Source organism: Pantherophis guttatus, chromosome 5 (genome assembly GCF_059756535.1).
Source record: "Pantherophis guttatus breed Tessera chromosome 5, ASM5975653v1, whole genome shotgun sequence".
Taxonomy (NCBI): Eukaryota; Metazoa; Chordata; class Lepidosauria; order Squamata; family Colubridae; genus Pantherophis; species Pantherophis guttatus.
Window position 1 is genome coordinate 85,153,929 of NC_142067.1, and position 72,089 is coordinate 85,226,017.

The window sequence follows — 72,089 nt, forward strand, 5'->3', positions numbered from 1 at the left end:
TCACCGAACCGAGTTAGACTATCTTGGTTACAAGATTTCTAGAGAAGGCTTAGGAATGGATCCAAAAAGGATCAGTACTGTAGTGGAATGGCAAGCCCCCGAAACCCGGAAGCAGCTACAAAGTTTCCTGGGTTTCGCTAATTTTTATCGGCAAACCATGTCACAAACCATGTTTGGTCTCCTTTGAACTCCAATGCTAAAGACTTTTCAGATGTTTTAGTCTGCTATTGGAATGTCTTATCTATGAGTAGCACAGTGGCCTAGTACTGAAGACATTCTCTTCCCACTCAGAAGGTTGAGCATTCAATCCTAAATAATGGCAGATATTTTTCTCTTAGGGCACAAAGAAAATATATCTGCTGTGAATTCTGCAAGGTGTCAGGAAGGGCATCAAACCATTCCAGATGGCAGAGATTGCTGCTGCCACTGCTTATCACCACCAAATGGGACACATGGAAAACGGGACATGCAGAAGCCAAAAATGGGGCATGTAGAGGCTGAAAATGGGGTGCCCGGAGGCCAAAAATGGGGCACACAGAGGCGGTGATGGGCAGTGGCAATCCCTGCAGCCTGGAACAGCTGATAGGTGGTATTCCAGGAGGTAGATCCAACCGCCAATCAGCTGCTTGTGCTAAATCAGGCTGTGCTGAAGCTGACCAGGCTGTTTGCTGTTTGCTGCAAGGAGGCAAATTGCTGGGAGGCAGAGGCCGAAGGGTGGGGGCTGGTGGGTGGGCAGGACTTTGGCAACATTTGTCTTATAGTCTGAAAAATATGGTAATTGAAAAAAATATGCATCTATTTATTTATTTATTTATTTATTGTGATTTATTTATAGTTTATGTGTAATTTCCAGTCCTCCCTTAGGCAAGAAAGTTGGCTAGGTGACTTTGAGCCAGTCAATCTCTGAGTCCAACCCACTTCACAAGTTGTTGTGTTGAAAATAGGAGGCAGGAATATTGTACACCACCTTGAATTAACCAAATAAAATAATCTAGTAAATAAGTAAACTTCTAGTAAATAAATAAAAATATGAACTGATGCAATGTGAATATTATTTATGTAATAATGAATATAACGTAAACCATGTCAATGATATAAATTAATGTGGATTTCATGAAACTTCTTCTCCCCAAATGATCTGTTAAACTGAGGCTTTAATGTATAGGTAGTCCTTGATTTACAACCATTTGTTTAAGTGACTGTTCGCAGTTATAATGGCACTGAAAAAGTGACTTATGACCATTTTTCACATTTAACTGTTGCAGCATCCCCATAGTCATATGATCAAATGTCAGAGACTTGGCAACTGGTTCATATTTATGAAGGTTGCCGTGTCCCTGGGTCATGTGATCACTTTTTGAGACTTTCTGACAAGCAAATCAATTGGGAAGCCAGATTCACTTAACATTTGTGTCACTAATTTAACAACTGCAAGATTCACTTAACAATCTTTAAAAAATCCAGTCTGGTTATCTACTATCAAAGCATTTCATATTCTATAATATTTAGAAAGGAACAAATTGTTAGATATAGTGAATTATTGAATGAAAAAGGTGAACTTAAATCGAAGCAGGAATTAGAAGAACAAGATATAAAGATGAATTGGTTTTCTTTTATACAAATACATTCTAGATATGATAAAGATTGTAAGACAGAAGGCTTTTATAATAACTTGACTAATTTAGATAAAATCTTAACAGGTACTGATGATAATGTAATTAAAAAACTGTATGGATATTTATTAGAGATTAAACTGGAAAAAGAACAAGTTAAAGAAACAATGATTGCTTGGGGAAAAAATTTTGGACATGGAAATGATTTAGAGAAATGGCAAAAATTGTGGTCACAAAATTATAAAAAGACAATGTCAACTGCATATAAAGAAAATTTGTATAAGATGTTTTACAGGTGGCATTTACCCCTGAAGAGAATAGCTAGAATGTTCAAGAATAAATCTGAAAAGTGTTGGAAATGTCATCAGATACCAGGCTCATACTACCATATGTGGTAGACGTGTGTAGAAGCCAAAAGATACTGGACTAAAATCCACACATGGTTGGAAAAAATTTAAACAGTTTTTTCCCCTCTAGCCAATCAGCTGGGACTCAAGAGGCAGCAATAAATTGGGGGTGGGGCCAAATAAAAGGTAAGAATAACACGGTGGGGGGGACCAGAACCGGTTTGGTGACATCATAGCGTCACCGCTACCAGCTTGGTGGAACCGGGCGGAACCGGGAGGAACCCACCACTGATCATATGACTGTGGGACAGTGTAATACTGTAAATGCACACCAGTTGCTAAGTGTCTGGATGGCATTCACATGCCCATGGGATCCTGCAATGGTGTAAATGCAGGGATTGGTTGCAAAGATACTAGAAATAGTAATAATTTCAAACTTCACTGGCAAAAACATGGAAATTTCAGTAAAAGAATGATGTCACCCATCAGACTAAACTTCCTCTTAGTTTTTAGTTTATCTAGCTGGACAGTTCTTGATCTTCCTACCAAGGTGTTTTCCTTTCACTCATCCCAAGGAAAAACTAGAATGGAAGATGTTTGGTACTACCCCAAGTCTGAAACACAAAGCAATATAAAGTGATGAACTCTTTCACATGTGGAAGATTCACAAGAAATTCCTTTGTAAAATTTATGTAAAGCCTAAAAATGATTTTTTGCTGAAAATGGAAAAAAATATTTGGGATTTATGGGTTTGATGATTAGAAAGGGTATATTGGAAAGAAAGGAGTTGTGATATAATCTTAGAGAGAGAGGATAAAATTTGAACTTATTTATAACTGTCATAAAGAAGATCAGAAGTCACATTTTTGCAATTTGTCTATATTTTCTTTTTTTTCCTATTTCCCTTTTTTCATTTCTTTATTCTTTTCTCACTGCTTTCTTTTACTTTATCTTCTTTTTAAAAATGTTTTTATTCTATAAAACATATTTAATAAAAATCATTTTAAAAAAGTAAAACCTATGAACCAAATTGCTAGATATTGTTGGAAGAAACATCCTTCTAGGTTCTGCTCCAAGTGGGGAAAACAGACACTGGAAACATGGAGACTGCTTGGAAAGATGCTTTAATGGTGGACAGGATCACATGGCTTGAGTTCCTGAACAGAAAAGGGGCAGATACAGTAAATCCTCGGGTTTTTATGCTCTCTCTGGCTCTGCATTTCTTGGGGCCCCGAAAGAGTATCCTGATTGGTTGTCAGATTCCCAGGGGGTGGGGGCCTTGCTGGCTGATGGTCACATGTGCTTCCCAGGTCACATGTGGTGAGTTTCTGCTGCTATTGTGTAGAGGGCTAATCCTATCTTTGGCAATTCCTACTATGGCTCTGCCTGAAGGAGGCAGATCTTTGTTATGTAGAATAGACTGGCCCAGGCCTTAATGGCCCATTGACAAAGGGTGGGGGGCAGGAAGGTGGGAGCTGCTTTGTCTGTAAAATATGCTTCTCATATTTCTCATTCAGGGAAATATAATATTCTGCCTTTTTCATATTTCCTAAAATATTTCACTCTTCCAGGAAAGGGGTGGGTGCTAACTTCCTACAATATAAAAAAGAGTTGCCTGAGAAAGGAAAGGGAAATATAAGAAAAACAAGGAAAGGCAAGAATCATACACAGTGAACTCTGATGAAAGTCAACAATCAATCTAGCCAAAGTAGTTACTTATTATTTCCTGCTTGAATAAGCTCTTGGGATTCAACATATGTTCAGAGTTCATTGTAGAGAAGATGGTTGGGGAGGGGTCATTGGGACTTCCTGCTTTGATGTTGACAGGCAGGGCCTTCTTTCTCTCTCCTCTCTGCCCCCTCCCTCTTCTAGCATTTTCCTCAAGTTTTATAGAAAGCGTATATTTGTTGAAAGATAGCCTTATTTTAGAGATATTGTTATTGTGCCCAATCAAACAAAATCTGTGATATTCACAGATTCACATTATTATTCACATTATTAAGTATATATAATTATATAAGTATATATAATTATATATTCACATTATTAAGTGCCAAACCTAGCCTGCTGGAATGACAAAGGCATGGTCTATTTGTGCCATTGTATAAATAGCATTATTTCAGAGGCTTTTTAGGGAAACAAATGCTGAAATTCATTTATTTAGGCCTTTCAGCATAGGGTCCACTAAATCAAACACTTTAGGGATCACTGTTGTACCATATTAAAGCGGGGGGGGGAGGGGGAGGTGTTATCCCAGGGCAGAATTTATACAATGATATTTTCAAAATTATTGTTGCTCTTTTTGTGAATCATACTAAACAAATGAGAAATGTACTGATTTATTGTAATAAAAAGGATATTTCTTTGGAAAATGTATATAACATTTTCCAAGGAATTTTTAAAGGACTGCCCCTTTTTTAAGCATATGGCATAATGCATTTATTAGCATGAGACTTGTCACCAGTGTTTCAGAATTTCTCTAAAATGTTAGTTTTCCAAATAAGGCATACTCTGCATAGCTGGACTTCCATCCCCCCTCCTTGGATTCTTCTAGTAACCAGTAATATTTTTCCCCAAGGCATTTGTCTTCTTTCCAGACATGTAATGAGGCTTCAAGATTTAAACCAGCTGGGATCTCATTTACTTCTGATAGTGCTGCGTTCTTTTTAGAACATTTACTTCTCAAATGCTCTAGCTGTTAATAGGAGATGGTGATTAAAGAATGTCAAGGAGTAGGAATTGTTGATTTTGGTTAAATGATCACAAGTATGTGCCAAGCATTTAAAGTATTTAATCTTACAAGTTATTTCTCTATGTGGAAACTCATAACATAAGACAACAAAGAAGGATGCAACAATACTGCATGTATTTTAATGTCCAACTATAATTTTCTATTTAGAAGTTATGAAACGTAGACCATGTACCATCTTCTTTGGGAAAACTTTAATACAATAATTCATGCCAGTAGTAGGATTGAAAGTATTAGGAGTTCAAATTCAGGACACATAAACATTAATTTCATTCCATTTTGTCATAGCTTTGGACCAGAATAGCAAAGATTCCTAAGTTTGTTTGCAATGTTTGGAAATCACAAAAGTCTGGGACTAGTTTGCAGCCTTCCAGGCAAATTAGCATACAACTCCCATCATTCCTAACATATCACCAAAATCACAAGCCTCCTCTCTTATAGCTACCCAATAATAATATATTGGGGATCACTATATTGTTCATATAATGTTAGATATATGTTTGTTTTCAATGTTTGCAACTTGAACACTGCTCTATAGAAAGTATTTTTGTTCAGTACTTTGTGAGCTTGATACAATAGCTTCTTCACTATGGGAGGAGACCACTTTTGAAGTCTGATTCATTAAGTCAGAAAATAGTTTTGCATCTCAAGGTGCACCTTTCTTCTTAATCCACAGTAATGTCTAAGGTTAGAAATATTTGTATTTCATATGAATAGAATGTGATATGATTTTTGCTTCGTTTCAGAGGTAAGAGCTTTATGGACTGCTATATAGCTTTATGATAGCTTCCTGCAATACAATGGGCTTTTCTTTCTTGTAACAGACACATGACTACCTCTTTGTTATGTAGTTTGTAATGTGAAAAAATACATCTGTTGGCTAGAAAATGTATCACCATGGCTACTGTATGTTGCTTTAATTAGGTGGAAGAGTTTTATAAAGGTTTCTGCTTCCTTTTAAATTACCCTTAAATTAGTCATCTAAGATTGGGCAGAAAATGTGGTTCAAACATCCTCCCCTCAAACTATGGTTAAGGCATTATCTGGGCATGTTTTCTTAGTATTTATTTTTGTTAGAAGAAAAATCTGGTCCAGTTCCAAGCCAGGAAAAAGATGCTGGAAATAAATGGACTGGCTACAAGGAAAGAAGGTCTCTATTTATTTGATGCCATAAACTTCAATGACAGCAGCATGTTTCTGGGGTGGCTGACCAAATGGCATTGAGATAGGTGGCTTTTATACATTCTTTGGGGCCTCGTGATTGAGATGCCTGTTCCTGTGTAAGAATTTATTTATTTATTATTTATTATTATTTATTAATTTTATTTCTATACCGCCCTACTCAGGGCGGTGTACAGCCTAATTAAAAGCACAAAGACAGACAAAATTTAAAATAAATTAAAATTATTAAATGATAGGCTCAATTTAAAACCCCAAATTTAAAATCCCATTTTTAAAACCCAATTAAAATCTTTACCTTGATAGCCCAGCCTGGCGGAACAACAAGGTTTTGAGGGCACAGCGAAATACACGGGGATTAGAGATTTTACGAATTTCTGGGGGCAGCTTGTTCCAAAGGGCAGGGGCTCCCACAGAGAAGGCCCTCCCCCTGGATGTTGCCAGCCGACATAATTTGGCCGATGGCACCCTGAGGAGACCCTCTCTGTGGGAGCGGACTGGCCGGTGGGAGGCTACTGGTGGCAGAAGACGGTCTCGAAGGTATCCAGGTCCAATGCCATGGAGCGCTTTAAAGGTGGTGACCAACACCTTGAATCGCACCCGGAAGGCCACTGGGAGCCAGTGCAGCTCGCGCAGGAAGGGTGTCACGCGGGCACAATGAGTTGTGCCCATAACCACCCACGCGGCCGCATTCTGGACCAGTTGGAGCCTCCGGGTGCTTTTCAAGGGGAGCCCCATGTAGAGAGCATTGCAATAGTCCAATTGGGAGGTGACAAGGGCATGAGTGACTGTGCTCAAGGCACCACGATCCAGAAAGGGCTGCAACTGGCGGATCAGGCGAACCTGATAAAAAGCCCCCCTGGCCACAGCCGTCATATGTTCTAAAGACAGCCGTGCATCCAGGAGGACACCCAGATTGCGAACCCTCTCTGTGGGGGGTAAAGACTCACCCCTAATAGTCAGCGATGGCGCTAGCTGACTATATCGCGACGCCGGGAACCACAGCCACTCAGTCTTGGAGGGGTTGAGTCTGAGCCTATTTCTCCCCATCCAGACCCGCACGGCCTCCAGGCAGCAGGACATCACATCAAGGGCATTGTTGGGGTGGTCTGGGGTGGAGATGTACAGCTGAGTATCATCAGGGTACAGATGGACTCTCACCCCAAAACCACGGATGATCTCACCCAGCGGCTTCACATAAATGTTGAACAGAAGGGGCGAGAGGACTGACCCCTGCGGCACTCCCCATGCAAGGCGCCTCGAAGTCGACCTCTGCCCCCCTGTCAACACGAACTGCGAGCGGTCGGAGAGGAAGGAGGATAACCACCGCAAAACGGTGCTCCCTATTCCTAACCCCCTCAACTGCTGCAGCATGATACCATGGTCGATGGTATCAAAAGCCGCTGAGAGATCTAACAGGACCAGGACAGAGGAGCAACCCCTGTCTTGAGCCCTCCAGAGATCATCCACCAACGCGACCAATGCCGTTTCAGTGCTGTACCCCTGCCTGAAGCCCGACTGGCACGGGTCCAGATAGATAGCCCGGGCAGTTGTCGTGCCACCACACTCTCAACAACCTTCGCCACAAAACGAAGGTTGGAGACCGGACGGTAGTTGGCTAATTCAGCCGGGTCCAGGGAAGGCTTCTTGAGGAGGGGCCTCACCACCGCCTCTTTCAAGGCAGCGGGAAAGGCACCCTCACTCAGAGAAGCACTTATAATTAGACCTGAATTAGACCTGTCGATACCAGCCGCCGTGAGAGGGTGGCTTGGTCATTGCTTTTCAGGGCATCGACTTGAGACTCCTCTCCACTGCCGTGAGAGGACAGTGGAGCCCCGGTTCTGATCCGCGCCAAAATGGTGAACTGTCTCTCCTGGACTTTTAAATGTACCATCATTGAATCCTTAGCCTGACTCTATTTCCCCAAGCGAATTTGCAGGAATGTATTCACCGGCTGAGCTCTTTGCCTTGCGAGACTCCCCCCTCTCGCAAGCCTGGCCTTCCATGTTATCGAAGGCCTACCTCGATGAAGGGCTTTGGAACCCAGAGAGGTGGCATGTCACGAAGAGGGGGTTGAGGGGTTTTTTAGATAAAGTTTTAGCAAATGTCTTAAGGGGTTCCGGGGGGGGGAGGGTTGGATCAGAAGTAAGGCCATGGGTATGGGGGATAACCCACTAAGGGGAGGGCCAGGTAAGGCTCTGGAGCACGGCATGGGGGGTGGGGGGCCCGGGGTCAAGAGGGGGGATAAAGTTCATCCAGATAAGGTTTTTACCATCAGTACCGTGGGTGGGAGGGGTAGATATGGCGGGAGCAGGGGGTCATATCATGTTAGGGGAGCGCGCGCCCGCTGTCTTCGAGCGGTGGCGCGCTCCGGCCCCCAAAGCTCCACTCGTTTTCCAGGTGGCGCAGATCCTCAGGGCCCTGGCCTCCGTCTGATGTTATGCAATGCCAGGTCTGTAGTAAATAAAGCCCCCCTCATTTGTGATCTTGTTCAGGAGGGGGGAGCGGACCTGGCAGGTATTATGGAAACCTGGTTGGGCCAAGAGGGGGGGTCCCTCTTGTTGAAATGTGCCCACCAGGTTTCCGCGCATTCCATCAGCCGAGGTTGCAGGGTAGGGGCGGGGGGGTAGCGGTTATTATTAACGAAGGTCTGAGACCGAGGGAGGCCACTGTTCCTCAGACGGCCGGCTGTGAATCCCTCCTTGTGAAATGGGGCCACGGGGTTCAGATGGGTTTGCTGATCACATACCTGGCTCCCTGCCATGTGGCAGCAGCCCTGCCCGAGCTACTCAGTGTCATCGCCACGGTGGCGGTTGAGACCCCTAGGCTTATAGTCATGGGAGATTTCAACTTGCCGTCCGTTGGTGAGGCATCTGAGGTGGCTCGGGAGTTCATGGCTTCCATGACAGCCATGGACCTGACCCAGTTAATTCATGGCCCTACCCACACAGGGGGAAACACGCTGGATCTGGTTTTTGTCTCTGGACAGTGGTTGAGTGATCTCGAGATAGGGGATATAGTCACCGAGCCCTTGTCATGGTCTGATCACTCTCTCCTTCGTCTCGACCTTCGAACCGCTACACCCCGCCGCAGGGAGGCGGAGCCGGTAAGATGGTTCCGCCCCAGGCGCCTGATGGAACCGGATAGGTTCCAGATGGAGCTTGGGCCATTCCCTGAGGTTCTGGCTCACGCCTCGACTGGAGACCTAGTGGCCGCCTGGGATAGGGCAGCCGCTGGAGCTCTGGATCGGGTCGTGCCTTTGCGGCCTCTGACCCGGCGCCGATCTCATTTAGCTCCTTGGTTCACTGAGGAGCTGAGGGAGTTGAAGCGCCGGAAAAGACGCCTAGAGAGTAGTTGGAGGGCCAGTCTTTCTGAATCTGACCGGACACTGGTAAGAGCTCATATTAGGAATTACCTAGTGGCGATAAAAGCAGCGAAATGTAGCTATTTTGCTGCTCTTATTGCATCATCAGATAATCGCCCGGCCGCCCTGTTTAGGGTGACCTGCTCCCTGCTCCACCAGGAAGCGCGGGAGGACCCCTTGGAGGGTAGAGCCGAGGATTTTGTCCAATATCTGTATGACAAAATCGCTCAGATTCGGGAAGATCTGGACTCCGACTGGATAGTCTCAGGGGGAGGGACTGGGGCAGGTCTTGAGAATGTTATCTGGGATGAGTTTGATCCTGTGACCCCTGAGGACGTGGACAGGATTCTGGGTAGACTGAACGCGACCACTTGTTTATTGGACCCGTGTCCCTCCTGGTTAGTGCTGGCTTCTCGGGAGGTGACACGAGGCTGGTTCCAGGGGATTATAAATGCTTCGCTGGGTGAGGGTGTCTTTCCTGCCGCCTTGAAAGAGGCGATGGTGAGGCCTCTCCTCAAGAAGCCTTCCCTGGACCCGGCAATGTTGGTAAATTATCGTCCGGTCTCCAACCTTCATTTTGTGGCAAAGGTTGTTGAGAGTGTGGTTGAGCAACAGCTTCTCCAGCACCTGGATGAAACGACGTATCTGGATCCGTTCCAGTCGGGCTTCAGGCCCGGGTACAGCACGGAAACGGCATTGGTCGCGTTGGTTGATGATCTCTGGAGGGCTCGGGACAGGGGGTGCTCCTCTGTCCTGGTCCTGTTAGATCTCTCAGCGGCTTTTGATACCATCGACCATGGTATCATGCTGCACCGGTTGGAAGAGTTAGGGGTGGGAGGCACTGTGTTGCGGTGGTTCTCCTCCTTTCTCTCTGACCGGTCGCAGTCCGTGTTGACAGGGGGACAGAGGTCGCCCCCGAGGCCCCTCATATGTGGGGTGCCGCAAGGGTCGGTCCTCTCACCTCTCCTGTTCAACATTTATGTGAAGCCGCTGGGCGAGATCATCCATGGTTTCGGGGTGGAGTACCATCAGTACGCTGATGACACCCAGCTGTACATCTCCACCCCGGATCACCCCAACGATGCCCTTGAAGTGATGTCCCGGTGCCTGGAGGCCGTATGGATCTGGATGGGGAGGAACAGGCTCAGGCTCAACCCATCCAAGACCGAGTGGCTGTGGTTTCCGACGTCCCGATATAGTCAGTTGACGCCATCACTGACTATTGGGGGCGAATCATTGGCCCCCACGGAGAGGGCTCGCAACTTGGGCGTCCTCCTGGATTCACGGCTGTCTTTAGAAGAGCACTTGACGGCCGTGACCGGGAGGATTTTTTATCAGGTCCGCCTGATTCGCCAGTTGCGTCCCTTTCTGGATCGGGACTCGTTATGCACGGTCACTCATGCCCTCGTCACCTCCCGCCTGGACTATTGTAATGCTCTCTACATGGGGCTCCCCTTGAGGAGCACCCGGAGGCTCCAACTGGCGCAGAGTGCGGCCGCGCGGGTGGTAATGGGAGCGACATGGCGCTCCCATGTAACACCTCTCCTGCGCGAGCTGCACTGGCTCCCGGTGGTCTTCCGGGTGCGCTTCAAGGTTTTGGTTACCACCTTTAAAGCGCTCCATGGCTTAGGGCCTGGTAATTTACGGGACCGCCTACTACCACCAATAGCCTCCCACCGGCCAGTACGCTGTCATAGAGAGGGACTCCTCCGGGTGCCGTCAGCCAAACAGTGTCGACTGGCGGCCCCTAGGGGGAGAGCCTTCTCTGTGGGGGCACCTACCATCTGCAATGAGCTCCCCCCGGAGATACGGAGGATCCCGGATCTGCGCTCCTTCCGCCGTGCTGTGAAGACCTTTTTATTCCATCAAGCGGGCTTGGCCTGATCTCTTCCCTTTTTAAAATATGTAAATTTTAATCTGTTTTTAAATTATTGGGGTATTTTAATTTGTCTGGGCCAAAAAGTTTAATTTGATTTTATCGGGTTTTTAAATTTTGTGTATTTATGTATTTTATTGTTGGCTGTCCACCGCCCTGAGTCCTTCGGGAGTAGGGCGGTATACAAATCAAATAAAATAAAATAAAAATAAATAAATAATTCCCTGGAGCCAGCCTCGTGTAACCTCCCGGGAGGCCAGTACCAATCAGAAGGGACACGGGTCCAATAAACATGTGGCGGCACTAATCCTACCCAGAACCCTTTCCACATCCTCAGGAGCCACAGGATCAAACTCCTCCCAGATAGTGTTCTCAAGACCTACCCTCGTCTCCTCCCCCGGACTCACCCAGTCGGAGTCCAAGCCTTCCCGAATCCAAGCGACTTTATCGTGCAGGAATTGCACAAAATCCTCAGCTCGAGAATGTGTCCTTTAATATTTTAATGGCTGTTGCCAGATTCCTTTGTGGTCATATAGGGGTCATGGCTGGCTCTTTAGGCAAAAAGCAAATCCTAGATGTTTGTCTGAGCTAATCTTGTCTAATTGTATTGCGTATTTGCTTATGAATAGATTGGCTTCAGTCTTTCTGAATGGATATAGAATCTCCATTCCAAAAGACCAGCCTCTTCAAGCTTCTGTTTTCCTATGGCAGGAAGACTGGGGCTCCTTTCTAGCTTTAAGAACGTTCTCCTCTTCTCCTTTAGGGGAAATATAATATTCTGCCTTTTTTAATATTTCCCTAAATATTTCATTCTCTAGGAGGGGAGGGGGCTTCCCACATTTTTTTCTGAGTATCTATTTAAATGTTTTTCAGAGATGTGGCTTTAATCTTGCTTATTCAGCAGGCTTAAATTCAGTTACATTGTTGCAAATCCAAAGAAAGTTCCTTTATCATCTCTCAGAATTAACTTGAGTTTTATGTTTTAAGTCTATTCATAGTATATCAAATTGGTCCTTTAAATTTCTAGTAAACATCTGTAACATTCCAACTGTTCTTAGAACAAGCCATATTATTTTCTTTTCCATTACCAGAAACTAGCATCAAGAGTTGGTTTACATACTAACTTCTCTTTCTTCCTGAATTTCTGCCATATGGCTATTTTGTTCTTTGGGTGATCACCTTTTGCTACTGAAACTTTCCCTACCATGAGAAACATCTCCTCCTCTTTTATTTTTTGAAAAACCCACGATCCTCGATCTCCATCTTTTTGTTTTGTTTTTTCATTCTTGTGAGGAATAATATTGGTGCTAGGACATTTATACAGACAGATCTTTCTTTGTGTAAATACATCTGGTTCAAACCGAACATTTATTTATGTGATCAGTCATCTTGAGCTAATTTGACCATTTGGTCAAAGTGTGCTATGAAGTATTAAGTTTTAGCAAATTTCTGTGTATTTCCAAGTTTGTGCACACAAGTCAGTACAAGTTCATGTATACACATGCATACATGCAAGTTTGCACACAGTATCTTATGAGGAAGTGAAAAGTATTGTCAATTCACCTCTACCTATCTATCTATATTCATTCTAGGGTTATAAATTACATGAAACTATGTCATCAGAATGGAGAGCAATTTAGAAGTAAGGCATTGTTTTGCTATGAAATATCCAGACTTTGGAATCTAGGGCACTTCAATATGCTAGTACGAGGGTCGGCATCCTGCGGCTCTGAAACTGCATGCGCAGTGGTGAAATTTGTTACTACCAGTTCTGTGGGTGTGGGTGTGGGAGGGGAGTAATGTGACTGGGTGGGCGTGGCCAACTTTTTTTCTTTTACTTTTAAAACCATTTTTTCTACAACCTCTTCGGCGGAAGAGGTTGTAAAAAAATGCTTTTAAAAGCCTCTGACGATCCCAGCTGAGTTGCCTGATTGGCAGAGGCTTTTTTTCTTTTAAAAACATTTTTTCTACAACCTCTTCGGCCAAAGAGGTTGTAGAGAAAGAAAAGCAAAAGAAAATGCTTTTAAAAGCCTCTGATGATCAGGCAACTCAGCTGGGATCATCAGAGGCTTTTAAAAGCGTTTTTTCTACAACCTCTTTGGCCGAAAAAATGCTTTTAAAAGCCTCTGATGATCCCAGCTGAGCCGCATGATCATCAGAGGCTTTTTTTTTACTTTTAAAAGCAGCCGGCCAGGGGGTCACAAGAGGAGGAGGGAGAGGAGGAGCGAAGCCTCTGCTGCAGGTTCGCTTATTCCTCAGCCAGCCCAGATTTCCAAAAGGAAGAAAGAAAAACAGGTAGAGAAAAGCCTTGAGCACACAGGGCTTTCCAAAAGAGTGAGAAGAGACACAGAGATAGGGTGAGAGAGATACACACACACACACACACACACACACACGCACACGCACACGCACACAGACATAGAGAGAGACATGGGGGGGGGGAAGAAACAGAGAGATGGAGAGAGAGGGAGAGAGAGAGGTGTGTTGTGACCCTCCAGTGGCCAGCAGAGCTGGCAGCAGATTCGGACAGTGAGGAGATTGGGGAGGAACGTGAGCCAATCCTGGAGTCTGGGAAAGGCTCTGCATTGGAGGCAGAGAGGGGGGTAGGGCTATCTGGTAGTTATGTGCTACCTCCAGAGCCTCCGGAATCTGACATCAGCGAGGTAGAATAGTAGTGTGAGCCTGTTCCCAGTGTGTACATGCGCAGAGCTGCCAGAAGGCAAGAAAAAAAGGGCAACTTGGGAGTAAGGCTTGGAGATGATTGGCCTCTCCTATAAGACATAAAAGAGGAGCAATGGGATGTGAGTCTTTGCAGGAAGCAATTAGTTCATACAGTCAATTCAAGCTCTGAGAAGTCTGTTTGACTCTGTGCTCCGTTTGGACTTGCAAAACTAATTGACAATTAGGTCTCTGGCAGCATTTCAAGGGATATAAAGGTGGGTGCTTATCAACATTACCTTGAAAGATTGTGTCAACTCGATTGTGTCTGACAGTGTCAACTGTCGGAATCTTCACAAACTGTTTGTGAATCATTACGGGCTGTACCATAATTCACAGCCATCTCAATAAAAGAGATTTTTTGAGACTAAGATTGTGATTTATGCTTTCTCAGGAAGCCTAGGTCAGAACAAAATGAGGGAGAGAAGGGAATGAGAGGGAGAGAGAGAGAGAGAGATAAGAGAAAAAGAGAGAGATGAGAGAGAGAAAGAGAGAGAGACACACAGAGAGAAAGAGAAATGAGGGGGATGAGAGGGAGTTAGAGAGAGAGGGAAAAAAGAGAGAAAAAGAGAGATGAGAGAAAGAGATGAGAGGGAGGGAGAGAGAAAAAGAGAAAGAGATGAGAGAGAAAGAGAGAGACACACAGAGAGAAAGAGAAATGAGAGAGAGGGATGAAAGGGAGAGGGAGACACAGAGAGAGGGTGATAGAGATGGAGATAGAGAGAAAAGGAAAGAGACGAGAGAAAGAGAAAGATGAGAGGGAGAGGGAGATAGAGATAGAGAAAAAGAGAAAGATGAGAGAGAGGGAGATAGACAGATGGAGAAAGAGATGAGAGGGAGGGAGAGAGAGAGAGATGAGAGAGGGAGAGAAACAGAGAGAGGGAGATACCTATTAGAAAAGAAAACACAGGGAAAAAACACAGGGAGAAAAGAAAACACAGGGAGCCACAAAACCTGGGTAAGGTGTCAGGGGTGAAATTCGGGTGAACCAGTAGTAATAAAAGCTACTGGTTCAGGTGAACTGGTAGTAAAAAAATGCTACCAATTCCTCTGAACCGATATTTCCAACGATCAGCTGTGCCGCACGGTTTAGATTCGATAGAAAGCAGGATTTCCTGCTTGCATTTGATACATTAAGTTATATACTTGAAAAAAACAGGTGTGCATGATAAGTCTTCAAATGACTTAAGGAATACAGGCCTATGACCATAATTGAGCGCAAAATTTCTGTTGCTAAGTGAGACATTTGTTAACTGGGTTTTGCCCCATTTTATGATCTTTCTCGCCACAGTTAAGTGAATCACTGCAGTTAGGTTCAGAACATGGTTGTTGAGTGACTCAGGTTTCCCCACTGACTTTGCTTGTCAGACACTCACAAAAGCTCACAAAAGGAGGACAATGCAACCGTCATAATATGAATCAATTGTCAAGCATCTGAATTTTGATCATGTAACCATGGAGATGCTGCAATGGTCATAAGTGTGAAAAATGGTTATAAGTCATTTTTTTCAGTGCTGTTGTAACTTCAAATAGTCATTAAATTAATTGTTGTAAGTCGAGGACTATCTGTTTATCTTGAGAGTAAGAAGTAGTACGAGTAATAAATATAGAAACATGGGTAAAACTGCAGAATAAAAGGTAGTTACTATAATAAATAGCAACTTATGCTAAGCTAGGAAAAGAAAACTACTGTGATGCTGCAGAGTCACCTGGGCTCTGTCTTTTCTGATTCATCTGGAAGAGGCATAGCTTTTCAAGTTGGGGGGGGAAGTAGGTGGTGTTTCTGCTAATGGAGCCAGGTTTCTTAGGCTTTCTTCTATCTTTTCTTCATTCCAAATTAGTCCACATAGAAAAATGCATGTATTTGGATCTTTATGATTATAATGAATTATAAGAATATTAGGGGAATAATTTATTTGTGTCCAATTCCATAGTTTTTGATGAGGCATTAATTATTTATAGATAATTCTATAAATTTAATTAGCTCTTCTATACTAATCCTCATATAAATGATTAATATTTCTATGTAAATGCATTACAAATTGGAAAGCCCTCTCAAACACTCCTTGGAAGTCTAGCAAGTGAAAGCTATAGAACAAAAGCCATGTCAACATATGTTACTGCCTAATAAAGGGACAGTTGTCATTTTTCAGGCTGCTTCTGCAAGTCCCAATTAGACAATGTCAGTAGGGTTGCATCCTTTGTTGCCCAGAAGAGTTCCCACCAGAGTGTCACTTCTAATATGTTAATAAAGAAACCATATTGTTTTGTGTCCCTGGAAAGGTCCTTTCCTGCATTCATTGGTGCAACAATCCAGGGTTTGGCCTGCAGCACAGCCTGATGCATGAAAAGCCTAGCTCCAAGGCAGAGACAGAATGCTTGTATGGGCCCTTTGGAAGAAAATGATTTAACACAGAGTTTAGGCTCCATAAATTTCTGTATCTTTTTGTTGGTCCAATAACAAAATATAAAGGCTTTTTAGTGTTACGATACCCATATTTGAATAAATGAATTTATATTACAATGGGGTTATATAATGCTTTAAATCTGACATATTAAAAGTACTTCAGAGAACATAAAGGTATGTACTTAGCACTTGTCTAGGGTCTATAACACTTTAAACCCACTGTGTGGTTTTTCAGGATCATGTAGTGTAGGGTGGCGAGATTGAGCATAATGCATGAAAGAGATGTGGTCTGAGGTGAACAGTTCAACCTTGTACTGGGCTAAGCATTGCTGGTAAATGCCTGGGACAGGGACCTCAGAAGAATGGCAAAAATGTCATGGGGAACCTTTAGGACTAGTGGATGGCCTAGGACTAAATCTCTTGAGTGCTTAATATTTCTATGATGGCCACCCCAGCTCTTTTTAAAAAAATTTTATTTTTTATTTTTTAGTAGAATAGTTCCATCTTCCATTAAACAGTGTGTTGTCTGGGTACATGTATCTTTGTGCAGTAATAATCAAAATTTACAACAGTGTTCATTACATTAATATTACTTCTCTAATTTTATAATACTAATATTGAACGTTATAAACATATTCACCTCTCTTTTAACATATCTTCTAATAAGAATATAATAATAATATTAAACATAATAATCCTAATAGTCATAATCATCATCATCATCATCATCATCATAGTGTTTACATCTCTCTCTTAACATATTTTCTATAGTTCGCTGAACTTCTTTTTTTGTTTCCCTGTTTTTATTTTCTAACCATCGATAAAATAGTTCCCATGTCATATAATATTCAGTTTGTACTTTCTCCTTAATTGCAAGTGTTAATCTATTCATTTCTGCACATTCTAATATTTTCCTGATCGCATTGTCATCAGTAGGGATCTCTTCACTTTTCCAGTTTTGTGTGTGAATTGTGTGAATACAATTCTAGCTGCAGTTAATACATGAATAATTAGATATGCATTCCCCTTACTATAGGCTTCAGGTAAAATCCCCAACAAAAATATTTCTGGTTTTAAATCAATGTGTTGTTTTATCATCTTTTCTAGGCCACCACAGCTCTTAAGCAGGGGACCACCCCCCGGTCAGGGCCGGATTTAGATGAAAAGAGGCCCTAGGCTATTCCACTTATGAGGCCCTTTCACCAGTGGTGGGATTCAATTTTTTTAACAACAGGTTCTGTGGGCGTGGCTTAGTTGGGGGTGTGGCTTGGCAATCATGTGACTGGGTGGGCGTGGCTAGCTGGTCACGTGACTGTGTAGGCGTAGGTAGCTCGTCATGTGACCGGGTGGGCGTGGCTATGTGCATAGACTTTTTTCAGAGGGCTGAAAAAAGTCATTTCTGACTGGGCCTCGCACTTTTGACCAGTCCTCACACTTATGACCATCCTCACATTTATGCCCGTGCAGCTTTCTTAACAACCATGTCACTCATTTCACAACTGCTTCTCTTCACCATGGTGACAAGATAGGGCAAAAACGTAAAATGTGAGGACAGTCGTAAGTTCAAGGACTGGTCAAAAGTGCGAGGACCAGTCAGAAATAACTTTTTCAGCCCTCTGAGTAGTCCATATGCACAAAAGGACTACCCAGAGGGCTGAAAAAAGTCATTTCTGACTGGGCCTCGCACTTTTGACCGGTCCTCACACTTATGACCATCCTCACATTTATGCCCGTGCAGCTTTCTTAACAACCATGTCACTCATTTCACAACTGCTTCTCTTCACCATGGTGACAAGATAGGGCAAAAACGTAAAATGTGAGGACAGTCGTAAGTTCGAGGACTGGTCAAAAGTGCGAGGACCAGTCAGAAATAACTTTTTCAGCCCTCTGAGTAGTCCATATGCATAAAAGGATACAGCAATAGAGAGGGATGAAGGAAGGGAAGGGAAATTAGAGTAGGAGGGAGGGTAAGAGAGGGAGGAAGAGAGGAGGAGAAGGAGAAAGGAAGAGGAAGTAGGGAGGAGAAGAAGAGGGGGAGGAAGAGAAAGTAAGAAGGAAAGAAAAGAGAGAGGTGGTAGGTTTGAGGAGAAAGATTGCTGTACAATAAAAAAGATGAAAGGGAAGAAAGCCAACCCCAAACAAATATAAAGATATTAAGATAAAGAATGAATTGTTAAACTTTAAAGAATAAAAGAGAACAAATATGAATAAATAACAATAAATAGAAACATACATACAAACATACAATGAACAGAGTATTTGGCCGGTTCACAAATTTAAACAGTGTTTAGTCATTTCAATTAAATTTACAATTTCTATATTTCCTTTTTGCCATATTTATTCCTCATCTATTTTTGTAAAAAACCAATATTACCCTTCATCCTCATCTCTAATCTTAATCAAATTCAATTTTTCCCTTCTATTCTATATTATACCCCTTCCCATTGTCATCTATTTTTATATCCATCCTCACATTGGTTAATTATGTAATATTACAGTTGTTTAATATAAATTCAACATTTTAATATAAATCAATTAGTTATATAACTACCTTTTTTGTATATTAATCAATATGAACATGAATATTCCAATTATTTCCATGCAATCCAATTTCTTACAAATCCATTAATTATATTTACCAATAATAATAAACCAAATAATTTCCCCCATATATTCCTCCAAACCATAACTTAACCATTTCTGCTTTCAGAAATATACAATTAATAGAATCTCAATTATTACAATTCCCTAGTTAAATAGAGCTTTTTTTCTTTTGTGTTTTAAAATCCTGAACTCTCCTCTTTTTCCCTAAATTTCCCATTGTTTGCACCTACCTTTTTTGGTGAGGAAAAAGAAAAGAATTCTGCCTTCCTAATTTTCCAACCTTGCAGCAACAGCAAAGCAGTTTCAGTTTCGTTTCTCAGCATAGCTAGGGGAAAAAAAATTAGCACTCTTTGCAAGGAAGCAGAAGAGCCCTGAGCAAAACAGCTGAGACAAATCAGCTGAGAGCCGGGAGGCCAATTAACCTATGCTGAAGCTCCGTAGGCCAATAAAATTACAAAAAAAACACCGAACCCTTTGTTAAATTGCTGGCTTCCCCGCCCCTCGTCCACCACTATTTATTGGCAATAAATAGTGGTGCGGAGGGGCGGGGCAAGCCAGCAATTTAACAAAGGGTTCGGCTGCACCACTGGCTCTAGGGCGGCCCTTTGAAGCCCCGCCGCAAGAATTTGAAGTTTTTTTTTCCTCTAGCCATCGGAGGCAGCAATAGATTGGGAGTGGGCGGGGTAAGCGAACGGCCGGCGATCCAACAGAGCAGAGAGTGAGAGTGAGTGAAGGCGTGGAAGCTGCTTTCTCCATCCTGCTCTCTTGCGTCTGGAGCCGGTGGGGAACCACGTGGCAGCCCACGTGGATCCCAGGCAGCGGAACTCAGGCTAGGGAAGGGGTGGGCAATTGTGGCTCTTTTACAACCTGTGGCCTTCAACTCCCAGAATTCCTGAGACAGCCAAGCTGTCTCAGGAATTCTGGAAGTTGAAGTCCACAGGTTGTAAAAGAGCCACAATTGCCCACCCCTGGCTACGGTAGGCTGGCGCCGCGCGGGTGGGAGGCGAGGGGCAGGCGAGCCAGCAATTTAACAAAGGGTTCGGCCGAACCCCCTAGAACCTCAGAATCCCACCACTGTGTAGGCCCCTCTTGATCTTGAGGCCCTAGGCTGAAGCCTAGTTAGCCTATAGGAAAATCCGGCCCTGCCCCCGGTTCACCGGATCTAGCTGGATCGAATAGTAGGCACTGGTCATAATGTGGGGCCAAAACTTTGTACTAATATGCCTGAGCCCACACCCCCGGTTTTCCTGAATAAAAAGACAAAAGAGTTTGTGGTAGTCTGGCTGACCCAGCACAGGGGCTGAAGTTGATGTCTGTTTTATTCCCTGGAAAATCTGAGCTAATGGCTTTGTCCATGAAATGGGATCTGGCATGTCTTTGACTGTCAGTTGAATTAAGGGTTTTGCTGGTTCCCTGAATGAGGGGATCCAGGGGTGGTAGAAATCCAGGATCCCCAAAAGAACTCTGACCTGTCATTTTGTGTGGGGCAATTTCATAACCAGCATAGCCATCCTGAGGATAGCTTATGGGTCCCTGGGGTGATGATATAGTCCAAATAGGTAACTTCCTGTTGTACCGTATTTTTTGGAGTATAAAACACACCTTAGTTTTTGGGGAGGAAAATAAGGAAAAAGCTGATTGGTGGGTGGATTGGCCTCCCGGAATACCCCCAATCAGCTGTTTCCAGAGGTGAATTTTAGCAACAGGTTCGTTGGTTATGAGCTCTGTGCCTTGCTTTTCTTTCTGCCTCTGAAACTTCTGAAACTCTGTTTCAGAAAAAACTTTTTTTTCTGCCTCTGAAAGCCTCCGAAACAGAGCTTCAGAAAAAAAGGCTTTTTTTCTAAAGCTTCTTTCAGGGGCTTTTTTTTCTGAAGCTTCTTTCAGAGGCTTTTATTCTGAAGGACAATCTGTACTCTGTTGAATCTCCTTTCTTTGGTATTGGTATGTAGATTAACCTCTTCCAATCTGTTGGTTATTGTGTTATTCTCCAGATTTGTTAACATAGTTTGGTTAGAACCTTTACTGATTCTTCTTTTGTTGCTTGCCATATTATTTTAGATAAAAGCCTTTCAGGGGCTTTTTTTCTGAAGCTTTTTTTCTGAGGCTTTTTTTCTGTAGCTTCTTTGAGAGGCTTCTTTTAGCCTCTGACATCTCTGTCTGCGAGGCTGGGTGGGGCTACATTCGGAGTATAAGACGCACCCAGATTTTCACCCTCTTTTTTGGGGGAAAAAGGTGCATCTTATACTCGGAAAAATACGGTAAGTGTTGTAATTTTGTTGCTGAGGCATTGTGCCCCTTCTTGACTAGGGAGAGGAATAGGTGATGGGTGTCAATTTGACAGTCTTCTTTGGAGTCTGAGGCTATCAATAAGTCATTCACATACTGGATTAGGGTTGAGTTATGGGGTAGAAGAATAGAAGATAGGTCTGCCTTTAAGATCTGGGAGAAAAGCGTGGGTGACTCTGTATAGTCTTGGGGAAGGCAAGTCTAGGGATATTGCTGATCCTCCCAAATGAAAGGGAACAGGTCCTGGGAGGTGGGGTCAATTGGAATGCTAAAGAAGGCTGCACAAAGATCCATCACAGTGAAATAGGTGGCTGATGCTGGCACTTCTGTGACTATGGTGGTCAGGTTTGGCACTATTGGAGCACTTGGTATTACACAATTATTAATAAATCATAAATCTTGCACAAAGTGAAAAATTGGTTTTCCATCTGAATTGGACTGTGGCTTTTGGACTAGAAAAATAAGGGTATTACATAGGGAGGTGCACTTGCAGAAGACGCCCTGTTCTAAATATGCCTTTATTGATTTCCTGATTGGCTTGACTGCCTCGGCTTGGATTCTATATTGGGGAATGCTTGGAGATGCCCCTGTTTTAACTTGAATTTTGATTGGGGTGGCTCCTTTTGGTAAACCCATTTTGGTAGGATCCCAGCCCCCAGGGAGGGTGGCAAGTCCCTTAGGTCTGGATACAGCTGACTCTCTTTTGTGGCTAGATGTGTAGCTAGGAAGTGGGCATGCTTTGCTGGGATGTCTAGCATGGTGGCTCTGAGTTTGCACAGCAAGTCTCTGCCCATCAAGGATAATGGAGACTAGGGACAAACAGTAAAGGAATGGTCTAGGGAGAAGGGACCAATTTCTACTCTCATGTCATTGGTAAATTTCACAGGAATTACTCCCCCCTCTCCAATGATATTTTTCCAATCCTTGGTACCATTGAACCTTTGAAAGCGAGCTTTGTAATTAGGGATTAGGTGGCTCCAGTGTCCACCAGGCATTCATATGTTCTCCTTCCTATAGTGAGTGTGAGGAGTGGTTCGCATTCTGCTGCCTCCCTTTCTAGTCAGAGTGTCCCAAGATCATCCTTGAACTGTACCTGTTGGGGTCATTCCAGGGCCTTCCTAGCCCTCTGCAGGGCAGGAGACTCTTGGAAATGGGGATTGGGGGGGAAAGTGTTGTGGTTTAGAAATCCTAAAGGGTTTTCCCTACATTCTTGTTTAAAATGTCCCTTTCTACCACGCCTGTAGCAGTGCTTGCATCTTGTTTCGAGTCATCCCTCTTCCTTGCATTGCTGACACCTTGGCTACCTGTTAAAAGACTGGAGTCCCAAGTGTCTCCTATCATTGTGTAGGGCAGCGAATACCTGCAAGTCTTCTTTTCTCTCTGCCCTTCTCTCTCTCTCTCCCTCTCTTTCTCCCTCTCTCCCTTTCTATTTCCCTTTTCTCCTTCTCTTCTCTCAATTTCTCCCTTTGGTTGAAGACAAAGTTCACAATCCTGCGCAACTTTGAAATCTTCAAAATGGACCAATTTGAGACAATCCTGTGGAAATGCCCCCTGATATTGTTGGCTGATTGATCCACGAAGGCAGAGGCTAGGATCCTCTGGTCCTTAGGGCAATTTAGGTCTAGGTGGGCATATGCCACCCCTACTTCTAGGAGATGAACCCAGAAAACATCAGGCATTTCTTTCATCTTCTGTGTTGTTCATTGGAATTCTGACCAATTGAGGGGTTTCTGTCCTATCTCTTGTAGGACCTCCAATAAGGTTTCTTTGGCCCAGTTATATTCATCCCAGTGCTTGGTGTTGTTTTAATTCCAATCTGATCAATTTAGTGGCCAGGTGACTCTTATGGGGGTCACCTACCCTGAAGTTGAACTTCCTATGTCTCTCTAATTTTATGTTGATATTCAATTGGCTCTGCCAGGTCTCCCTTGTGGTTTCCTGCCCCACCTGTCAGCCCCCCCAAAAAATAGGGTCTGGGAGGACTCTGGTTCCCTCTCAGAGTAAGGGCACCTCCTTCCTAGGGAACAACCTGGCTATCAGCTTTCAGACCAAAAAGGGATCTGGGAGGATCTCTGCTTCCTTTGCAGTAAATTGGAACTTTGCGGAACCTCAGGCCTCGGAGTTGTATTTCATCGGGGGTGTTCCTTGGAACCCTGACAGTATGGGCATGTCCTTTCACAACCTGCCTTGTGGTTTTCAGACCCAGGAGAGTCTGGGGAGACCTCTGCTCCCCTTAGTAGTATGGGCACCTCTTTTCTAAGGTAGAGCTTTGCTCAGTGACTTCCAACAGGAACCCTGGCAAGCATTCCATACTTTCTCCTTTCCCATTCAGTTGCTTAGCCCCTGCTCCTTGCAGAAAGTCCTACACTCTGGCCAACCCCTCTTGCTTTCCAGAGCCCATCGGTCACAGCCCTGTGGGATTAGCAATGGGTATGGGCGTGGCTAGCAATGATGCGGACAGTGCAGGATCCACCTACACCTGACAGGGAGACCCCTTTTCACTCACACACACATGCTCACATCCTTTCACTTCTCTGGGGTTTCCAAATAATTTCAAATTTAGTGGTGCTCACCTCCTTTCCAAGCAGCCTTCAAGCACAATATTAAAAAAGCTCCCTTTACTACCCTTCACCACTTGGGCAGGATCCAGGAAGCTTACTCATAGAGAAAAGGGTCTGTTGCCAGTAGGGTGGTGACTTATGTAGGCCCCATCTATTGTTTAGGTTAGCTGGGAGTCCCTTCGTGGTCGCCAAATTATTGGAAGGAAAAATTTCTTCAGTTCATTCCTTCCAGCCGGGACGATGAGATGGGCGCTGATGAATGAAATGAGAAAGTGTGAAAGTGAACTGATGGGAAAGGAGGTTTTATTTCAGAAATCAGAAACTGCAGTGACAACAGTGCTGAGTTCTGGGTCAGCTGGCTGATTGGAAGAGTAAGTAGAATGATTTTTATTCCCTACTGGACCTTTGTGATTGAAATGGTTGGTGGGGATTAGTTTAATAATATGTCTTTTGGTATTTTGATTGTCCCTATTTGGTTTTCTGGATGGTGGATGAGGTCAAGTCTAGCCTTGGGGAAGGGTGGGGAATGTAAATCTAGTGGGTTTTTGTGTTTATCTAGTTTAATCCTTTCAATTTGGCCTGTCTCAGTCTGAAGCACAGAAGCTATTTCTTGTTACATTCTTGTGGGTGTGCTTTCTGTCAATAGATACAATGTATCCATTTGCAGAATGCTCTTATTGGGTTGCCTGAGGCTATTCTGCTTGGCTGGGAGGTGGGTTATTTCTTAGCCTTTATGGGTGGTTCTTTTCTTTTCCTTTCCTAGAGTCATGATATTTGGGGTGGGGGGGATAATTCTTTCTACAACCTCAAGGAGCATTTCAAGTCCTTGAATGTATAATTACTTTAAGTCAAAACTGCATTTCCAGTGAATTTAGTGAGGTGTATTCCAAGCAAAAAGACAAAGTGTTGCAAAGTGGTAGAATACATAAATATAAGATAATACATAATATATATATTTTAATATTGTTACACCATTGTAAACCATTGATACTATCACCCATCTTGCCTTTTGTAAATAACTATTAATTTCTGCTTTTTAGAATCAAATTTTATTTCAATAGTTCTTCTGTGCTGTTGCACAAAACCAACTCTAATATTTTTAAGAAAAGCTTTTACTAATTAATTTAGCTATACATAATTTATGTTTATTCATTATAAAAACACATGATCTATGTTTTGTAGAAAGTGTCCAAATGACCACTAAGACATTAATTTAATAATTAATGTAGGATTATTTCTTGTACTAAGGCACTTTCCGCCCCTTTCATTGTGCACACATGCATATATTCTGTCAGGATGGGGTTGAGGGTTTTCCCCGAACCGTGAACCAGCTCACAAGCAAACACACTAGGACTGAAATAAAACTAGCAGAGGAGTCTTGTATAAAAATATACTTTACTTGAAAATGTTTAAAAAACACTATATCTTTAAAAAAGCACATTAACAACAAAGTCTTATTTTGGTTAAATGAAGCCAGGCCATCTCCCTAAATTCCTCTCCACAATACCGAAACAGTCCATAAGAAAAAACTAACATGACATTAAACAGCTTCGGTGTCGATACATCATCGAGGTGGTAGAAGGGCAGCAGCGTAAGCTTCACAGCTAAAAGTCACCTGTGAAAAACAATTCAATCAGCAAACGTGGCTTGAAGCTCCTGGGAGGGAAACTGTCCATCTCTCCCTCCGATCGTAGCTCCAACAGCAGCAACAGTTCAGATGTTGGCTTGCGTGCTTCAACTCAGCAAAAGGCAAGCCGAAATTGGAGACTTCAAAAGGCTCCCAGCTATCTCAACTCACAGTTGCAGCTAGCTCTGTGAGAGTATCTTTACACAGCTCTTTGGCTCCTTTTCTGCTGCTATCTCTGCTGCAGCCGTCAGGACTCCTTAGCTGAGTTCTCCTCTCTTCTGCAGCTCTGCTCTGGGCTCTGCATCCAGGTGCTTCAGCACTGGCTCTGCATCTAGGCCTAAACAGCGTCTAGGCCCGAATAGCAAGCAGAAAAGTCCGTGCTTATATGGGGAGTTAACCTGCAATTAACTAGGGCGGGGAAGGCTTGCAGTTAATTGCAAACAGGAGATGGCTTGATTGGGTCCATACTGTTTGTGACTGATCAAGTAGCTACAGCAATTCTGAAAACACTCGTGACATATTCTAATACTGATATTCTCCAATAGTCAGAATCCAGAAAGTGATTGGAATTCATTCTGAATTGAAGTGCTATAGAGAACAAAGCTATGCCAAAGTCAGTTTGGACTACTTACCCTCCATAATTTCTCCTGTGAAATAAATTTGGAAGTATATTCTCTATCAAATTGGATGCATAATTGAAAAATACATTCTTTTTCTAATCAGTTTTACTGGAATTGCTTTCCAGTTCTATGAAACTTTATACTTTTTTAAAAAAAAATATAGCAAAATACAAGTAGGTAAGACCAGGGGTGAAATGCTTCCGGTTTGGACTGGATCGCCCGGTCTGGTAGCGATGGAAGCGGGTGGTTCGGAGAAGCAAAAATCTCTGCCCCCCCCATGCCCAGCTGAGCCACACAATCATCAGAGGCTTTTTTTTTTTTACTTTTAAAAGCATTTTTTCTACAATCTCTTCAGCCGAAAAAATGCTTTTAAAAGTAAAAAAAAACCCTCTGATGATTGTGTGGCTCATCTGGGATCATCAAAGGCTTTTAAAAGAAAAAAAGCCTCTGCTGATCAGGCAACTCAGCTTGGATCGTCAGAGGCATTTAAAAGAAAAAAAGTTTTTTTTTTCTTTTTAATGCCTCTGCCAATCCAAGCTGAGTTGCCTGGTTGGCAGAGGCTTTTTTTCTTTTAAAAGCCTCTGATGATCCAAGTTGAGTTGCCTGATCGTCAGAGGCATTTAAAAGAAAAAAAGCCTCTACTGATCAGGCAACTCAGCTGGGATTGTCAGAGCCTTTTGAAAGCATTTTTTTACAACCTCTTCGCCGAAGAGGTTGTAGAAAAAATGGTTTTAAAAGTTAAAAAAAAATTGGCCACGCCCACCCAGTCACATTACCCCCTCAAGCCACGCCCACAGAACCGATAGTAACAAATTTTAGATTTCACCACTGGGTAAGACCTTTCTTTTTCCATTCCAAATTGGCTAAAGTTCAAATGGCTTAAACCTCATTTAAATCATTGCAGGTTTGAAGATCTTATGAAGGTTCATTTGTCTATAGCAATTTTAAGAATTTTATTTATTTATCATGTTTATGTAACCATGGATCTCACAAATGTTTCTAGGCAGTGTGCAACCCTCAATTAAAAAGAAAACCAACACACATAAAACAATAATTATTAAAATTATGAAAACTATTTTAAAAGCACACAAAATAAGAGAGGAAAATGTTCTACCACAGTAAGGGAGCCATTGCAAAAGCCCTTCTAGCCATGACTGCTAGACCTGCTTTTCAAACAGGAGTCTTGAGTCCAGGAGAACTCCCAGGTTGCAGTGCCACTTCATCCAGCCCTAGGAATATTTATCTCCCTCCTTTTGCTCATCTCCCTCACCATAAAAATTCATCATCCCATTCTTGGAACCCATCTGTTCCTGCATTCAAGGTTTAGAATTTACCTCCTTTTCTAATCCAGTTGTGATAGGCATTGAGAAAATCAGTTGGTTGCAACATTGCCAGGATGCTATTATTTAACCTATAAAACCTCACAGGAGCTTTGAAACATAGCAGGAGAATGGCAGCCAAGCAACCAGGAAGACTCTAGATCCTTTAAGCACTTTTATTTGCATATTTACAATTGACCTTCCTTTACATAGTTTCCTATCAACCTCCCACTTTTTGGTTTTCATTTTGCAAATTGTCAAAACCAACAGGGACATCAGAGGTGGTCGGAGTTGTCAAAATAAGTCAAGGTGGCAGTTGCAACCATGTGAGCGAAGTACTGCTTCTTTTTTATTTGAGTGATCTTGTCCTGAAAACCCACAAGTACATATCTAAACAGCATTTCTTTTTTATGGGACATAGAATTGGAGCATTGAATATTTTTCTTTTATCTGTCCTTGTAAGGGAGGATATGTATACGTGTGTCTATGCATGATTGCAGATGTTGGTGGGACCCTAGATGTTCTTCATATACTCCTGTTGATCAGCTGAAGGCGAAAAGAGTGAAGATGCTTGGCTCTTTGTTTTAAGATCATCATAAGTGAAGTCATTTGCAAATCAGTTCCAGAAAACATTTATTTGGGAATGGAAAATGCTGGTGGTATGGAAATGCGCTACACTGTAATTACTTCTAACCATGGATGGGATAAATTGAGATTTATATTAATTTTTTCTGAGTCAACATCTATTTAGTATGAATCTAAATATTGTTATCCCTAATTCGTGTAGTTTATTTTTGTTCAATATTGTAAAATCTGCTGTGGCAGAAACTCTGTATATCTTATTATTCAAAATGACTCAGGTTTCTACAAACATTGTATGCTCTTATTTCCTCTTAATGGTGCTCTACTTCTGGGAGAATGAACTATAATGCATAGCTAGCTCAATAGGGGAAGATACTGAATAATTAATGATAATACTCCTTGTTCTTCAAGAATGGGTGTTAGAGGACTGTTGAAAAATTGGTACCTAGTAGTCCACGTAGGGCAGATTTTTTCCCAATGTTAGCCTTCTTGAAGCTACTCTCTGCTCTATTCCTACATGAAGGGTAGCTCAGACTCAAAAATATATTGATAGTATACTTTGTTGTCAGCCAACTAATTTAGTAATATAATAACATTTCGATTCTCTTCACCTCCATTCACTGGACTTCAGATGTCACAGATCAAATCTGCATTCATACTCCATACCTGAAATACAGAGAAGTGTCCTGTTATATCACTTGCTCAATTTATGTCATATGTGTAATTATGTAATTGACATTTTTGCATCATTTGTGACAATTATATAATTTGAATCAATGTATACTATATAGAGGATACCAAGTCTAATGGCCATTCCAATTTAATATATATCTCTTTCTCCAAATAATCCTTTGATCAGTTTTACTATATTATATATTCCACAAGAAACAGCACTTTTGAGCTAGTTATTTCATTCTTATCTTGAATATGGTTATGCAAATATTACAAGCATTTGCACATATCAATAGATTAGATCAATGAATGAAGAAAATAAGAAAATGTATTTGTACAAATAAAAAACAAAAGGTTTTTTAAAAGGTGTGTTGGATATGTTACAAACCAGGAAGCTCTTGCTGAAAAACAATTGTATAACCCCCCAGAAATCTGATTTGCCCTATATGCTGCTTTGCTCTGAAAAATTGAAAACCCAAATAATTTTGAAGCAAGGCAATATGTGTAGGACTTTCAAGCCATTATTAACCTACAGTAGATATTACTTACCAGTTGTTGCTGTAAATATTCACATTTGTTCTTCTAATGTATTTGACATAAATGTCCTACTTTATCTCCACTGAGCTACATTATTTACCTGAAAGGAAACTGGCTCAGAGTTGAAGACATCCTGATCCTTCCACATACAAAAGTTAGATCAAATCTTCCCTTCCTTCATTCCTTTATTCTCAGTGAACCTAAGATCACCTTCTCATTTTAAAGATAAATAAGCAAGAGAAGTGACTTATTTCTTTCATATAAATATAGTAAGATTATGGGCAGATTACTGCATTCTGTTTTCACAATTTTATTTCATTTCACTTTATCTAATTTTTTCTTCTTCACATTTCTGTGATGTACCTAAAAAGAGATACTGTGACAAGTTCATGTTTGTACCCTGAACTTCATTGTGAAATTGAGATTAGAAGTCTTTCATAGGAAATGTTTACTGTGCAATAGTGCACATTGTTTATAAAATTGTACAGGGTGGAAGGAGAGATCCAGACACAATTGATTTCCTTTGCATTCTCTTGTGCTCTGTCTCTTTTATTTCCCACAAAATAATTTACTGAGGAGGAAAAGACAGGAGACCTGCATAAGGTCTTTCGATTCAGGCTGCCAGCTCTCTCTATGAAAATACCTAACACCTAATAATCATTTTATTGTCTATTACATCAGCATCACTTTGTTGCCTTAAGTTGATTCATGGATATCATTTCCTCTCTTGTTTTCCAGATCTAGCTGTATAAAAATTTACTCAGAGTGAACTATTAATCCTATGGGAGGTGGCTAGAACACTCATTTTGTCACCATGGTGACACTGCGGAAACAGTTCCCCATAGCAACGGATCTCTGCCCAGTCAACAACATTTAGAAACAGTTACTCTGCAAAGATCAGCTATCATATTGAAAATCTTCATTCCAAGTGAGACTTTTAACATAGCAACTAGAAGAAAAATTACAGGGCTGGAATGGAATCAGTTGCCTTGGCAGCAAGGTCATTCTCAGTGGCCACTTTGTGGCTACTATAACATCTCTCCAGACTCCTCATGAAAAAGTGGGACCCGCCCTCGAGTCTCATTTCTCAGAGAGACTTGACATAACTGCACAGGTGAAAGAAATGCTGAAATGAAATGTATTATGATATAGAGCCGTGATGGCGAACCTGTGGCATATGTGCCAGAGGTGGCACGCAATGCCCTCTCTGATGGCACGCAAGTTGTTGCCCCAGTTCAGTTTTGCTGCACATGTGCGTGCGCCTCCCGCTGGTCTTTGGGTCTCTGCCACACATGTGTAGGGGCAGGGAGCATGTGGGGGGCACACATATGCAGGGGGCATGGTGTGTGCGAGGGGCACTCGTGCGGGGGCATGGCGGGGGCGCATACATGTACAGGGGTGGGGCACATGCGGGGCGTGTGTGCATTCACGGAGGTTGGGGTGCATGCAGGGGGCGTGCGCATGCAGGGGATAGGGCCCATGCAGGGGGGCCATGTGCACATTGCATCCTGGGGGTTTGCGCGCCAGAACTTTGGGCACTCGGTTCAGAAAAGGCTAGCCATCATTGGTATAGAGGGAACAGCTGTTCCTGTTGGGCATAACAGAGAAGAAAAGAAAATTGGTTTTATTTGTGAGTTATTGACCTGGGTGATTTTTAAAACTTACTTCTGTTTCAGTAGATCCCAGTGTATGATACCATCGTTAAAACAAATCTTCATAAAAGCATAAAAAATACCTGCAATATGACAGAAATATCAATATTGAGATTAGGAATGTGAAGAGTCAACATGAATCTCATTCTATCCAGGCTTTTAATGTTTTTTTAAAAGAGCTATAGAAAAAACTAATGTTTGTTTGCTTACAAAGCTTTTTGTGAGACAGTATGGGAGAGCACAGTCAGTGGTGAAAGAGGCTAAATCTGAATGTTTTATATAGAAAGATAATGGGTGTGTGTGGGAGCTGTATATTTAGTACATTTCTCTATGTAAACTCATTTTTATTCATATACACAACATAGACCAATTACACTTTCCCTTTCAGAATAAGCAGTGTTATACAGAGCCCTGCAAAGGAACAAGTCTTCAGATGAATCTTTTTCTTCAGATGAATCTTTCAAAACAAAATACAGTAATTGAGTGTAGATTTTCAATCAAGATGGGAAACTAACAAATTTCCTTCGTCATGTTGCTTGAACTATAATTTTTTTGCTAAATCTTTCAAATATGCTTCCCCAGAAATTTCTGATTTTTTTTTTTTTTTTGTAATACTAAAAGAGTGGAGGAGACAATATCATGACTAAAAAGAAATAAACTGCAATAAAAAAATACAATTATGATAAATATCTAGATCAGGGGTGTCAAACTCAAGGCTCACGGGCCAAATGCGGCTCGCGATGTGGTCGGATCCGGCCTGCAGAGCCATCCTGTTCTACCCAATATGAAGAGGAAAGATCAGACCAACGTAGTTTCGGCCTGGTCTACCCAATGCGAAGAGGAAACATGTCAGCAGTTTGGGGAGTGGCATCAAGCTGGCCATGCCCACCCAGTCAGCCACGTCCGCTCAGTCGGCCATGCCCAGCCAGCCCCCCCAAGGTCAACCACAGCTGTGATGCGGCCCTCAATGAAATTGAGTTTGACACCCCTGATCTAGATCTTAATTTACTATTATAATGGAAAGAGCCTTGGTAGTATAGTGGTCTAAGGCATCCTGTTATTAAGTTGGTTATTAAGACCAGCTGCCTGCAATTATTGCAGGTTCGAATCTCGCCAAGGCTCAAGGTTTACTCAGCCTTCCATCCTTTCTAAGGTAGGTAAAATATATATATGAGAAAATATACTGAGATACTGGCCATCTTCCTGCTGAAGCCCTCTCCTGGCAAAAACAAGATTATATTCAAGGATGTCCTCATTGGTAGTTCAGACATTTTGCACACAAGCTTTATTTCATCATCTAAGTCCTCACAATTGCACTCATGTCAATCCTACTAGTGCTCAAAACTCTTTGTGAAGTCCACTGTTTGTTCCAACTCAGTGGGGAGCACAAAACAACAGCACCCTCTCCAGCCCTCTCCAACTTCCAACTTGATTTTTATTGGTCTGCATTTACTTGTGTGACAGAGGAAAAATGTCCAGTGTGTTAAAAAATGACCAAATTTTCCCTAAGATTGATTGGGAATAATGAGAAAACTGTGGTGTTATAATGGCACCTTGATTTCAGGAGGGAAGGGGAAACTTTGAGCAATTGCTGGGAGAAGTTCCTATCAGTGGAAATCATTGGTTCCACTTTTTGAATGCAAAGTTTTGCAACTTTGTAGTATTTCTTCTGATGCAGCAGCTCAATTTGGGAAGTCCTGCAAGTGCCCCAATGCTGCTATGAGGACATGGCTGTAGTATTGATTAATACAGGTACAGCCCTTCTATGTGGGAGGGGCCTAAATCCAAGTCATATCCTTTTTTATTTTTCAAAAATATTTTATCAATTTTTGCTACATTAGATACAGTTAAAGAAGGAATCAAATGTATCTTTCATATAAAATGCATCATATGATTTTGGTCCTGTTTAGTTTTTAGCTGATTTGATTTATTGAGATTAAATAATTCTGTTGATTTCACAACAGAGAGATGTAAATAAAGAGTTCATAAAATATCCAAAATTATATTAATATTTTGGAACAGTATCCAAACATACAATAATACTACTCTTTTCCAAGAAAATTCACATATCATTTTGCTGTAGATTTTTCATCTACAGAAGTGCACTTATAAGTTTTATATGATAGGCATAAACTAAGAAATGAAGGTCTCTTATTACGTCAAAGATCAATCTGGAAGGGAGAAAATGGAGAACAAACTACAATAAATATCAGTTCATAGAGATCCTGAGGAGACAGATCTAGAGGCCAAACAACAACTTATTTTAAATACATAAGGAACAAATCTTTTATTTTTTAATGCATATTCTAAATAGCAATTGTACAACATATGTGGGCACAATTGGGATGTAGATCCCAGCAGATCCACAGAAGTCTCTTTCCCAGTGACATGGTTCTGATTCTGACCTCTCTCTACTTAACAAAGAAAACAAAGGAGGCAAAACTGCTTATATGCTCTAGATTTAGTATAACATATTACCCTGTTTCCCCCAAAATAAGACATCCTCTGATAATAAGCCCAATCGGGCTTTTGAGCAGATGGCAATAAAGCCAAGCTCTTATTTCAGGGTTCAAAAAAATATAAGACAGGGTCTTATTTTCGGGGAAACACGGTATTTGGTTCTAAATTCAGTCAGGGATTAAGAGTGAGAAGACCCAGGTTCTAATCCATTCTCAACTATGAAAGTTTTACTGGATGATTTTAGATGAGTCACCCTCTTGTACACAATACACCACATACAGGTGTTACCGAAGGGAATAACAGGAGGAAGGAGCATTATTCCCACTTCTCTGAGCACCTGAATGAAAGGCTGGATATTAAATCTAATAAGAAAAACCTGAGAATGACATCTTTCAACATAATGGTAACTACTGAACGATCATATGTAGGATTGGGCAGTGGGTACATCCAGAGGTGAAATGCACTTACCTTCGCTACCAGTTCAGAAATGTGAGCGCACGCCTCTTCTGCACATGTGCAGAGGGTCAAAATTGGGACATAATGACACCCCGGTGGATGGGCGGAGTCTCCCGCCGCCGGCCCTACAGGTTCGCACGAGCCGGATAGATCTGGCTGGATTTCACCGCTGGGTACAACCTATTAGAAACATCTATTAACCATTTAGAGAAAAGACTGCATTGATGTACATTTTTGGAATAAGAAAGCATAACATTTTTTATTTATTTATTTATTTTTCAGATTTCTATACCACCCTTCTCCTTCCGGACTCAGGGCGGTGAACAGCCAAATATAAAACATTTGTACACAAAAGTTAAAATAGATTTAAAATAATTAAATAAAATTTGGCCCATAATTTAAAACATTTCAATTAAAATCAATATCAAATTTTAAAACCAACCATAAAATCAGGAAAGCCCAGCTAACTGAAAAAAGTAGGTTTTAAGGGCCCGACAAAAAGTCCGGAGGTCTGGGATCATTCGTATCTCTGGGGGTAGATTGTTCCAGAGGGTAGGTGCCACCACAGAGAAGGCTCTCCCCCTGGGGGTCGCCAGCCAACATTGTCTGGCCGACGGCACCCTGAGAAGGCCCTCTCTGTGGGAGCGAACTGGCCGGTGGGAGGCAATTGGTGGCAGAAGGCGGTCCCGTAAGTACCCCGGCCCTAAGCCATGGAGCGCTTTAAAGGTGATCACCAACACCTTGAAGCGCACCCGGAAGCCAATGCAGCTCGCACAGGAGAGGAGTCACATGGGAGCGCCCCGTCGCTCCCATAATCCCCCACGCGGCCGCATTCTGCAACAGTTGGAGCCTCCGGGTGCACCCCAAGGGGAGCCCCATGTAGAGAGTGTTACAATAGTCCAGATGAGAAGTGAGTGCTTGAGTGACCGTGCGTAGGGAGTCCCGATCCAGAAAGGGGCGCAACTTGTGTATCAGGCGAACCTGATAGAAAGCCCCCCTGGCCACGGCCGTCATATGCTCTTCTAAAGATAGCCGTGCGTCCAGGAGGACGCCCAAGTTGCGGGCCCTTTCCATGGGGGCCAATGATTCGCCCCCAATAACCAGCGATGGCACCAGCTGGCTATACCGGCTATAACATGTTCTGGGATGATACTTAATATGAACAAAAAGTTTGTTTAGTTAAAAGTTAGTTTCTTACAGTGTATGAATCTCAAGTGTCCATAGTTTCCTGCTGGAATTATGGAGCCTAATATGAAGTGGGCGCACAAGCCATGATAGTACCTAGATTCAATAATTGACACAGAGTAGAGATAGTAATGGAAGATACTAAAGGTTAAGAAAAGTATAGGAAAAATGAATAATGACAAAGAAGGTGAAAAAAAAGACATGACATTCAGTGCTTCTTTTACAAGCATATGTCTTAATACAAAGAGCAGTCATTGTGGAATTTAATCAGTAGCAAGTGGGAGTAATTATTTTGTAATGTAATGTAAATAAAAATGCACTTCTAAAACTTATTACTTACCATGAGAAAATAAAAGTTTTTCTAGTTGCGAATAGTAGATTTAAATGATGAATTTTCATGATTAAAATTTTATTTCCCATTGCTGCTGTCCTGCTAATTACAAATTGTCAGCCTCTTTGTCTGCTGTTATTTGCACTGATACTGTTTTTCATTAAAAGCAAAGAGCACATTTAATATCTAAAGCTCAGTCTTTAAGTGCACAGCTATTTGAGTTTATCTAATAAATTGCTGCCTTTCCTTGCCATAATTATTTTAATACCTGTTTATCTAGTTTTCTAACTCTGCATTTGCATTTTTCTTTGTAAATCCAGCTGAAGTTAATAATATGCATACTGTTGTTATTCAGTGAAATTTCAGAACTTAAGACCATCTGCAAGGGAAAGAAGTGTGTTTGTAGGGGACCCTGGCTGGATGCCTGATGGTTTAGACAATTTTGTCTTCAAAAGGTGTACTGTGTAGCAAAGCAATTCATTGGCAAACATAAACTTAAAAGACTACAAAGATTTTCTTTTTGAGGGAGCAAAAGTCAGGCACATGGAGAAGACTATGAGGCTATCAAATATCAAAGAGATTTAATACAGATAACTCTGGAGGAGGCATCCCAGGGTCATGAAATGTTGTAATGAACTGGGGTCATGTGGACCCCCACAGTCATCAGCAGAGAAGCCCTTGTACTTATACCCTCCTCCTTCCCCCCCCATCTAGAATATACTGTACCTATTCTTCTTCAACAGTACTTTCATTAAGGGAAAATGCTGAAAAAAGGAAAGATAAATCAAGATGAAATAGGAGTCATACACACATGTCCTAAAATATTCACAGCATGTAAAAGCCACAACAGCTGCCTCCCCCAGTCAGCTATGAAAATCCCTTCTTCTGGAAAAATACAAACTGCCTCTTGTTCTCTTCTCTTGTATACACACCCAGGCAGAACACTAAGAATGTGACCTGCATTCTTACTTGACCTTGATTAAAACAGCATTCATTGTTGAATTCTTTGAAACAAATTACTTGTGAAAGTGGAAACCAACAAATAGAAGACAAAAGGGCAAACATGTCTCTGAACTGTCTAGAGACTGGCCTTATAGCAAAAGGTTACATGTTGTTTGCATGCTGAAGATTAGCATGGCAAGGAAAAGAGATTATCAGGGAGCATGTATATTACACATAGAATAGAAATGTGTGTCTGCATTGTTATTACGGGGCACTGCATTTGTGCATGATAGCACTAAAATCACTTAAAATCAATGTAAGGGTTGGGGTTTGCATCATGATAATTATAACACATATTTCATAACTTCCCCTCATTCTCCTCCATGAATGTTTGTATGCATATGTGTGCATATCCACACACTTGTCGTATGACTTTTATGCTGTGTGATGGCAAGTAGATGCATATTATGCTTGTATTGTGAAATGCTTGATTCACGTTTTCTTCTCACTATCAAAATTGTGTCTCTGATTTATTGATTTATCACTATATTAATGAAATCCTGCAATCACAGGAATCTGTTTAATAAGGTATAAAAAAATAAAATGAAATATAAAAAATTAAGACAAAAAAGCCCCAAAAAAGTATTTAGTTTTTTTCCAGAAAGCAGACAATGTTGGAGACAAACAAATCTTATATGGAAAGTCATTTCAGAGGGGCAACTTCATCACTGAAAAACAGTGCTTCTGGCCCTGGCTGTCAGGAACCTCTCAAAAAAGCAGACAACCAGCTATTTTTCTGGGGCTGAAAAATTGATTCTGCAAATAACCAGCCATAAAGGGCTTTTGACTTGGGCCTTGAATTTATTTGTTACATTATTCCTGGACTTCTATTATGTGTTAATCATTTGCCAGAAGTACCTGGAATTATTACTTGATGTTAGTTTGCATTCAGTGGCTGTGGGAAGGTAGATTTGCAGAATGAAGGCCATCCATAAAACAACTCAGCTTTGATTGGGAATGTACACTGGCCGGAAGCCTATTCAATGGTCACTTTAATCAGATACCAACAACAGGCCATTGTCATGCATATTTTCAGAGAGTCATCGGTGACCTTTCAGGTTTGTAACATTGTACAGTATTTATAGATCAAGGTTCACTGATGTGGATATTTCAGCAATATCCTGAAAATTCAAGAATGCATCCTTGCTGGTAAAGCAACACAGCTGCCAGGCTTTGCAACCTTTTCCAACAGGAGAGTTAGGCCATCAAAAGGCCAGTAAATAGGAAATTCTTTTTATTTCTACCTCCATTGTTGGCTGTTTCAACACATCCTGTTTATGTTTTGATCATTTTCTCTCCCAAAGTATTTGACAAAGAGTTTTGGCTTCCATTCAAGCAGTTGAACACAAATTGTTGACAACTCTCTAAACTCTATTTCTCAATATTAATATTTCTCGTAATAAAGCAATCAACATGTACTAATAAATTATGCCAGAAGAGTAAATCCAGAACAGGATAAGAAAATTATTGAATTTTAAGGTATTTAAATTATTTCTTAGAGAGATAGTTTCACTTTAAAATGTAAATAGTTTTTTTTCTTCCATTCGTTGTGTTTGATTCTTGGGGACTGCCTGGTCCCTTCAATTTTCTTGGCAAGTTTCTTTTCAATAGCAGTTTACCGCTGTTTCTTTTCTGAAAGAAAGTGATTAGCCAGCCTGCTTTGTGCCTAAGGAAGGAATAAAACTCTGAGTCTCTTGGTTTCTAGCCTAATGCCTTAATCGCTACACCAAACTAGCTCTCCTAAATATTGTAATATGACTTTAAAAGAAAAGATGCAAATGATATAGAAATCTTCATAGTTTGCGTGGGTGAGTTAATTCTATTCTGCATGGTATTAGACAAACAACATTGTTTTGTCTCAAAGCTTTCATAATGAGAGTGAGTTAGTGTAGGAAGTTAGCACCCACCCCTCTCCTGGAAGAGTGAAATATTTTAGGAAATATGAAAAAGGCAGAATATTATATTTCCCTGGGATAAGCATGTTTTGAAGCAGCTCCCATCTTCCTGCCCCCACCCTTTGTCAATGGGCCATTAAGGCCTGGGCCAGTCTATTCTACATAACAAAGATCTACCTCCTTCAGGCAGAGCCATAGTAGGAATTGCCAAAGATAGGATTAGCCCTCTACACAATAGCAGCAGAAACTCACCACACGTGACCTGGGAAGCACATGTGACCATCAGCCAGCAAGGCCCCCACCCCCTGGGAGTCTGACAACCAATCAGGATACTCTTTTGGGGCCCCAAGAAATGCAGAGCCAGAGAGAGCATAAAAACCCGAGGATTTACTGTATCTGCCCCCTTTTCTGTTTAGGAACTCAAGCCATGTGATCCTGTCCACCATTAAACCATCTTTCCAAGCAGTCTCCATGTCTCCAGTGTCTTTTTCCCCACTTGGAGCAGAACCTAGAAGGATGTTTCTTCCAACAGTAGAAAATAAAATTGAGAATTAGTGGTAGAAAAATCAGGTTCCAGTTCCTCCTGAATCATGAAAGTCACTCTATGCTCTTGGATCAAGTCCCATCTCAAACAGGACTCAGACTTTGATTGTGCAGTCATGATCTATCCACACGTGCTTCCTATTCTGGCTTACAATACTTTGATAGATGTAAACTAGAGTAACCCCTAATATAATCATCCTGAACTTCTTAAAGTAAGAAGTGGATCCAGCACATGGTAAATATCCCATTCCTCCCACTTGCCATTTTCTTCTAATAACATTGTTCTTCTACATCTGTTAGCTCTATTTTATTCTTGGACAGAAGTGGAAACAGTTTGGTAGATGTGATCCTTTTCCTATTTTCATCACTGATTTTTATACGTTCCAAACCTCCATCTTCAGTTCACAAATTAGCATGAAAATGCATGTGCAGAAGATCTGCAGGATATTGTAACAAAAAGTCAAAATGTTGACCATCATATGTGCGACTCATATAACAAATAAGCAGAGCTTCAATAGCATTATTGTGATTGCTGTCTTGACTTTTTTTTAAACCCCAGCCTGTGTATATCCCTGCACATGTGCATACAGGAAGCTGCAGAATTTCATTTCTAAATCCAAAAATACTTTTTCTCACTGGAACATTTTACAACATATCCAGATGTATTGGCAAAAAAATGGTAACTGTTGTCACAACCATTATTACCTCCCTGTAACAATAAAAATAAGTAACAATCAAATAAATACTGTTTAATATTCTCTGTTTCTTGCTGTTTTATCATTATCACCCACTTTATGTGAATAACTGCAGTCACTACAATAAATAGAAAATTAGCCCCTAATATTTGATTCAGAAGTAGATTAGCATGCAGTGATGATATTGACAGTAATCTTCGGGTGGAGAATTTGGTGCCATCCAACTGATATGGAGCTCCATTCTCAAGATCTCCAATCATAAGAAGTGGATGTGTAAGTTTAAAACTTCTTAATGTCATAATTCAATTATTGTAGCAAATAAGTCCTGAGATCTGTTTTAGAAATTGTATGTCAGATGATTATATTATGAATTCTGATGGATGAAAACAGACTTTAGGAACATATTTTTAAACATTGAAACTATAAATATAAAGATGAATTTGCATGGTTATATATCTTCTTGTATTTAATATTTTAGAAAAAATCATTAAAAGTGCTTAAGGGTTAACTGATCAATATTGTATCTGGTTACTTGCTACTGATATTCAATAACCAAATTGGCTTCTGAAGACTTTCTGAAGAGGCCAATATTTTTCTCTTTGAAATATAATGAAGAAACTCTAATAATTTGACTATGTTATTAGCTACAAAAAGAGGAGGTGGAATTGCACTATATGTAAGACACCACTATATATCTACAGTAATACACATGATCAAATATAAAACCCCTCCAGAATGATATGGGTTAAAATAAAAGGGGAAAAAGTGACATTGCCATAGGTGTACATTATAGGCCACCCAACCAATCAGAAGAAATAGGCGAACTCTTTACCAACCAGTTAATGAATGTATGTAAGAAGCATACCACAGTAATAATAGGAGACTTTTAACTATCCAGATATCAACTGGGAGACAAACTCTGCAGCAAGTGGGACATCAAACAGATTCCTAACCAATCTAGCCAACAAATTTGTAATTCAAAAGGTATAGGAGGGAACTAAAAGTAAACCTATAACTGGACCTAATTCTTACTAATAGAGAAGTGATAGAGGGAGTGGAAGTTGCCAAAATTCAATATAATGCAAACACAAGCAATAGAAAATAATCCAACTAGTGTCTTAAACTTTAAAAGAGCTGGTTTTAACAAACGCAGAGAGAGCCTAGGAAAGATTCCATGGACAAAAATCCTAATGGGGAAAACAATTCAAAAAGCATATGAAACTCTGAAACAGGTGATCATAAAAGCCCACTCTAGCACAATATCACTGAAAAAGAAAAACAAGACATTTAAGAAGAAACCAGCATGGCTGCACAAAGATCTCTCTGACAAACTGAAAGACAAAAAGGACAAGTACAAAAAAATGGAAAGAGGGACACTTAACTAAGGCTGATTATCAGCAAATAGCCAGAACATGCAAAGAGGAAGTCAGGAAAACAACGTTTCAGAATGAACAATGCTTAACGCATTGTAAGCCACCCTGAGTCTCCGGAGAAGGGCGGCATATAAATCAAATTAAAAAAACAAAACAAAACAAAAACAAAAAAACCCAAAGAGTTGCAATGAAAGTCAAAAATAATTTTAAAAAAGTTTCTTTTAACATATTAATAACAAGAAATAAGTCAGGGAAACCATAGGCTCACTAAAGAGAGAAGATGGAAAGGAAGTAACAGGTAGGGAGAAAGCAGAGCTGCTTAACTTGTTCTTTGTATCAGTCTTCACGCAAAAAGAAATTATAGCCCAACATACTAAAAAAATTACTGTAAAAGACAAACTAGAAAATTAAAATAGGCAAGAAAATGGTAAAAGAACACCTATCTGACCTTGATGAATATAAATCACTGGGACCTGACAGATTACATTCCAGAGTTCTGAAGGAGCTGGTAGATTCAAAAATCCTGGAGCATTGGGGAAGTGCCTGAGGATTGGAAAAGGGCTGATGTGGTTCCATCTTCAAGAAAGGAGAAAAAAACAGACTCAGGAAACTACAGACCAATCAATCTAACATAGATCTGTGAACAACACTGTAGAAGCAAATAAAGTTATAACTAGTAGTCAGCACAGATTTGTTAAAAAGAGATCATGCCAAACCAATCTTATTTCATTCTTTGATAAAGTGACTAAATTAGTAGACCAGTGAAATGCTGTGGATATAGTATACTTAGATTTCAGTAAGGGATTTGACAAAGTAGACCACAGCCTACTTCTTGGTAAGCTAGAAAAATGTGGAATAGACAACATCACCACCAGATGGATTTGTAGTTTGCTGGCAAACTGTACTCAACGAGTAGTCCTTAGTAGTACTACATCCATATGGAGAGAAGCAAGCAGTGGGGTACCACAAGGTTCCGTCTTACTCTTCAATATCTTCATAAATGACTTAGATGAGGGAATAGAAGGGGAATGCATCAAATTTGCAGATGACAGTAAACTGACAGGAATAGCCAACACCCCTGAAGACAAGCTCAGGATCCAAAAAGATCTTGACAAACTTGAACAATGAGCCCTATCCAACAAAATGAATTCTAATGTGGAGAAAAGCAAAGTTTTACATTTAACCAGGAAAAATCAAAGGTATAAATACAGATTAGGTGAGACCTGGCTCAAAAACAGTAACTGTGAGAGGGACCTTGGGGTCCTAGTGGATGATCACTTGAATATGAGCCAGCAGTGTGCAGCAGCAGTCAAAAAAGCTAATACAATCCTGGGTTATATAAACAGAGGCATAGAATCAAAATCACTTGAAGTATTACTACTGCTTTATAAAACTCTAGTAAGACCACACCTGGAATACTGCAACCAATTTTGGTCATAATACTACAAAAAAGATGTTGAGACTTTGGAAAAACTTCAGAGAAGAGCAACTAAGATCATCAAAGGCCTGGAGACTAAATCATATGAAAAATGGCTGCAGGATTTGGGTTTGGCTAGTCTAAAGAAAAGAAGAATCAGGGACGATATGATAGCAGTATTCCAGTATTTGAGGGGCTGCCACAAAGAAGAGTGGATCAAATTATTCTACAAAGCACCAAAGGGCCGGACAAGAAACAATGGTTGGAAACTAACCAAAAAGAGAAGCAACCTGGAATTAAGGAGAAACAGTGAGGACAATTAACCAGTGGAACTGCTTGCCTTCAGAAATCATGAGCGATCCATCACTGGATGTTTTTAAGAAGAGACTAGGCCAGGGATGTCAAAATCAAGGCCTGCTGGAAACAGAGAAGGAATAGCTCGCGGTACCTTGGCCCAATCCTCCCGAACTCTGTTTTCTCTGGCAGCATGCTGGAACAGATAATTGCAGCCAAAACGGAGCTAGGGAGGGCTGCCGAGCTCTGTTTTTGCTGGGAGCATGGTGCAGGAGGCCATCAGAGCAGAAAACGGAGCTCAGGATGGCCACACACGGCCCTTGTAGCTCCATTGTTGCTGGAAGCTTGGTACAGGAGGCCGTCACAGTGGAAAACAGAACTCCGGAGGGCTGTCTGCACTCCTCCTGAGCTCTGTTTTCGCTGGCAGAGTGCTAGCAAAACAAACTACTAGCAAAAGTGGCATTTGATCACAAGGCAAGGAGGCATCGAGAAATGTTTTCACTTTTGCATTTGAGCATCCAAGAAGGGACAGGAAAGGAGAAAAGGAAAGAGGAAAAACAAAGAAAAAGAAGGGAAGAGCGAAAAAAAGAAGAAAGGAGAATGAAGAGGGGAAGAAAAGGGGAGACGGAAGGAAGGAAGGAAGGAAGGAAGGAAGGAAGGAAGGAAGGAAGGAAGGAAGGAAGGAAGGAAGGAAGGAGATTATAATGAGAGGGAGGGAGAGTGTTATGTATGTATCTTTTTTGTGCGGGAAATTCAAATGTAAAGTGAATTCTGATTGGTTCTTGGTCGCCTCTGAAAAGCATATAAGGAAGGCAGTTGCCTGTGTTCTTTTGCTGAAGTCTCACCCTGAATTAAAGAGCTGTTGTCACTAGCTTGCTTGTGCCTCTCGTTATTCCCGCGCTACAACATTGGCAACAAAGGTGGGATTGAGGCCACAAGAAGCAATTCAAAAAGAGCTCTGAGTTTCAGCCAGGGTGACTAGCGAACACGGAGACACAGCATGTCTGCCTACGTTCCGCCAAAACCCTTCGACCCAACCCGAGAGAAGTGGGGATCGTATCTGACCAGGTTCGAGTGCTCCTTGGAATCGAGCGAAATGCAAGGCCTCTCAGCGAACAGAAAAAGGGCCCTGTTCTTAAGCCACTGCGGGCCAGACATATTCGAGATGGCCAAATCCCTTTGCGAGCCAACCCCAGTCCAGACGGTTCCCTGGGATGTCCTACAGGCCAACCTGAGAGCTCACTACGCTCCGGTTCCATCCAAATTTGTACAGCGCTACGAACTCCGGCAACGTGTTCAAAAAGAAGGAGAGCCGGTCAGCGCTTATGTGGCCGTGCTTCGAAAAGCCGCAACACATTGTGACTACAGAGATTTAGACGACGCACTGCTTGAACAATTGATTTGCGGGGTTCGAGATACCCGGTTACAAAGGTGTCTTCTAGCCAAGCCAGACCTAACGCTAGCCGGCGCGCTAGACGAAGCCCGAGCACACAAGGCATCAACGAAAGCTTCGAAAGTGCTGCAGCGACCAAGTTCAAGCAAAGATGGGCCGAAAACAGCCCCCGTCCACAGAGAAGAGGTGCGAACCAGCACAGAGGAAGAGTCAGACGAGGACGTCTTCCATACAGAAAAGAAATTGAGCGAACAAAGCCGCCGCCACAAGAACTGTCCTAGCTGCGGCGGGGATCACGAGAGACACTCGTGTAAATACAGAGAAGCCATTTGCAGGCGTTGCGACAGGAAAGGCCACCTAGCACGAGTTTGCAGAGCTCAATTTCCGCATAGTCGGAAGCCACATGACTACCGCGACCAACCAGAGCCGGCTCGTTCAAAACAGCCAATCAAAGATGACGGCGCGAGAAAATGGCACGAACCTCAAAAGCGGGAGACCTACAGCATGAGAATCGGCCAAGCCAGCACAACCGACGATGAGAAAGTCTACATGAAAGTAGAAATCGATGGCAGACCGTGCGAAATGGAAATCGACATCGGGTCTACGTTATCGATAATGTCCTGGACAACACTCAAGGCGCTCCTGCCCAAGTTGCAGAAAACCCAGCTGTCCCATCAGAAAATCCGCCTCTTTGACTACCAGGGAAACCGAGTTCCTGTTGAAGGCGTGGGCACATTCCGGGTCACCTACGGAAAGAGCTGCCCCTGACCATCGTTAGCAAGCCCCTACCAAGTCTACTGGGCATGAAATGGTTCCGAGCCCTTGGCATGGGCTTCACGGGCGTTCACAGCATCAGTGGATCATCCCTCAAAGAAACCCTTCTCCACGAGTTTCGGGACATTTTCGAAGGGACTCTAGGCAAGTACGTGGGGACCCCAATATCCTTTAATTTAGACCCCAACGTAGTGCCAATCAGACTGAAAGCAAGACGAGTTCCCTTTGCTTTAAAGCCCAAAATTGATACGGAGCTCGACAAGCTCATTAAGCAAGGGGTGCTAATTCCCATAGATCACGCTAAGTGGGAAACCCCGATAGTCATGCCAGTCAAATCGGATGGCTCAATAAGAATTTGCGCTGACTATAAGTGTTCGATTAACAAGGCATTGCAGCAGAGCGCCTATCTGGTTCCGATAGTCCACCATCTACTACACTCCCTGGGACCTGGCAAGCTATTCGCAAAACTTGACCTTGCGCAGGCGTACCAGCAACTGCCTGTAGATGATGCTACGGCAGAATCACAGACAATAGTAACTCACAGAGGTGCCTTTAAATGCACCAGACTTCAGTTTGGGGTCAGCATCGCCCCTGGGCTCCTTCAGAGCACAATGGAGCACCTTCTACAAGGCCTCCCAGGTGTCGTCCCGTATTTCGACGACGTTTTGATTAGTGGCCAAGACGAGACTCAGTTAGGCCAGAGGGTTAGACAAGTCCTAACAAGATTCAGAGAAGCGGGACTTAAACTCAAACGAGCAAAATGCAAAATAGCGGTTCCATCAGTGGAATTCTTAGGCTACCGAATCGACGGCACAGGCATTCACCCCACAGAAAGCAAAGTCAGGGCCATCCGAAGCGCACCCACCCCCAAGTCGAAGTCCGAACTGGGCCTTCTCAATTTTTATACGATGTTTTTAAAACACAAAGCCACCGTTGCGGAGCCCCTGCACAGGCTCCTTGGGAAAAACGTTCCGTGGGTTTGGGGCAAACGAGAAGCAGCTGCATTCAATGCAGTAAAGAGATATTTGTCTAAGGACAGTTTCCTCATTCAATACAATGCTGAACTACCCCTAGTGTTGGTCTGTGACGCTTCCCCCTTTGGCGTAGGTGCGGTTTTAAGCCATAGACTGCCAAATGGGTTAGAGGCGCCCATCGCCTATTACTCTCGCACTTTGTCTAGTGCTGAAAGGAACTATAGCCAGCTAGATAGGGAGGCATTAGCGGCTGTAGCTGGGGTCAAAAAATTTCACGAGTATCTGTTTGGTCGCACCTTTGAACTCATTACGGACCACCAGCCTCTTTTGGGACTTTTGGCTGGAGATAAACTGACCCCGGCTGCTCTTTCCCCCCAGATGACCAGATGGTCCATTTTCTTGGCTGCTTATTCTTACAGACTGCTCCACCAGCTGGGCAAAACCTTAGGACATGCTGACGCCCTCAGCCGATGCCCCTTGCCCGAATTGTTGGACAATCCGAGTCCGGAAGCCCCGGTTTTACTTCTTGACATTGTTTCCCCGGGCCCCATCTCCTCCAACGAGGTGGTGAGGGTTTCTGCCAGAGACTCTGTCTTGCGCACTGTAATGGGCTGGGTAATGAGGGGTTGACCTACCAAGGTGGACGGTGGGGACTTTCAATTGTACTTTAAGAAAAAAAATGAAGTGTCAATGTTGGGGGATTGTTTGTTGTGGGGAGACAGGGTGGTCATTCCTTCACGGTTAAGGCACAGAGTTCTAGAAATGTTGCATGAGGGACACCCTGGTATTGTTCGCATGAAAGGCCTAGCTCATAGCTATGTTTGGTGGCCACATCTCAACCAAGAAGTCACTGAGTGGGTGGGGAAGTGCAGGCCCTGCCAAGAGTCCCGCCCAGATCCTCCCATAGCTCCCGTTCGGGAATGGGAAAAACCAAAGGGGCCATGGGGGAGGATTCACATCGATTTCGCTGGCCCGTTCCACGGCCAGAACTTTCTTATGATTGTAGATGCATATTCTAAGTGGCTCGAAATTGCCTTGATGCCATCTACCACTTCTGAGGCCGTAATCAAAGTACTCAGAAAACTATTCGCAACACATGGATTGTCGGACACCCTGGTATCCGACAATGGGCCCCAATTTACGGCAACTCAATTTGAGGGCTACCTAGCCGAATTAGGCATAAGACATGCATTATCCGCTCCTTTTCATCCAGCTTCGAATGGCCTTGTAGAAAGATTTTTAAGAATGGCAAAAGAAGCTCTTTCCTGGCTTGATGCAGGGGACTGGCAGGCTAGAATAGATGAGTTCTTAGTGGTACAGCACGCCACCCCGTGCCCCACCTCGGGCCGCAGCCCAGCCGAGCTCTTAATGGGCCGAAAGCTAAGATGCATTCTCGACCGACTGCATCCCAATTACTCCTCCGATAGCTTCACGGGGGAAGGGGGAGGACTAAGACAATTCCAAGTAGGAACACCAGTTTTTGCTAGAAGCTACACAATGGGCCCTTATGGGTAGAAGGAACCATAGTAGGAATCACCGGTCCAAAGTCTTACACAGTTGATATAGGGCATGGTAAAATTTGGAGGAGACATATAGATCAATTGCGTAAACGTTTACAAAACGAAAACTCTAGTCCTAACTATCAAAGTCTTCCTGACACAGCTACCTCAAGCCCGAGTAAGCCGGAATACTTATCTGGCAACCCAGAGTTCCAGCACCGCCCCAGCGAGTTGACACTCCCAGCCGGAGATAGCCACACCTCCGGAGAAATCCAGGAGGTTCCATTGGCGGAGACGGGAGAGACGGGAGGTCCCTCCGACCGGCTCGATGCCTCGCCAACAACTGAACTGTGCAGGTCAACCAGGATTAAGACACGCCCTGGTCACCTGTGTGATTTTGTATGTAAATATGTAAATAGATAGGATAAGTGCCTTCTGGGAGTGGAGGGGTGTTATGTATGTATCTATTTTGTGCGGGAAATTCAAATGTAAAGTGAATTCTGATTGGTTCTTGGTCGCCTCTGAAAAGTATATAAGGAAGGCTGTTGCCTGTGTTCTTTTGCTGAAGTCTCACCCTGAATTAAAGAGCTGTTGTCACTAGCTTGCTTGTGCCTCTCGTTATTCCGGCTCTACAACAGAGAGTCTGAGGGAAGTCCTGCCTTAGCACTTTGCCACCAGCAGCCCTGCTGCCAGAGGTGGGCTGATGCCAGTCCAAACCAGTTCGGGCAAACCAATTGTTTCGATTTTCTTCACAGAAAATCCCACCACTGGCTGGCTCCGCCCGCTCTCCCTGCCTCTGGCTGGTGGCTAGAATCACACCTGCACCCAGCTACACTCTGGCTCCTTCGCTCACTCACTTGCCCAGACCACGCAGCTCAGCTGATCTCTGCCCTTGCCCACTTGCCTGCCTTTGCTGCGGCCTACCACACCAGCAACGCAGCCCAGCTGATCTCCACACCTCACCCATTCTGCTCACCATGGCTGCCCGCAAAGGTAAGGCATCAGTTCCCACCTCTGGCCTTCCCTGGGGCCTACGGGCAGATGCCTCCCTTCACCTTGGGTCGGGGGACATGCCAATTCCCACCTCTGGCCTTCCCTGGGGTCTACTGGCAGATGCTGCCCGCTCACCCTTCACCTCAGGTCAGGGGACACACCTGTTCTGACCCAGCCTTAGCAGAACCAATAAACAGACTTCTTGTCCTGAAAAACCCTTCTTTATTTAGCTACTGTGAATTCATGGCATTCACACACAGAAAAGTCCAGGCAATAATCCTTCCAAGGGTTAATTGCAGTAACAGATCTTATCAGTCCTTGGCTAACAGTTGCAAAGCTGTAAATTAATTCCTGGCAAGAAGTCTCTGAGGCACGGATCACGATAAGCAAATCTTCTGAAAGAAATACGAACTGTTATCTCCCTGCTTTTTCCTCCACCTCCCCATCCTGATCGAGCACAGCACAGACAGCCCAATGGAGGCAGAAAAATGAGGCGTTTCATCATCCCTTCTCTTCCCCCCCCCCCAGCCTCCTTTTACCAGATGCACCAGGCAGGCTCAGCAGGCAGTCACAATCTTTAAATGGGCTTTTATTTTGTCAGCCCAAGAGAGTGGGGGAAAGGGGCTCGGAATGGTATGTAGGAAATTGCCTTGTCTCTGCAGTATCAGCCGGCCTGCACCACCCCACTTTGCCTTGTGTGATATCGAGTTGACCATGCCTACTCAGTCACATGACACCCCCCAAGCCACGCCCACCCAACCAGTCACATGGTGAACCAGTTATTAAATTACTTGAAGCCCACCACTGCCTGCTGCCCTCTCGCCATCTCCTTGTCTCCTCCTCCTGGTGGTCTCCCATCCTATCGCTGAGGATGCTTTGGTTACAAAGCCGGGTCTCCTCACATGGAGAGTGAGTGGGACTCCCTCTGACCCACACACTTTGCCTTCCCACACACACCATGAGCAACCTGGCCAATGAGAGTGAGCAGCAGCCTTGGGGAAGAGGTAAGTGTAGCTGGGCACCCCCTTGGGGAAGTGGGCTGGGCTGTGGGGTCCTGGTGCCCTGGGAGCTTGAGGGCTGGGCTGGGTGCTTGCCCTCCACTGCCTAGGGCTCTGGACAGCCTGCGCTTCCTTCCGGGGCTCCTCTCATGGCCTGAGAGGGATGGTGAGGTGCCTTTGGAGGACAAGGGTCTGGCGCTTTCCATGATCTCAGTCTGCTGCAGATAATGGATCTCCCCAGCCTCGCCCGGACCACCACAGGCGTCCCCAATGTGATTGACTTCGAGCTGGCCACGCCTGCCCCAGCCATGCCCACCCAGCCCCTCAAGGTCAAACACAACCCTAATGTGGCCCTCAATGAAATTGAGTTTGACACCCCTGGACTAGACAGTCACTTATCTGAAATAGTATAGGTTCTCCCGCTTGAGCAGGGGGCAGAACTAAAAGACCTCCGAAGTTCCTTCTATTCTATTCTATTCTATTCTATTCTATTCTATTCTATTCTATTCTATTCTATTCTATTCTATTCTATTCCATTCCATTCCATTCCATTCCATTCCATTCCATTCCATTCCATTCCATTCCATTCCATTCCGTTCTATTCTTCTGATGCAACAATAAGATTGCTTAGGATAATATAAATCAGAAACCACTAAGGATTACCTGAACATTAGTTTTCCAAGTTAAATTGTGGGAAAGTGCAACAGAGCGATCTGTCTTGGATCACATCAACCTTCATTTTGATAGATCATCGAACTGCATATATTCAACTCATTTTAAATTTAGATGTTAATGCTTTTTTAAAAAAAGCTAGGAACATTATATCTGTAAATCTGTAAATGATTCTTTTCTAATAATTATTTTTCAGTGTTCTTTCTATTTGGCAGGAATGTTTCATGCAACACGCTAAATGCTTCTAAAAAGGAAGCAGATTTGGGTGTCAGTGTATTTGCACATTGATTAAACATATTCTATCCACCTATATGTGAGAATATAGAATATATTTCTTGCTTGATGCATATTCTGTCAATTGTGGTACTGTGTATCTCATGCTTCTAAAACAGTGATTGCAAACTGACAGTTTCCATGCTGAATCTGCCCTCTGTCTGGCTGCTCAGATGCTTAATTCTTCTCTCCTTCCAGATTTCTAAAAACAAGTGGGAAGGGAAAACAGAGAGAAAATACTTGCTCATCTTAGCCTTTCAATCTCTCTTCCTGCTTATCTTTCCAAGTTATTTAGCTAACTCAAGTGAACCTGTCACTCCCAGTAGAGAAATTGGCTAGCTTGACTGTTAAACTTTGCTGCGGAGATATGAGAAAGACAAACATCCATAACTGCATTTGAGGGAAGCAAGCTAGATTTAGAAGGCATAGTTGCTCAAATCAGGAGTGTTGTTTTGAAGGGGAGCCTTGTGCTAAGGGCTCATCTGTTGTGTAGATAGGAGATGCCTTTTTCTTGTGTAAATTCCAGGTTGTAGAATGAAGCACCTTGGTAGCTATATTTGGCACGTGCCCTCCTATCAATTAGGAAGATGCTAGATGTTGCTTAAAATCAAACTTATCTTCCACCAGGCTTTTAATGATTGTTTTGATTGTTAATTTATTTCATATTATTAGCTTGTTTTTATTTCTATTTTGATTTTACTGTATGTTTGGTCTAAATACTGTATTTTGTATAATGTTGTAAGCCTTTTGATGATCAAATTGATAGAAAGGCATGGTATAGATACAGGGGTGAAATTCAAAAATTTACCCTACTGATTCTGTGGGCATTGTTTGGTGGGCGTGGCAGGGGAAGGATATTGCAAAATCTCCATTCTCACCCCACTCTGGGGCCAGTCAGAGGTGGTATTTGCCGATTCTTCGAACTACTCAAAATTTCTGCTACTGGTTCTCTAGAACCTGTTAGAACCTGCTGGATTTCACCCCTGTGTAGATAGATACCTTTTAAAGTGATCAAAATTGGTATAAAGAATTTTTATTTTTATTGACTTTACATTCTCCTACATTTTTATTTTTAATAAATGATGGAGAGTTGTTATATGAGTGGGACAAAAAAAAAATCTCTATATTTCCGTGCTTTACCATAACACCTTACTTGTCTTTACTCTTTAAAAAAAAAAAAATCTTAAATGTTGCAGACTTTCTTACAGGAAAACTCTAGGCTGACTCTTCTCTTTTTTGTAGCTTTTCTACAAATGCATGGAGAACAGTGTTATTCACATATTCATAGTACTCCAGGTGTTGTTGTTGTTTTTTGTCATATATGCATGATTACATTGGTTGTTTTTTTTTTCACTAGCTTTTGTAATGACCCCAGGATAGGAGTGGTTTCTTTCCCCCCCATATCTACCAAACTAAGGGGTGACAGTTCCATTTACGACTTTAAGCTCATTACTGGTTATGAGTGGTATCTGATTGCGGGCATCTAAATTTTTTCTTTTTGGCCTCTCTGGAATGTTGGACTAGCAGCTGTATGAAACTTTGCTTGCTCTAATAAATTCTTAATATCTTACTAGTTCTTTCAGAACGGTACAGTTTTGCAGCCAGTGACGCTATCTGCAGTCTCAGTGTCACACTTTCTCCATTCAAATATTTCCCTTATTATGTGAAAAGAAGCTTGGGAATTGGAGTTTGAACACACCAACATATTGTCAGAGTAATAGATATTAGTCTCTCCATTCCTCTACTGAAACATACATCTGAGAAATTGCTAATCCATTATGTCAGAAAGAACAAATTATTATATAATCTAAATTAATATTGTGTTACACAACAATATTTATAGATATATCTGGCTATATGTAATATGCAGTTCAGCCTTTGAAAGATAAAAAATATTCCAGACTGTAAAAACAGTTTACATCAGAAATCTTTTTGGATTTCTGTCAAAACATTACACACTGTTAAGAGAATTTTTCTAAATAGATGGCTATTTTCTTAGGATGCATATTGTTCAGAACAGCTAAGCTTCTAAAAGAATGGAAAAACTGATTCAGCAAACTATCTGGGGCCATATGCTTTCTTAGATAAGAATGAGGTGTTTAGTTTTCAGGTCTTAATATGTTTTACAGACATTATTCTTGTATTTTCTGCAGTCAGGTCAACTAAATTGTGCCTAATTTTTGCTAATTCTAAATTTCAGAGATAAATTTTACAAAAAGGGGAATATTCATCTGGAAGGCCATTTTGAAGGAGAGCAAAGGCTGGAATGAGAGCCAATTTGGTGTAGTGGTTAAGACATCAGGCTAGAAATGGATAGACTGTAAGTTCTAGTCCCACCTTAGGCACAAAGCAATCAGGAAAAACTTCTAAGAAAGCATGCGCAGGAGCTAGATTGCATGTACGAAACTATCCCCCTCCCCCTGGCTACTGCCATTTGCTGATGCTGGGTCATGGAGTCAGAAAGGTTGGAGACCGCTGCTCTACTACCACCATCCAATAGTTTTAAGTCCCAAGATATTGCTGTTGCCAATTATCCTACTTTATAAATGATAGGCAGATGCTATTTGCTAGAGAATTATATGGCGATGGAAAATCAAACTGGAAATCACTGGAATATACACAATCAACTGTCAGATGTGTCACAATTATTTAGTTTAGCATGAAAGAAGCAATTGTTCTCGCTGAGTGGAAACGTCTCTATGGAAAGCATGTCATAACTAATGTAATTAGTAAAAATAATGGATCTAGGGAATTCTTGCTGGGGAAGAAGTGATGCTGGAATGGAGGGTTAGTCAACTCAGTTATTAAAAAAATGGTTCTGAGTTGGACAACCCAAAACTGGAAAAAAAACAATGGGAAAAAGAATTCAGAACTTCAATTTTTATTATCACAAATGCTCAGAGTCTTGCCTGGTTTATTGCTTGTTTATTTTCATGTTGGGCATGTGCACCTGGTGATTTCGAAGGTAATATACCATGAGCAAAGCGCATATTGTGGGCTGTTTTCAGATTAGGAAGCCTTGAAGAGAGGAGGAATAGAAAGAGCATTGCAGAAAAGAACAGTAACCCTAAACCACTTCTGGTTTCTTTTAAAAAATTAAAAAGCATAATAAGAATGACACAGAACAATAGAAATGTTTCAGTAAGTAAAAAAAAAAAACACTTAGAAACTGTAATATATTTTTGGCAAGACTATTATTTTATTTACTTTTGCCATAATAATTTATTGCTTATAACACCTCCAGAAAGCATTTCTTATAGTAAATTTTAATATAAACAATCTACTTCAGGCTTAAATGTATGGAACATATGGGACATTTGGAAATGAAGTCCAAAAATATAGCTTAATCACCAATGCATTTTCCATCGCAAGTGAGTTAACTTGGGCTCTGGATATTTCAAAATAAACAGAAGACATGGAAAATACTTGCTTTGAAGCTTGAGACATCCCTATCAGCCTCAAGCAATATTTTAGCTTCCCGTTACTAATCAGTTGGGGCACAAAGACCCTTTTCAAGAAAATGTGTGACTCTGGACTTCTGTTCCTCAAGATAAATAAGCATCTGGTTTAAAAATACAGCAAAAGAAAAACGGAAAACCTACAAATAGAGGAAAATGGTCTATTCTGGTTAAACTATGTGAAACAGCAGCACTGTTTACTTTGCATACTCAAGAGGAACGTGCTTCAACGGAAAACAAAAATTCTCACAGATTATGTACATGTGAACACGAAAGGCCTCACCTTGTGAGGGAAAACTGTCACAGGCTATTTCCACTTGTGGAATCTTCCTCGCAGATAGAGATATCACACTCTGTGCTAATTAAAGTATTTGTTTGCAATTATAAGATAACCAAATCCTAATTTATTTATTTATATATATTTATATTTATTTATTTATAAATATATTTATAATATATTATTATAATATATTATATTTATATTTATTTATAAATATTTATATTTATTTATATTACAAAAAGTATATAAACTAATAGATCGTTCATGGAAAAAATTCTGAATTTCTCCAATATGAATACTGTTAGATAGTGATATAAGAAAAGTAAAATAAAATCTAGCAGTGGCATTTGAAGAGGGCAGGCAAGGAGGGCCAGGGTGAAGTTTACCTTGTCATACCCAGGTCCAAAAGAGGCAGATGCTTCTAACAAATGCACCAAGCTCTGGTAAACCTTATGTAAAACTTTATGTAGTTTTATGTAAAACTATAAAATAATATACCTATTAGTAAGAATGAAAATTAGCGCATAAAATCTTCCATTCATCATTGATACTAATATATTTTAAAGGTATACAAATCCCTAAGAAAACCAGCAAATTATATTTCCATTACTAACATTGAAACCTTAGTGTAGTGATAAAAGTCTTTGGCTAGAACCTAGGATACTGAAATTCAAGTCCCCACTTGTCTACTGAGTTCATTAGATAACTTTGAGATGGTTCCTATTCTTCTTCAGTCCAACGTACAGTAGCTCCAGAGGTTATGAAGATGAAATGAGGGATAATGCCATGTACACTGCCTTGAGTTTCTAGAGTAGCGGTTCTCAACCTTCCTAATGCCACGACCCTTTAATACAGTTCCTCATGTTGTGGTGACCCCCAACCAGGGGTGGGTTCTAATTTTTTTTACTACCGGTTCTGTGGGCGTGGCTTATTTTGTGGGTGTGGCTTGGAGGTCATGTGACTTGGTGGGCGTGGCTAGCTGGTCATGTGACCGGGTGGCCATGGCTATGTGTATAGGGACTACTCGGAGGGCTGAAAAAAGTCATTTCTGACAGGTCCTCGCACTTTTGACTGGTCCTCACACTTATGACCATCCTCACATTTATGCCCATGCAGCATTCTTAACAACCATGTCACTCATGTGCACAAAAGGACTACCCAGAGGGCTGAAAAAAGTGATTTCTGACAGGTCCTCACACTTTTGACCGGTCTTCGCACTTATGACCGGTCATCATTTATGCCCATTATAGCATTCTTAACAACCATGTCACTCATTTCACAACTGCTTCTCTTCACCATGGTGACAAGATAGGGCAAGAACGTAAAATGTGAGGACAGTCGTAAGTTCGAGGACTGGTCAAAAGTGCGAGGACCAGTCAAAAATAACATTTCAGCTCTCTGATTAGTCCATGTGCATAAAAGGATACAGCAATAGAGAGGGATGAAGGAAGGGAAGGGAAATTAGAGTAGGAGTGAGGGTAAGAGAGGGAGGAAGAGAGGAGGAGAAGGAGAAAGGAAGAGGAAGTAGGGAGGAGAAGAAGAGGGGGAGGAAGAGAAAGTAAGAAGGAAAGAAAAGAGAGAGATGGTAGGTTTGAGGAGAAAGATAGCTGTACAATAAAAAAGATGAAAGGGAAGAAAGCCAACCCCAAACAAATATAAAGATTTTAAGATAAAGAATGAATTGCTAAACTTTAAAGAATAAAAGAGAACAAATATGAATAAATAACAATAATTAGAAACACACATACAAACATACAATGTATTTTCTTTGAACAGAGTATTTGGCCGGTTCACAAATTTAAACAGTGTTTAGTCATTTCAATTAAATTTACAATTTCTATATTTCCTTTTTGCCATATTTATTCCTCATCTATTTTTGTAAAAAACCAATATTACCCTTCATCCTCATCTCTAATCTTAATCAAATTCAATTTTCCCCTTCTATTCTATATTATACCCCTTCCCATTGTCATCTATTTTTATATCCATCCTCACATTGGTTAATTATGTAATATTACAGTTGTTTAATATAAATTCAACATTTTAATATAAATCAATTAGTTATATAACTACCTTTTTTGTATATTAATCAATATGAACATGAATATTCCAATTATTTCCATGCAATCCAATTTCTTACAAATCAATTAATTATATTTACCAATAATAATAAACCAAATAATTTCCCCCATATATTCCTCCAAACCACAACTTAACCATTTCTGCTTTCAACACAATATACAATTAATAGTATCTCAATTATTACAATTCCCTAATTAAATAGAGCTTTTTTTCTTTTGTGTATTAAAATCTTGAACTCTCCTCTTTTTCCCTAAATTTCCCATTGTTTGCACCTACCTTTTTTGGTGAGGAAAAAGAAAAGAAATCTGCCTGCCTAATTTTCCAAGTTGCAGCAACAGCAAAGCCAACAGCCTGCTTTACTTTCAGTTTCGTTTTTCAGCATAGCTAGGGGAAAAAAATCTGCTCCAGCAAGCAGCAGAGCCCTGAGCAAAACAGCTGAGAGCAAATCGGCTGAGAGTCGGGAGCCGATTTAATCAAGGGCTAATTAGCCTATGCTGAAGCTCCGCGGGCCAATAAAATTACAAAAAAACACCGAACCATTTGTTAAATTACTGGCTCGCCCGCCCCTCACCCACCACTATTTATTGGCAATAAATAGTGGTGCAGAGGGGCGGGGCAAGGGGTGGGGCGAGCCAGCAATTTAACAAACGGTTCGGCTGAACTCCCTAGAACTGGCAGAATCCCACCACTGGCTATAGGGCAGCCCTTTGAAGCCCCGCGGCAAGAATTTAAACATTTTCTTTTCCTCTAGCCATCAGCTGGGACTCAGGAGGCAGCAATAGATTGGGAGTGGGCGGGGTAAGCGAACGGCCAGCGATCCAACAGAGCAGAGAGTGAGGGTGAGTGAAGGCATGGGGGGGTGAGAGAGGGCTTTGGCGACCCCTGTGAAATGGCCGTTCGACCCCCAAAGGGGTCGCGACCCCCAGGTTGAGAACCGCTGTTCTAGAGCAAAAGTGGCTAAAATATGATAATAAATGATACAAAGTTTTTAGAACAGGGGTCTCCAACCTTGGCAACTTTAAGCCTGGTAGACTTCAACTCCCAGAATTCAACTCCCAGAATTCTGAGAGTTGAAGTCCGCCAGGCTTAAAGTTGCCAAGGTTGGAGACTCCTGATTTAGAAAATACTACTAAGTAGGGTAATACTGCAGATATATTAATTATATATTAATGTATTAATCTTTCTACATGTAGATAGAAGTACATAAATGTAAGCATAACTGTCTAAAAGTGAATTAAATTGGATAACAGTTCTGCTCTAGATAAGAATATAATATATTGCATTCAAAATAGTTTCCAATAAATTTGCCGTTTCCAATTCTACAAATACTTTCTACGCGCCAGACTAGCCCTGCATGCAGAGCAATGACTTTGCTCAATCATATAAACACTGGTCAGTACATATTTCTTTTCCACAAAACAGAGATTATAGGAACCTGTTTGGGACAAGGCAAACTGGGGTTGTCAACAGGAGAGGAACTTATTCACAAAATGATTGCCATCCGAAACTTGTATGTTTGCAAATTGCTGCCATCATTGGAATGGCTGATCACAAAATATTCATTGCACAGAAAGTTAACTAGCTATCTTCTACATGTTCAGACCACCTCAATGGGACTTTTTCTGCAAATAATTATAGCACTTTGACCTGAGTATGCTGCCTTACTTATTTTTTTCTAAAATACTATCTTTTAAAAGTATGCCTGGTGCCAATTTGCGTTGCTAAATTCCCTCCCTCATTTTTGAAGTAATTTTCTGCCTACCTGCTTTCACTGCACTTATGAAGCAGCGCTAGGTGTGGGGGCTGCATTAAAACCACCAGATTCTGGTGAGATCAAGTGAGCAAAGGGGTAGGTTTTATTTTCCATTGCTGTGTGCCTCTTTTTTTTTTTTTTAACAGAATAAAGTCACTCACTCTTCCTTTATGAGTGGGTATAATAAACATGCTTTTGGCATATACATTAGAATTCTGCCCCAGAATTCTAGATTAGGATCATAAAATATCAAACTAGTTAAATACTATTTTTCCCAAGATTAACTCATATTACCTGGAACTATATAGCCCTTCTCTCCTGTCCTGTCCTGTCCTGTCCTGTCCTGTCCTCTCCTGTCCTCTCCTGTCCTGTCCTCTCCTCTCCTCTCATAAAACTAACCCTAGACCTTTAGGGAAGAATGCAAAAAAGGGATTCCCTTCCCTTCCAGCTTTTTTTTCTATTGTTTTCTATTGTTTGAAGAGCTAACCTTCCCAGTCATGTTTAGTAAAAGCTTTAGACTTGATGAACCACAGTGGTTGTCCCTTGGTAATTGGCATTTTCTGCCATATGCTTGCTGTTATCAGTGCATAATCAAGCTTTATAAAATACACCTTTGCTTCATTCTTCTTGTATGATTCAAGGACAAAAGCATTTTTCTCTCTTTAGGAATCATCTACTGATCATATCTGCAATGTTCAGTCACTGTTTCTTTGTTTCTAACATAGGCAATTTTGTCTTCAGCAGACATACACAACTCTGTAATTTTGTTTTTCATTAATTTATGACAGCTTTCTTAATGATGGTGTTTTCTAGATATATAGAAACTATAGCAGTCAGAATCCGAAGAAGACTGACTTACTATAGAAACAACTCTGATAATTACATAAGAAGGCTGTGAATAGTTTAGCCCATGATTTTAAAATGTACAGTACATGTAAGACTTAACCTGTTCTTCTCATGTGGTTTTCCTAAGTGAAACTGTTTTCATCCTTAAAGCACATATAAGAAACCCTGGCAAGGTTTGACAACTTTTTTAGGTCTCGGGTGCCATTGTGTCTTTCTTGTAATACTGTATTGCTAAATTTCATGAAATGTTGATACTCTTCCACTGAAGTCTTGTGTGAGAATGGAAAAACATGAGCTGTCGAGCTTGTGAGATTTCTGCCACCTCAATTTTTAATTAATTTGGGGAGTTTAATTAATTTGGGGACAGGACATTGTTTGAGAGGATTAATGGATGCCTTGGTACTTGCAGGCATCATGCTGTAGGTCCTTTAGGTAAAACATTCTACATTTGATTATTTGATAGTCTAGACCATTAAGACAGTGAATTTGTAATTAAGGAAATGATGCAGGAAGAAAGGATGACGCCTTTCCATCATCTTTTCAAAATTCTTTTCAAGAGAATTTACTCTCGAGAGGGAGAATTTACTCACAGAATGAGGAACTAGCAAAATGTTTGGCAGAATAAGTGCTCCCAGACAAAATCACATATCAAGTGGAATATGGGAAAGGGATGACAGCTTCCCACCTGCCCCAGCTGCCAGTACTGTAAGCAATAATAACCATTTTGAATTGTTCTGAGAAGGAACATGGTTTTCCTAGGGATGCTATTGCCAAACATCTATCTTCAATGACATATATATCCTGAATATAACACATGTAATGACACACTGTTTATATCAAGTGGTGACAGCTCAAAACTGTTAAATGAATGAGTATTTTTTTCCATTTGTATATTAAGAGTAAGACATAATGTTCCATGAAACTATGGCCAACAGATATGAGCATAACTTTGTTAGGTTAATTCTAAAAATAAAATACCTGGTTGATTTTCATAGAATACAATCACATTCTAATTTCCTAGAGTGCAATAAATTATTGCTAGAATGCTGGACTGCAAGTAAAAATATATCAAATCCATACATATGTACACAGAAAATTAGTCTTTTGAGCATACCTGAGCTCTGCTTCAGTATACCTAGGTGATTTCTCTGGTTCATGAGCTGCACTAGTTGTCAGTTTGTTTCTGGGTGCAATTCAAAGTGCAGGTTATGACCTATAAAGCCTTACTGTATATGGTATAGGCCTGATTACGTGAGGGATTGCCGATCTCCAGTGATGTCAGCCAAGTTCATTCATTCTGACAGAGTTGGTGCACTCCAAGTTCCATTGATCAAGCAGTGCTATTTATTGAGATCCCAGAAATGTATCTTCTCTGTTGTGGCATCTGCCCTCCAGAATGAGGTATTCATGGTATCTGGATGGCTGCCATCTGAGGGTATTTTGGAGAGCCTTAAAGACCTGACCCTTTTACCATGTTTGGGTTTGATGTCCCTTCTCAGGTGTATGTTTTGTTGACCAGATCTACCATCTGTTTATTTCTATGTTTTAATCTGGACTGTAGATTGTTTTGATTTTATGCTGTGATACACTCAGAGTTAATTGGACTTGGACAGCATCTAAGTTGAAATAAAGGGGGGGGAGGGAGAAAGAGAAAGAGTAATGCCTGCTTTGAATTCAAAAGGTAGAACAAACAGTGTTTAGAACCTTAACTTCACTGCACATTCACATACCTTGCAGTTTATTTAGAAATTAATCAGTTCAGCTAATAAATATGTAGGAAGAGTTATGCATATAGGGAGGTGAGTACTTCTCTGACAGCTTCCTGTCAGAGTATAGAGTATTCCTTATAGAATAATTTCTCCATTTTTAAAAACTATAGAATAGTCATATTCATATTATGTGTAAGTAACTAGAGCTAAATTATCCTCAAAAAGGGGTAGGGGCTAGGAGTTTTCTTGCACTCGTGTCTTGAATATATTTTGTTTTACTTTCAAGTTTACATTTGCTGGAGGCAAAATAAATTTACATCAGATGAGTAGAGTGTTGACAACTTGCATTTCTTTTTTAAATAAAAAAGTTCTCATTTGTCTCTGTTGTGCTCATAAATTAGAGAACATATAGAAAGCTAAGGAAAGAATAGAGTAGATCCCTTGCTTGGATTTCTGTTCACAACTTAAAAACCTATATTCACAACCCAATTTCATATATGTATGTTCATATGTTGTATTTGCTGAAACTCCTAGAATAGTAAGCAAAGAGATTAAATAGAATGAATCAATGGAAAAATGAAGTAAAACTAAACATAACAAACAAATGTGATGTTTTGGAGGATGGATAGCACAGAAATATTATTTTCCTTTCCATCACATGAGTAATATTTAATAAATCCTTGATCATGAACCAAACAGATTTAATCATATTTTATTTGGTGAATAGTCCAGATGATATTTCCACAATCTCCTATTCTGCTACAGCTATAGCTTTAAACAGAAAAGTATTTTTCACTTGAAAATAGCTATGGTTTCAAAACAATATGAGGTTGGGGAGAATCCAAGAATTCATGCTGTAGAAAAAGGAAGAGAGCTTCCCATGCAGTTAAATAATACACATTGCCTGTCAATCTGTGTATTGAGCATATTTTTTACCAATCTGGATTATCTGTTCTATTTTTTTCTTTCCATTTTTTTTCTCCAACAGGCAATATGAATGGATACTCCCCAAAATCTGCAAATATTTGGATTCTCAAAGCCTACCAGTGTTCCAGAATTAAGATCATGCATGATTATTTGGTGTGGTTTTTAAATATCTCTGTTAATATCTCAACTCACCAAGGAGCCTTGGTGGTGCAGCGGACTAAAGTGCTGTTAAGTAGCACTTAGCTGCAATTACTGCGAGTTCAAATCTCACCAGGCTCAAGGTTGACTCAGCCTTCCATCCTTCCGAGGTAGGTAAAATGAGGACCCGGATTGTGGGGGCAATAAGCTGACTTTGTATAAAAAAGAACACCGCTTAGGGGGGGCCAAAAACCCTACTAAGCAGGTATATAAAAAAAGTATGAAGGCTATTGCTCAATGCATTGTAAGCCGCCCTGAGTCTCCAGAGAAGGGCGGCATATAAATCAAACCAATAAATAAATAAATAAATAAATAAATAAATAAACTGATTTCAACATCTATTTTGCACACTGCCTTGAGGTACCTATACCCCAGTGGTGGGTTTCAAAAATTTTCACTACCAGGTGTGGCTAGGTGGGGGGGCATGTGACTGAGTGGGCATGGCCAATTTGACGTCACCCATGCCCACTCAGTCACATGAACCCCCCCTACCTAGCTACGCCTACAGGAGAAGGTAGGAAAATTGTTGGAATTTCCACCTATCTACCCCTGCCCTCCCTTCACCAGTTGCTGTTTCCCCTCCTTTAGCAGCTCCGGCCCTAGCCCCGCTTCCTCCCCTACCACTGCCTCTTTGTTCAGGCTGCTTACCTTCTGTGGCAGCTGGTCCAGAGTCTGGAAGGCAAGCTGACTGGAGTTTTTGGTGGCCCCCAGGTAGCCACTGCTGCTGCAAAGCAGCTGGCTAAGAAGCCTCCCTTTGAGAGCTGCTTTGCAGCTGTGGTGGCTGGCTGCAGGCCACCAAAAAGTACCAGAGGTTGCGGAAAAAGCTGTTGCCATTGCCGCCATGTTCTTTGCACATGGGCATCCCATTGGACTTGCAAGGCAATGGGATGCATGTGCACAAAGAACATGGCGGCGATGAACATGGCAGGCGGGGTGAGCAAGCGGCAACCAGGGAACCGGTTTGGGGGCATGGCCAGTCAGCCATCGCTACCGGTTCAGCGACCTTGGCCAAATTTCCACCAACAGTTTACATGAACCAGCTGAATACCACCTCTGCTATACCCCCACAAAACGTTTATAAAAATTATTTTAAAAATACATTACCAAAAAGAAATAATCTCACTAATGCTATTTAAATTTAGTGAGGAAAGGAAATAAACATTCTTTATATAAAGTTCTGCTACCTTTGGTTCAGCCCACATCAGGGCGAATTAACTATTACCTAATGGTGCCAACATGATGTTTCAAAATATCCTGTGCATAGTGCTCTCATTCTATTACTCATACAGCCTTTAAACTATCATGATCTTTTTTTTTTTATTTTACAAAAGAAGAACCTCAGAGACTTCTCCTTTTGCCTCTCTGAACTACCATTCTCAGTGAATGAGTGATTATTAAAAAGTTTAACTTCCATTGAACCCTTTTGAACTGATGTTGTTAGAAAGTCTTTCTTTATAACATCAGTTAAAATCATACCTCTTTTTTCCTTTTTTCTGTCTTGTGTATAAGAAAATGATATATCACAATAGCAGATGTACATTGCATTATGTATTTTATTATTAATTGATCACATATTTTCTGAAAATCTCCTTGTCATAGACCAACCCCTTGGCCACTACGCTGGCTCAGTGCATTTTCCTCAAGCGAGAAACATGTTTTATCAGTGATCTTCCTAAAATGTCTTCTTTAGGACACTCTTATTGAGCGAGATAAATTCTTTGGGAATATATCAAATAGAATTAAATAACTCCTGAAATACAGTGGGAGACACTTGTGTGTAGACGTGCATATGTTCAAAATAGAAAACAAGTATATTTTAAAGTGATAATTGAAAGATAAAAGTAGCCATGTTGGCAAGTGGGAGAGAAAAATCTAAAACATATACTGAAGCAGTATCTTATTTGAGCAATTCAGAGTTCACTAAAAATCTCAGATTCAACCCAGAAATAAGGAGAAATTTTCTGACAGTGAGAACAATCAACCAATGGAACAGCTTACCTTCAGAAGTTGTGGGACCTTCATTACTGGCAGCTTTCAAGAAGAGACTGGACTGCCATCTGTCAGAAATGGTGTAAGGTCTCCTGCTTGGGGTCAGAGGTTGGACTAGATGACCTACAAGGTCCCTTCCAACTCCGTTAATCTGTTAAATCTGTTTATCAGAGGCATCTGGAGGCAGCTATATTCAATGTTCTGGTATGACACTTTTATTATTCAAATTAACTATTTTAATGCTTTTGGACTAGACCAACAAGACATTGATGCTATGAAACTGTTCTGGGAATACAGTTATATCAATATGAATTTACTAGTTGTTGTAAAATTTACCCACAGTTCAATGAAGTGGAAGGGCTGAAACAGGAACAAATCAACAGTTATGAAGGTATTTTTAATCGGTCTCAATAAGAAAGTATATCAACTCTTTAATTTTTCATTTTCCCCCCACAGTTGAAGAATCTCTCACTCACAAGATAATGTGATTGTTCTACTGTCTTTCATGTACATTGGCCATTTGTCTCCTGAGAATTTTCTCTTTTGACTTAACATCCTAAAAAAATAGTATGGCATTGAATTTAAATGTGCTGAGATTGGAAGATGGATGGATAAAGCTGGTGACAAATTCATAAAACAACTTGAGTAGAATTTTGGTGGAGGCATATTGTTGTAGCATCTGAGCTGCAGAGAATTCCTTCTGCTCCAACTTAATTTAATGATATTTTTGAATTCTGGAAGTGGCTATTGATGTGTATCATGCGGGGAAATGTCAGAGAATACTGTGGGATCAGCAAAATTCTTTTACAATATTTACTGTAGTAGTTATTTAAAATATTTCTTCATCAGTTTCATGTGGCATTCATTTTTCCCAACTTGATTCTTTGGCTGTTTTTCTCCAACCCAACTTGCTGCAATACAAAGTATTTCTCCAAGTGATAACATTGTTTGTTTTCTTCAAGAAAACAAAAGGCCATTCTGCCCAAGGTCTGTATGTCTCATCTTGGCCAGCCACCAAAATGGAAGATGGTTTTCACATATAACTGTGGAAGAGATTTAGTCTAAGTGAGAATGAAACATTGACTAGCTACAACAGGAGATTGTGGATTTCTGACCAGACCACAGCCACACCTCCTCCTTGCCTTCCAACCCAACCTGCTGCAATACAAAGTATTCCTGCCAACTGAGCTGTGAAAATTTACTTTTCCCTTCCTCTCTGAGCCAGGGCTCAGTAATACATTTTAGGACCACACTTTTATCCAAGATTAAACCTTGGTTTTTAAATAGCAGTTGACCTAGCATTACAAAACAGCACCTTTGAGACTGAAGATCCATTACTGCTCTCACCAACAGTTCCAATCAGAAGGGAAGTAAGGCACCAGCCTATTGTTAATGCTCTGTAATGGTCTGGTTACAGTTTTCCATTGTATCTTCCATGACTTGTCACTTATATAGGCATCTGATACAAACCACAATGATGAAAAAGTAATGAAATGTGCAACATCACAACACAATACAGAGGGGTTTCACACTGCCATTTTAACATTGGACAACAATTCACATTTTGATCATGATGCTGCAATGCACATTTTGTTATTTGTTGTTCTTTGCTCAATGTTCATTCTGTGGACACCTATGTAATTTCACTAAAGTTTTTCCCCATGCCAGAATCTACTTACTGCTGTTCTTCCATCTTTCTAAAAATACCATAATGCTTAGATATAACAACAAACAGGGTGCCCATCCTAGGGATGCACTTTAAAGTCATTCATTTGGCACAGCCAGGGCACTGTTTGTTTTAAACTAAGGAGCAGCTGCTGCAACCTTTCTGGGAGATAGGTTTCCTCTTAAGGAGATGAATTAAGGAGTTGCTGAATAATTAACCAATACCCAATCATACATCTTGAGATTGGGCCAACCAAAGTGTGCTGTCTATCTCAGTGTTAAGAGGCCATGTGAGCCTGGATGGTTTAGGTTTAGGTTTATTTGATTTGTATACCGCCCTACTCCCGAAGGACTCAGGGCGGTGAACAGCCAACAATAAAATACATAAATACACAAAATTTAAAAACCCGATAAAATCAAATTAAATTATTTGGCCCAGACAAATTAAAATGCCCCAATAATTTAAAAACAGATTAAAATTTACGTATTTAAAAAGGGAAGAGATCAGGCCAAGCCCGCTTGATGGAATAAAAAGGTTTTCACAGCACGGCGGAAGGAGCGCAGATCCGGGATCCTCCGTATCTCTGGGGGGAGCTCATTCCAGATGGTAGGTGCCCCCACAGAGAAGGCTCTCCCCCTAGGGGCCGCCAGTCGACACTGTTTGGCTGACGGCACCCGGAGGAGTCCCTCTCTATGAGAGCGTACTGGCCGGTGGGAGGCTATTGGTGGTAGTAGGCGGTCCCGTAAATAACCAGGCCCTAAGCCATGGAGCGCTTTAAAGGTGGTAACCAAAACCTTGAAGCGCACCCGGAAGACCACCGGGAGCCAGTGCAGCTCGCGCAGGAGAGGTGTTACATGGGAGCGCCATGTCGCTCCCATTACCACCCGCGCGGCCGCACTCTGCGCCAGTTGGAGCCTCCGGGTGCTCCTCAAGGGGAGCCCCATGTAGAGAGCATTACAATAGTCCAGGCGGGAGGTGACGAGGGCATGAGTGACCGTGCGTAACGAGTCCCGATCCAAAAAGGGATGCAACTGGCGAATCAGGCGGACCTGATAAAAAATCCTCCCGGTCACGGCCGTCAAGTGCTCTTCTAAAGACAGCCGTGAATCCAGGAGGACGCCCAAGTTGCGAGCCCTCTCCGTGGGGGCCAGTGATTCGCCCCCAATAGTCAGTGATGGCGTCAACTGGCTATATCGGGACGTCGGAAACCACAGCCACTCGGTCTTGGATGGGTTGAGCCTGAGCCTGTTCCTCCCCATCCAGATCCGTACGGCCTCCAGGCACCGGGACATCACTTCAAGGGCATCGTTGGGGTGATCCGGGGTGGAGATGTACAGCTGGGTGTCGTCAGCGTACTGATGGTACTCCACCCCGAAACCACGGATGATCTCGCCCAGCGGCTTCACATAAATGTTGAACAGGAGAGGTGAGAGGACCGACCCTTGCGGCACCCCACATATGAGGGGCCTCGGGGCCGACCTCTGTCCCCCTGTCAACACAGACTGCGACCGGTCAGAGAGAAAGGAGGAGAACCACCGCAACACAGTGCCTCCCACCCCTAACTCTTCCAACCGGTGCAGCATGATACCATGGTCGATGGTATCAAAAGCCGCTGAGAGATCTAACAGGACCAGGACAGAGGAGCACCCCCTGTCCCGAGCCCTCCAGAGATCACCAACCAACGCGACCAATGCCGTTTCCGTGCTGTACCCGGGCCTGAAGCCCGACTGGAACGGATCCAGATACGTCGTTTCATCCAGGTGCTGGGGGAGCTGTTGCGCAACCACACTCTCAACAACCTTCACCACAAAACGAAGGTTGGAGACCGGACGATAATTTATCAACATTGCCGGGTCCAGGGAAGGCTTCTTGAGGAGAGGCCTCACCACCGCCTCTTTCAAGGCGGCAGGAAAGACACCCTCACCCAGCGAAGCATTTATAATCCCCTTTAACCAGCCTCGTGTCACCTCCCGAGAAGCCAGCACTAACCAGGAGGGACACGGGTCCAATAAACAAGTGGTCGCGTTCAGTCTACCCAGAATCCTGTCCACGTCCTCAGGGGTCACAGGATCAAACTCATCCCAGATAACATTCTCAAGACCTGCCCCAGTCCCTCCCCCTGAGACTATCCAGTCGGAGTCCAGATCTTCCCGAATCTGAGCGATTTTGTCATACAGATATTGAACAAAATCCTCGGCTCTACCCTCTAAGGGGTCCTCCCGCGCTTCCTGGTGGAGCAGGGAGCGGGTCACCCTAAACAGGGCGGCCGGGCGATTATCTGATGACGTAATAAGAGCAGCAAAATAGCTACATTTCGCTGCTTTTATCGCCACTAGGTAATTCCTAATATGGGCTCTTACCAGTGTCCGGTCAGATTCAGAAAGACTGGCCCTCCAACTACTCTCTAGGCATCTTTTCCGGCGCTTCAACTCCCTCAGCTCCTCAGTGAACCAAGGAGCTAAATGAGATCGGCGCCGGGTCAGAGGCCGCAAAGGCACGACCCGATCCAGAGCTCCAGCGGCCGCCCTATCCCAGGCGGCCACTAGGTCTCCAGTCGAGGCGTGTGCCAGATCCTCAGGGAATGGCCCAAGCTCCATCTGGAACCTATCCGGTTCCATCAGGCACCTGGGGCGGAACCATCTTACCAGCTCCGCCTCCCTGCGGCGGGGTGTAGCGGTTCGAAGGTCGAGACGAAGGAGAGAGTGATCAGACCATGACAAGGGCTCGGTGACTATATCCCCTATCTCGAGATCACTCAACCACTGTCCAGAGACAAAAACCAGATCCAGCGTGTTTCCCCCCGTGTGGGTAGGGCCATGAATTAACTGGGTCAGGTCCATGGCTGTCATGGAAGCCATGAACTCCCGAGCCACCTCAGATGCCTCACCAACGGACGGCAAGTTGAAATCCCCCATGACCATAAGCCTAGGGGTCTCAACCGCCACCGTGGCGATGACACTGAGTAGCTCGGGCAGGGCTGCTGCCACATGGCAGGGAGCCAGGTATGTGATCAGCAAACCCAGCTGAACCCCGTGGCCCCATTTCACAAGGAGGGATTCACAGCCGGGTGGGCAGGTTCAATCCTGAGGAAACACTGTGGGTGTAGATTTTTGAATCAGCTGAGATTGGGAATTTTCCATCTTTGTTCACCCCATCTGTGGATTGTCTTGGACCCACAGTTTCTGCTCAAATAGCAATGTGGCCAAGGGAGCTTTTTATAGCTTCATCTAGTGCATCAGTTGTGCTTTTCCTGGACCAGAAGGCCCATTAGAGGTGTCACTCATGCCTTAGTCTCTTCACAAATGAATTATACATGATCTATATGGGATTGCCCTTGACGGTCACTCAGAAGCTACAACTGGTACAGAATGCAATGATACAGGCAATAATGACCATGCTTTATTATGTCCATCAGGATCCACTGTTCCATGAGCTGTACTTACTACGGGTTGGTTACTGAATGCCATTCAAAGTACTACTTATCACCTAAAAAACCCCTTATGGCTTTGTGTGTGTGTGTGTTCAATTAATATTTATATATTGTTCTTACCTTTTAAAATTGTAAACTATACACCATTTTTAGGAGATAGCCTCTAAGCTGTGTAAGTAAGTATATACCTTTTTTTTTTTTGCATGGGTTAGCTTAAAATTTAAAAAAATGATAGCCCATTGATAAGATTGTTCATTTTGAAGTTGTAATCTGTACCTACCCAGTGCTACAGTAATATGAAAAACAAAAAAGAAAAATTGACCTAGCCCAATCTATTTTCCCAGATATGGTGCTTAAAAGTTGTCTAATCCTTACCCAACATAACCCCAGAGTCATGGCATAGGTTATACTCCAACACATCTGGTGCATACCATATTGAGGAAGTGTGCTGTAAAAAATATTAGGGCTTTTCTTAGCAATATACTTCCCTTTTCTTTTGCCAGTTATTTTATTTTATTTTTACTCCAGCAGTCTTTCAAAGGAAGTCTGTTTCTAAGAAAAGAGGAGATATGCTGTTTTGCATACTCATTTCTTGGCATGATCCAAAAGAATCCAAAATAGACTCCAAGCATGGACAAAAACCTGTCTATGTGAAGAAACTCACAGATAGCAATGTTGTATTTCTGCCCAAGAAGGAAGCCAGGATTTGATCATTCTGTTCCAGGCCATTGGTTTGATGACAATTACTTGGTGGGAAGTTTATTAATGACTTACAACATAAAATTAAGTAGTGCCTGAGAAAAGGGTACTTTCAATGCAGATTTCACAAATAGGTAAACCCTTGTAACTTACAATGCCCACTCATTAACAAATATCTTTTCAATTCAAAACTGAGATAAATGAATGAGTGAATGAATGAATCTTTCACATCCTCTGGTATAGGAAATATCAAGATTTCATCCTTAATATTCATTGAAAATAAGGTACTGGGAAGGATCAATCATTGCTCCCCAGGTCTTTATTCAAATAGATCATGCAATGTGTAACTCATCAAGATTGAAGTAGGATATACAAGTAGATGACTTAGTTAGATCTGTGGGACTGCTAAAAATGAGTGTTAGCAAACATCAGTTTAAACACATCATTCAGATGTTGTGGGTGCTTCATCACTGGAGGCTTTCAAGAAAAGGATAGACAGCCACTTGTCAGAAATGGCATAGGGTCTCCTGCTTGAGCGGGGGGGGGGTTGGACTAGATGACCTACAAAGTCCCATCCAACTCTATTATTCTGTAAGAACTTCTGTAAGACCATCATGACATCCAAGAACTAATTATCATGCTGAGAAAAAGAACAGGGTTCAGGTTTCCACAGACTGCAGAAATTTCATCTAGGAAATATGTATCACCAACCTATTTTGATTGCATTACAGTACTGCTGGATTATTGACCTTTTAAAACAGATCAGTATTCATCTTGTCCCAGGAGGACAGAAGCAAATAGAGAAGAATTTGCCAAAGGCTACTTGCTTCATGAATGAGGGAAGCTATCATTGCTAATAGATGAAACGAAATGTGCAATCCAGACAAGAATTTGATACCTCCAATTTTATCCAATTATCCTTATTAGCATCACATTCCTCATATATTTTCTTCTCTCTCTGACTCTTCTTTTGGGGAAAAAACAGCTTAGTTTTCCATAGCGAGCTTTTCTTAATTGCATGCTACTTTTATATTGTAAGAAGGTTCTGATGTACAATCAGTATTATTCAGCCTTACCAGTCAATGGTTAATTATAACAAGTTTTCATATAACAAATCGCTCAATTTATATATACTGTTTTTCTAAGCAGTGTACAATAAAACAATTAAAACAATTGATAAAATATTACTAAGATCATCACAGAATGTGCCAAAATCTCATATTTATTTATTTATTTATTTATTTATTTATTTATTTATTTATTTATTTATTTATTTATTTATTTATTTTATTTATTTTATTAAATTTCTATATAAAATGCACCTATCCCACGTACATCTACTGATATATATATATTAATATTGAAAAACCACAGCCCTCTAATAATAAGAGAGGTATATTATTTTGGCTTCATATTTTAATAAAATGTAATAATTAAATTAAGACACCCCAAGGACCAATTCCCAGGGGTATTTTCCAGATCTAAATCTTTGGAGAGAATTAAGGAAATTGGACTTGCATAAGATGAAGTAATGTTGAAGGATGCATAGCTCACAGATGTACACAGTATCTGTTCACATATTCTTCCTTTTGCCATGCTTCAGGTTATTTTATTTCATTTATTTTATTTGTTACTGTATTTTAAGCATATAGTTATTTTTGCACACCAAGTAATTTGGGTGACATTAAAGCAAAAATCAGAGGAAAAGGAGCAAGAGAGAATTTGACATTGTGTTGGATTTAATTCACTTCCAAAAGAAAAACAGTGGAACAAATTTAACAGTTGTCTATGGTCTGTTTCCTTTTTTGTTGTTTGGCCTTTTCATTGCATTTCATTTGGCATTAAAATTTTAGGATAATGGAAGACTTTGGGAAAACAAATAGCTAACACAATCTGGACTGCAGAGAAGGCGTCTGTTAATAAAAGTATTAAGAAAATATTAAGAAATAAAAAAATATTTCCATAATGAAGGGATAGAGCAATAGCAACTGAGATTGGGAACTGTGAGATGGTCTGTTGAACCCAAGCAATTCATCCTTTTCATTCCTGTAAACTTTCAGAAAAAGGAACCAGATGTAATACCTACTGCTAGCAATCAGAAAAGAATTTGATACGAGGCCTAGGCTATACCAGTTTCATGGACAATGTTGCCTTACAGGTGCAGTTGTGCTACTGCAGATGTGCTGGCACAGATGTGCTTCTAAGATTAAAGTAGTAAGCAGAATGAAGATGATTAGTTTCCCAATCTGATCTTTGACGCAGAATAATTTTCTACTAAGCCAGTCCCCGCTTTGCTTCCACATTTCTTCCTTTTAAATATAAGCAATCATTGGTTTCTTCTTCCCATCACTGACACTTACAATAGCGTAAGCATATTATGTATAATTTTGTTTATTGAATAGTTTTTCCTAACAGCTCTCCTTGAAGTATTTGTCTCCATGGTTACATCTCCATAAACAGTTCTTCAGTAGGTACAATATAGCCTCAAAACTGCTGAAATCTAACTCCAGGAAACACTGTGATCCAGATTTTGTGGTTTTCAGTGCTTAGAAAACATGCGTGTTGAAAGATCTTACATTTAGGTATTTTGACTTATCTGTCACTGAATTGTGTTAGTAATGGTTACTTTGAGATCTGTCATGGAGGATCCTGGGAAACTGAAATGTTCTGAGGTTAGTTTGCCTTTATTTATTTATTTATTTTTCAAGAATGTATTAGATAATATATATAAGTATAAGCATGAATTGAATACATAAAATAGATACAAATAGAGGAAACATTAGGACAAGGACAGTAGGCATGCTGGTGCTCCTATGCATGCCCCTTACAGACCTCTTAGGAATGGCGTGAGGTCAACAGTAGACAGTCTTAGGTTAAAATTCTGAGGGTTTTCGAATGAAACCACAGTCAGGTAGTGCATTCTAGGCATTGACCACTCTGTTGCTGAAGTCATATTTTCTGCAATCGAGTTTGGAGCAGTTCACTTTAAGTTTGTATCTATTGTGTGCTCATGTATTGTTATGGTTGAAGTTGGAGTAGTCATTGACAGGTAGGACATTGTAGCAGATAAATTTATGAGCTATGCTTAGGTCATACCGAAGTCGGCATAATT

At 41.6% G+C, this 72,089-nt stretch overlaps 3 long non-coding RNA genes across 3 annotated transcripts in view; 2 read left to right on the forward strand and 1 right to left on the reverse strand.

Moving 5' to 3' along the window:
• Nucleotides 1-27,431: 27,431 nt before the first annotated feature.
• On the reverse strand, nt 27,432-31,959 carry LOC117676113 (uncharacterized). The gene is made up of 3 exons (XR_004594347.2): nt 31,910-31,959; nt 30,727-30,796; nt 27,432-28,518 (listed from the first exon to the last, which is right to left on the reverse strand). It is a non-coding gene; the product is annotated as an uncharacterized LOC117676113 (long non-coding RNA).
• On the forward strand, nt 28,513-35,235 carry LOC117676108 (uncharacterized). The gene is made up of 2 exons (XR_004594346.3): nt 28,513-30,175; nt 31,102-35,235. It is a non-coding gene; the product is annotated as an uncharacterized LOC117676108 (long non-coding RNA).
• A 36,315-nt stretch (nt 35,236-71,550) lies between these two features.
• LOC117676514 (uncharacterized) overlaps nt 71,551-72,089 on the forward strand; it is a 6,361-nt gene continuing 5,822 nt past the window's right edge. Inside the window, exon 1 of the long non-coding RNA XR_004594431.3 lies at nt 71,551-71,649. This is a non-coding gene — a long non-coding RNA (uncharacterized LOC117676514). The remainder of the gene's footprint in view (nt 71,650-72,089) is intronic.